The sequence below is a fragment of the Rattus norvegicus genome, chromosome 6 (genome assembly GCF_021556685.1).
Source record: "Rattus norvegicus strain SHRSP/BbbUtx chromosome 6, alternate assembly SHRSP_T2T, whole genome shotgun sequence".
NCBI classification, from domain to species: Eukaryota; Metazoa; Chordata; class Mammalia; order Rodentia; family Muridae; genus Rattus; species Rattus norvegicus.
In genome coordinates, this window is record NC_141539.1 from 36,969,565 (window position 1) to 37,041,653 (window position 72,089).

General features: G+C 41.1%; 1 protein-coding gene across 1 annotated transcript; it reads right to left on the bottom strand.

Annotated features, from left to right (window-relative positions):
- Positions 1-10,990: 10,990 nt before the first annotated feature.
- Tdrd15 (tudor domain containing 15) lies at positions 10,991-37,338 on the bottom strand. The gene is made up of 3 exons (XM_087555072.1): positions 37,263-37,338; positions 23,382-29,373; positions 10,991-12,443 (listed from the first exon to the last, which is right to left on the bottom strand). Exons 2-3 carry the CDS (start codon positions 29,368-29,370, stop codon positions 12,385-12,387), a joined length of 6,048 nt encoding a protein of 2,015 aa, XP_087411198.1. The 5' UTR covers positions 29,371-29,373; positions 37,263-37,338; the 3' UTR covers positions 10,991-12,384.
- Positions 37,339-72,089: the final 34,751 nt, after the last annotated feature.

Sequence of the window (72,089 nt, forward strand, 5' to 3'; positions counted from 1 at the left end):
GGTTAAGCTATTAGGAATGTCTATAAAACATAAGGGAAAGAAAGAAACTAAGGGACCTAAAATCTCTTGCCAGATATATGTAAAGGCAAATACTGAGGTTGAAGAACACTGGGGAAGAACAGTCTGACAAAGTGGAGGAGTGAAATGGGAGGGAGGGGGACACAACAACAAAATAATTTAACCTGGGAATTCAGGTGACTTGCCTATTAGATATCCATGTAAAAAGGCCAAGAATATAACAAAATATAAGGGTCCTTCCTTCAAAGGAAATATAAGAAATAGAGTTACAAACTCCAAACCATTGTTCTGTAATTTACTTGGTTGGTCAATGGGAAAACGTGCATGGCCTCCTCATTAGCATCTACCAGAATGAGCCGAATACACAACACAGTGTTTCTAGGCTTGTAGCTATATATGGCCACTCAGCCCAGCCACCATGATGTATGGTTAGGATTAGAGTTAGGGTTTAGTCACTGAACTGCCTTTTTCAGACTGGGTGGTAAGCAAGAAAGTAAACAAGTCTCTAAACAAGAACTCACTTTCTGTATTAGCTATTCTCCTCATTGCTATATGCCAACACCTCACAGTTTGAGGGTACAGTCCACCAGAGCCCAACAAACACAATGACCAGAGTGGCTCACAGAGCTAATTTTATGAGTAGATCATGAAGGACAAACAGGATAGAAAGTGGAACTTGGCTATAAAACTCATGGCCTGAGCCTTGCTTGATTTGTACAGAAACCTTCTTCCTCCCGCTAGACACCACCTCCCCCAAAATTACACAACCTTCCCCCAAATAGCCAGAAACCAAGTGTACAAACACAGGACCCTGAAAGCGACATTTTCTTCTCCAACTGTAATGCTGTGTAAGAGATAGCAGGGTCACAGGAGGAGTCAGTGTAGATGACCACATGACTTGCGAAGTGACAGAGGTTACGAAAAAAATGAGGGTTAGCAGAGATGACCCGAGAACCAGAGTAAAGCAGAACAACACTGTATTTCATAAAACCAATGTGATCTACAGATGACATTTCCCAAGCATTAAATTGTTTCATTAACACATGAGCTATATAAAACAGACAAAGAAATAGTCCAGACCAGTGGATGTTCAAGATTTGTTGATGAATATGAGTGGAACTGACCATCTTTGTTGTTCTAGTTGGATGTTATCATTACCATGGTGTGGACTTTGCTTTTAAGGTCCACAGTCAATAGTACACAATGAGAGCTATTCTACATTGCACTATGACCACGGACGATTTCTTCTCAGTAGATACAATCAAGTCAAAGTGGTCTAATCATAAGTCAAGTGCGCCAAGTAAAGAATGGCAGAAATAATGTTGCTGACACCACGTGGTATACATACAAAGTAGTACATTCCTTTACCTGCTGAGATGTATGTCAGCTATTCAAGGCTGAAGGATAAAACGTTCTTGTTCAGAACAAATAAAAAGATAATCAAGCATATCAGTGAGTCATACTGCAGTCTAGAAAGCTAGAGTGAGCAGGGGAGTGCCCAATTAATGGATGTTTGCAGCTTGGACAGTTAACTATCAAATTTATTACCCTTAACATAATGAATAGAGGGCCTCTGCCTGCAGTCTAGATTGGTAACTGCAGTGTACAGGGAAGAAAGTTCTTACAAGTGGGAAAAAAAATCACATTCAGCCTGTGTGAATAAAAATGGCTCCAATAGGCTCATAGTTAGTGGCACCATTAGGAGGTGTGGCCTTGTTTAAGTTAAAGTAAGTGTGGTCTTGGTGGAGGAAGTGTGCTTTGTCTGTTCCTGCTGCCTTGGGATCCTGATGTAGAGCTTTCAGTTCCCTCTCCAGCATCCTGTCTGCTTGCGTGCCACCATGCTTCTCGCCATGACTAAATCTCTCAAACTGTAAGCCAGTCCCAATGAAATGGTCTCCTTTATCAAAGTTGTCATGGTTGTGTTGTATCTTCACAGAAACAGAGCCCTAACTTAGACAGCCTGTCATCATGCATTCAGTCTAGAGGACATGGATAGAGCAGTCAGTCCATTTTTCTACATTCTTCATCTAGACATACTTGCATGAAAATCTACTGGCCCAACCCCTCCAGATGAAATCCTTCCTTATTTCTTACATGCTTGCCAAAAAGGTCCAAGTATATTCAACAAAGACTCAAAAACACATGAAACAATAATAACAAAAAAGCTGCAAATAAAAAGTAAGACTAAATAATGACTATAAATACCTACTACCCTTTATCTGTGTAGCAAGAAAAAGCAAGCTCAGAGGATGCTCTCAATAAAATTACCAACATCAAGCAATGTCAGTGGATAGCAAATCCATGAAAAAAGATCTTTTCCACCACAACTGTCTTAGTTAGGGTTTCATTGCTGTGAAGGCACGCCATGACTAAGGCAACTCTTACAAAGAACAAGCTTTAATTTGGGCTGGCTTACAGGTTCAGAGGGTCTATTATCATCAAGGCTGGAAGCATGACAGCATCCAGGCAGGCACGGCGCTGGAGGAGCTCAGAGTTCTACATCTTGTTTCTGAAGGAAAACAGGAGAAGACTGGCTTCCAGCCAGCTAGGAGGAAGGTCTCTGATAACCCATCCCCACAGTGACACACTTCCTCCCACAAGGCCACACCTCCTAATAGTGCCACTCCCTGAGCCAAGCATATTCAAACCACCACAAAGACTAAGTGAACTGGTGTGGCTCCTGGAAGGGCTACCTGTCAACGTGTGGGAAATGAAGTATGCTTATGTCTTAGCACTCCACTCAAACACATACTTGGTTTCTCAAGGACGCATGTGCGACAAAAGATTCAAACCATGAACAACTACAAGCAAGAGGTGATAAACTAGTCTCTTCAAACTTATGGAAGCATTCAATAGAACTGTATGTGTTGTGGTGCTGTTTTATATGCATATGGTGTGAGCTAATTAACACTGTCAACCTTGTGAATATTGTCTGTTACATCACATGAAGTGAGAATGTTTGAGATCATCACTCTCAGCAGATGCCACGCAGAGATGGCAACCATTGACTACAGTCACAAGCGAACTGCCTTTTCTGAATGCACTGTTTGCATAACTGAAGCTTTGCCGTCTTTGATCAACTCTCCTCCCATCTTGCTGTCCTCAAAGTCCTCAAACCCTGACAACCACAACTCTCCTCCCTGCTTCTGTGAATTTGGCTATTTCAGATAACACATTAGCATACTGTCCTCATGGTATATGTGTGATTCCCTTTGCTGTTATGCTTGAAGCATGCTCTTTGTATATGTGCTATTTTCTTTGTCTGTTCGTCCCGCAATAGACACTCGGTAGTCATTTTACTGTGGCTGCAATAAAACATCATGACTAAAATGACTTATGGAAGAAACAGTTTAGTTTGACTTTTAGCTCCTGAGGGGGAGGCCATAATAATATGAGGTGCCATGGTATCAGGTACAAGAAGCAGAGAATTCACATTTTCAACCATAAAGGAGGGAAAGCACACAGGAACTAGGGCAAGGCTATAATTTCTCAAAGCCCACACCCAGTGACATACTCCCTCCAGCAAGGTTCAACCTCATAAAAGGTGGCCTGCCCACTCAGGACCAACAACTGTCTCCAAGTGCTCCAATGCCTGAGCATTAGGAGGAGGGAAGGGCTCACTCAAATCATCACAAGTCATTTCCATTGTTTCCAAATCTCGGCTATAATGAGTACTCTGTAACAGACATGGGAATGCAGCTACAAGCTGCGATGATTTCCATTGTGAGACCAGAATCTCGCATTCTCTAATCTTCATTAACAATTGTTACGTTTGTCATAAACATCTGTAGCAACACACAAAATGATGTGAGGTAGCCATGTGATCAAAAGAAATTTATAGATGAATATCATCTGAAGCAAAATTCCAATTACATCCTTCACAGAAATAGCAAAAGAAATCCTCAAATTCATATGGGAGTACAGAAGCCCAGAATAATTGGATATGGTGGTACTTGCCTATAATCTCAGAAAATGTAGGTCCAGGCAGTAGGATCAGCAGTTCAAGGCCAGTCTCAGCTACACAGCAATCCTGAGGCCAACTGCACCACAAACTGAAACTGTCTCAAGAAGAACCAGTGGGTAGAAGCAGGTGGATCTCTAAATCCAGGGCCAGTGTGGTCTACAGAGTGAGTTCCAGGACAGCCAGGGCCATACCAAAACTCCTGTCTCAAAAAAAAAAATTGAATAAAGTTAAAAATTAATGGCTAAAGCAATTCTGATTTCAAAACAATACTGGCAGTACCTGGCCTCAAATTATACTAAAGAGCCATAGAGACAAAAACAGCACGATCCTACTGCAAACAGATACTTATACCAATGAACTAGAATAAAGACCCCAGAAATAAACTCACACAGCTATGGCCGCATGATTCTTTTTTTGTTGTTGTTGTTTTGTTTTTTCTTTATTAACTTGAGTATTTCTTATTTACATTTCGAATGTTATTCCCTTTCCCGGTTTCTGGGCCAACATCCCCCTAACCCCTCCCCCTCCCCTTCTGTATGGCCACATGATTCTTAACAAAAATGCCAAAAACATACTTTGGAGAAAAGATAGCTTTTTTAATAAATGAAATAAGAAAATAAGATGTCCATATTTAGGATACATCAATGACAAACCAACCTCACCTTATATAAAAATCAATTAAAAATGGATCAAAGGCATTAATGGAGACTGAAATTTTTAAGTATTTGGGAAAGAGACAGGGCAATTCTCCAGATATAGAAATAAGACTCTATCAACTTAGAAAATAATACCAAGAGCTGACAAATAGGATTCCATCAAATTTAAAGACTTCTTTGCAGCAAAGAAAACAATAAACAAAGTAAAGAGAGAAACCTACAGAACAAAAACACCTTCACCAGCCTTTCTTCTGATGATGAGTTAATATCTGGAATGCAAAGAATTTAATACAGAAGAAAAATACTCCAATAAATAAGTAAGCAATTGAGCTGAACAGAGGCAATTTGAAATATCTACAAAATGCCTTATAGTCTACTAGTGAGATTATATAATAAAGACACTGTATGTGTATGTGTATTGTATATGTACAATAGAGATACATAATGATGTATCATACAACCATTATTTCAAAACACCAAAATTAGACATAATCATAGAAAAGAATGAGCAAGTTGTGGAATACTTGTTATATTCCAATGCTACATGGCAATGCAAATCAATAGTCCGTGACTATATGCATCAAAGTGTTTGAACCTCGAAACTCTAGCAATCAGCAAATTAGTTAGAAGAACACAAAAAATGGGCCTCCATTTTACAAGGCAAGAAGGTATCAAGTAGAAAATCCAGACATAGATGCCAGAATATATGAGATTTAATTTACTGTGATGTTTGTTGTTCAATTCTATAGATGGGGAATGGGTTGTTTAACAAATGGTCACGGCAGAATAATTCTGTCTTCAAAAGTATATTTCATCGTTAAGTCATACCGCTGCAAAATAAAAACAAACTATAGCTGGCCATAACTTACCTGGTTTGTTTAAGACTGATCCAGTGTTCTACCCAATCTAGAAGAGCTAAATAAATTACAAGATGTGTGCCTTTGATGCTACTGGAGAGCAACAAAAGCAGGGAGAAGAGTAGAGGCAAACTCTGAGAAAGGAGAAAGGACAAGTACTCCATGCTTCACGTAGCTTTACCAGGGGAGACAAGTAGAGAAAAATGCTGGGACTGAAAATCTGAGAAGCTGAGCAAATAGCAGCCAATCTCAAGGAACTGGGACACCACAGAATTGCTTATCCTATAATATGGCAGAGTCCCAGAAGCCCTTTGAGACTTCCTATAGAGACCAGCACCATCTTCGAGGATAAGAAGGAACCAACAGAGCAAGCATAGCATCAAGACAGGTCAGTTCCTGACATTTTTAGGGTAGTTTGCTATTTAGCAAAAATATCTCATCCAAGAGAAGATGGCATCTCTGACTTCCCCAAGCAGTGTTCTGTAGTCAATCAAAAGTGAGCAGTATAATGTATGGCGGAAGACCAACGGAACAAAGCCAACAGGCAATTCTGATCCTGGAGGTATTAAATGGAATGTGGGGTGACTGAGTTGCAGAGTCAAGGACAAGATAAAATGGAAATTGTTTTAGCAAAGGATGGGAAACAATTAAAAAAAACTGATGGAAATCATAGACCTGAGAATGCAGTACTGAGTTAAGAATGTGTTGAGTTACACAGAGCTATGGGACGATATGTAGACTGCAACAGAGCATGGAGGAGTTAGAAATGAAGGAAACTGTATGGGATGTGTGACAGTGAAAACCTTTAGCATGGTGGTGGCTGGGATATTTCACAAGAGGAAGGAGGAAAGGATTCAATACATATCCAAAGGTTTCATGTCTACGGATTCAACAAAACAGGACTTCAAAAAGTACACTTAAATATTAAACTGTGATCAAAATCCAACAGAAGAATTACAAAGCTATAAACAGAGGCATATTATACAAACATTTTTTTGAAAAGGAAGATGAATTCTTAAGGACAAGCAAGGGAAGAGGCAGGGTAATTATTTTAAGAGAAAACCAGTCAGATTTAAAGCTGAATTCTCAACAATCAAATGGAAGTCTGACTACAAGATAGCCTTAAACATCTGAAAGGTGAGGAGAATCCTAAGGTTCATCACTAGGAGTTGATCGTCTGAACTGGATTGACAACGCCCATGAAAACAAATACTTGGGCATGTATGTTAGCTTGTTTCCAGGAAAGTTTAACTAAGTAAGGCAGACCCGCCCTAAAGGTGGGCTATGCCATTCAATGGGGTCCAAGAGATGAAGTGAGCTGAATACCGGCCAACTCTCCTCCATCACTCCTTTCCCTGTGCTGATGGACCAAAACTTAGAACAGGGTAAATAACTCCTCCCCTTGGGTTGTTCTGTCTGGGATTTGGTTGAAACAATAATAATAATAAAGGACCAAGATAACTAAAGGGTAAAAGCAGTAAGTCTATTATCAAAGTAAAGAATTATACCTTGCTCACTATCTGGTATAAAAAATGGATGAGCATTAGCAAGGATATAAAATACACAGTTGACAAACATAATTTCAAGGACTATTTGGAACACTACACCCCCAAATTGCACAGTCTTTGCACATACACACACAGCATTAATAAGTGGTGTGTGGATCACTGAGGAAGTGTCAGCAAATTTATAAGAATTTAACTTTATTCAGGAAAATTCTATGATGTTGATGGAGTTAGTTTGGAGGGAAAAATGAAAAAGAAATCTTCATGGAAAGCAACTGTTTTGTGGTTGTTGGTTTGGGGGTTGGGTTTTTTATTAGTTTTGGTTTTAGTTTTTGTTCTGAATTATGGTTCATATTAGTGTAGTTTTGATTGTTGTGATAAAACATCGTGAGTCAAAATAGCAATTCAAGGAGAAAAGAGTTTGCTTGGATTCTAAGTCCTAATCACAATTCTTCATAAAGGGAGGTCAGTTATGAACTCAAGTCAGGAACTTAACACCAGGAGGCAGATGCCATGGAACAACCCAGGCTTGCTCCCTGGCTTAGCCAATCTGATTGGAGCATCTTCTCATTTGAAGTCCCCTCTTTCCAAATGACTCTAGCTTATGTCGAGTTGACAAAAATGTAACCAGCACATAGTTTAAAAGAGAAATGTGAATTTAAAATGTGAAAATGAATGATAATGAAAAAAAAACCTGGAATCATCCTGAAAAGTTTGGGAAAGAAGAGCAAATTAGGGCCAAAGAAATCCAATGGGAAGAAACAAAAAGAAATGCATTCATCTTTCCTGCAGCCAGACCCTTATGCATAGCATCATTCTCAAATGAAAGGAACCAGAGCTCTACACATGTGGCTAATTTCAGACCTAGAATGTCTCTTAGTGCAAGAGGAAGAAAATTTGTGTTCCAAGGCAAACCTTAATGGGACTGTCTTACCTAGGGTTTTACTGCTGTGAAGAAACAATGTAATGATGGCAGTATTTATAAAGGCCAGCATTTAACTGGGGCTGGCTTACAGTTCAGAGGTTTAGTTCATTATCATCATGGCAGGAAGCATGGAGTCTTGCAGGCAGACGTGGAGCTGGAGAAGGAGCTGAAGGTTCTACATCTTCTGGATCTGCAGGCAGCAGGAAGAGACAGACGCTGGGCGAAGCTTGAGCATTTGAAACCTCAAAGCCCATCCCCAGTGACACACTTACTCCAGCAAGACCACATCTCCTAATAATGCTACTCCCTGTGAACTTATGGGAGCCATTTTCATTCAAACCACTATAGGGCCAATGCCAAAGGGACAAGAGTATATGATGAAAGAGCTTCGAACAGCCCAATTTAGAAAGATCTAAATCACAATATAGGCCTAGCTGATATCCTAAAATATCAGGTAAATCTCCATGGGCCCATACTGACATAAAGGAGGGCTCAACCAGAAGAGAGAGAGAGAGATCCTGTGTAGAAGGAGCTTGGTAGTTTATATGAATAATCCCCTCAGAGGGGTGCAGACTTTCACCATTGCCTGTAAGTCTGATGAAAATGTCTGAAGACTACATCGACCTGGAGACCAAGATTTGTTTACCTCATCGCAGATGTCATGCTAATAATAAGTGCCCTTGATGACACATGGTGAAAAGGGTGGTTTCCCTCTACATCCTTCCTCCCTAGCATCCAGATCCAATATTACTCCAGACCATAACACTGTTTAAAAGATTGTAAGAAAATACCATGAACAATTCGTGACAATAAATCTGAAATTTTCCAATTAAATGTTGATGAAAGTTGATAAGATTTAATTCATAGAAAACGTAATTCTCAAGATAATGAAAGGGATCAATAAACATATACCATCTGACTCTATGACTCCATAGAGTCATGGACTAGGAGCCCAAACATTGTACAACTTATGAGTGTTCAATTTTGTCAACTTTCTTCAGGAGATATAGGAAAACATTTTAATTGCAAATAAAGTGGGGTTTAAAAGAAAGCCTATTGGCCAGCACAGTGGCACATAACTGTCAATCCCACACTTGGGAGATGACTGCTGGGAGTCAGTGACCAGTCAGGTTCATATATGAAAATCTTTAAATTAATGATGTACAAATTAACTTATATCAAGGTTGGTAACCACTAAATTGAACTACTGTGTTTGGCTTTAGGAGACAAAATTATGGAGGTGGAGGAAGAGAACAAGGAGGAGGAGGAGGAGGAGGAGGAGGAGGAGGAGGAGGAGGAGGAGGAGGAAGAGGAGGAGGAGCATGGGTAGGGGAGGCAATTACCATTCCTTCAGATTCCTTCTCAGTAGACAGTTGGTGAGGACTCAGCTTGGCTCTTTTCTTTCTACAATCCTTTAATAATACACTTTTGCTGTGCACATTATACTTTTTTTTTAAGTTTCTTGAAAAGAATCTCCAGCTGAATTAAGAGTTCTATGTAAACGTCAAAAATGAGAGGAAGGAACCTGGAAGACTTCAATTCATATAACTCCAAAATAAGAAAGAGTTTAATTATATGTGAACATCCAGAGTCACAATATTAAAAATGGACACGATTGACTACAGGATGATCTAAAGCTTTCTTATGGTTCCTATATAAGTCCCTGTACATTGGATGAAGAATCTCATACAGAATGCCAAGACTAGAAGATTCAGACAATAATAAATTCAGAAGCTACAAACACTGGGAGTTGCTAAGTTTCTCCAGCAATTGGAAAACTGACAACAATCACTTTAGACTTCCCATCTAGGCAAAACCTTTAAGGGATTAAAAACCTAATGTTGATGTAGAAGTGAGGGGTGTGATCATCTGCTTCAGCATCATGATCGCCTCTCTATGTAGACATCTGTCACACTGTTCATTTTACCAAGCTCCACTCATCAATTTCCCTCAATAAAGCTGGAACAAAACATTAGTAGCACAAATGAAATGGGATTGCCATTTCCGCGTAGACATTTCAGCTGAGTTGATGGGAATATGTTAACGTCTATTAAAATGGGTACATTCCTTTGCTCCAGCAATTTCACTGACAAGGAGTTATCCTGGAGAGATTAATTATCCTATGTAAGGGAATATTCCCATATATGGGTACTGCAGCTGGATTCATTGCAGCAAAGAACTAAACAATGGGTGTCTCTCTGTAGAAAATGTCCTGAAAACAAAATTAAAACACATGCATAATGTTAAATACCATAATTCCCTTAAAAAGAGCAATTCCTAATATGTAATCTATCTGGGAAAGACTTCCAGGAGATATAATAAAATAGGGGAAAATATACGTTTCTAAAACACAGCAAAATGTGCACATTATCCTTGTATATTTGCAAAGCCTCTTCACTCACGAGATGAGCTACACACACGGAACAAATTTAAGATGTTGCCATCACTTACCTCAAGGAAGTAAGCAAAGGAAGCCTGGAGACCCAACCAAACAAAGGAAAATAAAAGCCTCAGTAAAAAGACAAACAAACAAACAACCTACGTCCCATAGCGCATGGAAAACAGTTGTGTCTGTTAAATTATATATCTGTATAATATATATGTGCATATACTCAAAAATATGGTTATCCCACTTTATGCATACCATGTGTTTTTATCTAAAATTTAAAACATACAAAAATTAAAGAAAAGCAGTTGTACAGAGGCTCCGTTACTCAGAGCACTTTTTGCCCTTTCGGAGTTCCCAGCATCCAGTTACAAGCTTAGAGTTGGCTCCTGTGTCTCCAGCTCCAGGGTGTCCAGTTCCCTCTCTTCTGGCTCCATAGGCACCCGCACATAGACACATGAATACAGAATAGCTTTACAAATACAGGGTTAAATGAAATTCTTGACATGCAGCTCCAAGTACCACTAGGTGTCAGCACAATCCCCCCAGAATTATAGACTTGTTCTTAACTATGGGAAAGCTGGCACTTTTCATCCACAAGCCCAACCAAAGCACATTTAGCTCATATGGTATTCATAAAAGGTGTTTGGATTATCAGGAGATGAATTCACTTCCTTAAAGACAGACTGTGGGCTTTATTAATAGGCAAGGCAACAACACGGCTATAATACATTCCCTATTTACTGGGATACCTACATTCTTTTATCATTATTTTGCTCATGAAGCAGTCTTTTAAAGAATATAAATGCTTAATATTCAGTAAATCAAGATGCGTTTATCACATGTGTTGCGTGGAAAAAACGGAGACAGGTTGAAACAATCACATTTATTGAATTCTTTTTTTTAACGGAGTAAGAGAACACAATGCCAATCAAATGAAATACTACAAATAAAGCAGTGCGAACTAGTACATAGACGTGCACTAGCCATCAGGAGCTTAGACAGGCACCAGACCTACTATCTCAGAGCTAAACAAGGAAGCAAGACAACCACCAAGCAGCTAACACTGCTACCACAAGCCTTCCCCTGACTCATATTTTACTCACTCATTACCAAGTTTCTTCATATCACTGTGAGAATGGAGCTAATGAATCTTCAGAGGTTTATCAGTCACCCACTTGGCCCAGTTACTATCTCACAGATTCACATATGAAAGTCCATGGATCCTGTATCATGGGAATGGACAGAACAGAGTTGGCATGTATCACAAAATGCTCACAGCCTCAGTGAGGGGAGTCATAATTGTCTGGGGCTTGTTCTGTTGACCAAAGCCCCTGTCTGTACCCATGTGACTTTGGTTTGCCAGAGTTTGGCTCTGTCTGGTAGTTGGGTTTCTCAAACAATGGTCCACAGTATCAGGTGTAAATAATCCAGAAAATCTGGGTCGTTTATGACCCAGACTTGTAGAGTCGCATGGCATTATTTCTACCCACCATACCATTGGTTCGAAGAAGTCATGAGCCTCCCCATGTCAAAGGGGAAGGAAACAACATTCTAGGTTTAGATTAGGGAGTGAACAAGTCACAGTGAGTAAGAATAAATAAGGGGGGGTTGGGGATTTAGCTCAGTGGTAGAGCACTTGCCTAGCAAGCGCAAGGCCCTGGGTTCGGTCCCCAGCTCCGAAAAAAAAAGATAAAAAGAATAAATAAGGTGGGTAAAACTGAAAATCCATGGAAGATGCAACCTGTCTGCTAAACAAAAACACATCCTTTATAGACAGACCTCGTTGCACTCAGTGCCAACAGTGTCCAAGGTCTCACTTCAGTCTGACATTAGAATAAAATCTTGGTCTTCATCACCTAACTCATGTCTACCCCAACATGGTGGCACATATTTTTAATCCCAGCACTCAGGAGGTAGAGGCAGGAGGATTGGGATTGAGGATCAACATTTTGTGAGTAGCTTAGTCCACACAGAGATCCAAGGCAAGCCTGAAGTACATACATAAGACCCTGGCTCAAAACTGACTAGAAAAGTAAATTGGTTGATTAAAATAATTTATAATGAAAAACGTCAGGTCCAGGTGCATATTGGACGCCATGATGTTCCTCGAGTACATTTCTCCTGAGCACCTACAAAACAAAGTAGCAGGTTAGCCTCAAAATCATTCAAAGGTTCTGCAAAAAGTACAAAGTAACTCTTCTAGGCATTCACATTGCAAGAATAGACACCAAGAATGCACACGGAAACAAAAGCCCACTCCTAGATTACACCTCAGTCTATACTCTGTGCTCTTGGCGTCTCTTACTACTTAAGTTCTTGGTTCCAAACACCACCCTTGCTGTCCCATTTCCATCTGAGCAGTGTGCTCCACTTGTATCGTCAGAGGCTAAATCAAGTTTGTGAAATTTGTCACAATTTATTTCAAAGCTTTGTGAGTTTCCTGTGGCTCGACTATCAGTCCATTCGAAGCCCACACGTATGCAATGCTCTCACGTCCTTTGCTGTAGGCTCTTTCTAAAGAGGCAGGCTGTGCCCTTCTGCTCATCAACAAAAAGCTCTGTTAAGCAAGCAAAGGTGGCCATCCTCCAAATGAGTCAGAGGCTAAGGCAGAAAGGACTTGAGTTCAAGGTCTGGTGGGGTAACACTGAGAATGAGATACTTTGTCACAAACAAACAAGCAACAATAACAAAAAGACTGTGAGATTTCTTTCTCTATTTTTGTAATTCTTTTTTTTTTTTGGATTTTTTAAATTTACATTTCAAACGTTATTCCCATTCCGGGTTTCCCAGCTATAAGCCCCCTATCCCCTCCCCTCCCCCTTCTTCTGTAATGGTGTTCCCCCTCCCCAACGACCCCCGTACCCCCTCCCACATTCCCCTGCACTGGGCAGGGGGGTCCAGATACATTTTATAAAACACCCAAATCGCATCTTTACTTAAAGATCACTTTCATTCAGCAACACAGAACTCATCCTGGAGGTCTTGGGGTAAAATTGTAAACGTTAGAAATAGAAGTAATTCTACTTTTATCCCAGAAAAACTATGAATCTCATATCTATGGCTTTGTGAGGAAATAAATAAACACTAGGCTTCATTTTCTCATCCTGTATTTTATCGTATGAAAATATACTACTTATAATTCACCACTCAGAAATCACTTTAATCTCGCTGCTTAATTCATTTGTCTACTTTCAATTTTCCATTTTATGATGGTAGTAATTTTTGCTACATTTCTTTCATAATGTATGCTGAAGGTACCCTACCCTATTTTTAGCCTTCTCTGATAGCCCTCTTGAGACTTGTCAACCACACCACCACCACCACACCAAGGCCTTTCAAGTTTCTGCCCTCTGTTCAACGAAAACTCAGGGCAGCAACTCAACCCTGGTACCCAAACCTGCTTAGTCATCATTTCCGCATATGATCTTCTTCCAAGACATAACAGGTAAAAATAGCGATAAAATTATGTTTACACCTTCTGTAAAGCAGACACAGACACAGACACAGACACCTTCAGACAGGACACAGCAGTGTGTTTGTTTGTTTTTGTTTTTGTTTTTGTTTTTTAGCTCTACAATGTCTGAGCCTCACCTAGAGATACCAGAATAGTCATAATAAGATCTGTGTGTGTGTGTGTGTGTGTGTGTGTGTGTGTGTGTTTGTGTGTTGTCATGCTGCAGATCACACATTCCACATGGAGAGGGCATGTGTAAGGTACTGCTTTAGCGTGCATGACAACCTCAGAACATTTCGAACTTGGAGTGTTCAATGTTAACCAAGTTCCCAATGAGCAAGAAAGATGTGCATTCCCTCGTGTGAACGAGCTCACAAGTCTTACATCATCACTGAAGGCAATGTGGGACAGGAGATGGTGCTGTAACTCCTTTTGAAAATTAAAATCCTCCACACCTATCTATCATTAAAAAAAATGGCCTAGGGGACAAGAGTTCTGCTGTCGATGGGCAATAGCAGAGGGAGGAAGCACTAGGGGCTTGCAGCACTTAGACCCATTTTTGCTGCCTGTCACATCCACATCAGAATATTGACAAAATCAAAGGTGAATAAACAAAATCCAAAGGGAACACATTGAACAGTAATCGAAATGACATTGGACTCATTGATGCCTATTGTCGTTGTTTTGATGTGGAGACGCTGGGAGATGACTTGGAGGTGGGGACATTCTTGCTGGTATTCAATAAAAATGTTTCCTCCACCATACCCGAATTGCGCTCTCTCTCTCTCTCTCTCTCTCTCTCTCTCTCTCTCTCTCTCTCTCTCTCTCTCTCTCTCTCTCTCTCTCTCTCTCTCTCTCTCTCTCTCTCTCTCTCTCTCTCTCTGTCTCCCCACCTCCTTCTCTTCCTCCTCCTCCTTCTCCTTCTTCTTCGAAAGTAAGAAAAGTAACAATATTACCCCAACTGGTTGGAAGGCAGAACTCCATAGCTCCAGTCCACTACAATGCCTAAATAACTATATCTCCCCTACTCAGTAAGACAGTGGTTCTCAGCCTGTGTTTGTAATTCCTTTGGAGAGAGTTAAATGACCCTTTCAGAGGATTACTTATGGCCATCTGATATTTACATTATGATCAATAATAGTAGTAAAATTATAGTTATGAAGTAGCAACAAAAATAATCCCATAGTTGATGGGTCGCCACAGTATGGGGAACTGCGTTAAAGGGCTGCAGCATTAGGAAGGTTGAGAACCACTGCAGTACAAGATAGATGTATTCTGCAGAACAATGATTCTTAAAGAGTCGTTGAGTCCCCAAAATCCATTCTGGATGTCTGTGAGACAAAACTACTTTCATAGTAGTAGTAAGATGTCACCTGCATCTTTCATTCTTATTTTCAGGGACCATGTGGCATGTGATATAGAAAGAGACTGAATGAATAAAGGAGTGTGAGAGACAAGATATACTCTAAATACAGACCCGAAGGAAACTACTCTGTTAGATTACTGATTTTTATTATGCTTGGTTATATATATGTAGGTGGTGTGGGGTGCAGGTAAGCCTGTTTAATCTACAGAGGCCATGAAACTCGAGTTACAGGAGGTTATCAACCACCCAATGTGGGTGCTGAGAATCCGACTCAGGTCCTCTAGAAAAGCAATACATGTTCTTCACCACTGAGTCATCTCAGTGTGTGGCAGATACAGCCTGGTCACTGCACTAAAAGCAAACTGAAATTCTGTGTTTGGAGTAATGCTTCCTCGTTCAGCTCCCAGACCAGACCGTGGCCGTTCAGTCTGTATCCTCCTAACAAGGAATGAGAGAGCTATTAAGCTATTAGCATGAAAAAAAAGAGTAATCAGACAAATCCACCAATGCTAAATGTTCTGATTCATTCTCTCTCTCTCTCTCTCTCTCTCTCTCTCTCTCTCTCTCTCTCTCTCTCTCTCTCTCTCCCCCCCCCCCCTTGGTTCTTCTTCAGGAGTTCCTAAAGGAAGAACTTCCAGTCATCTCTGAGGTCTTTCACCATTAAATATGAGTGTCCAAAGAGATATTTAAGAAAAATCTATAACAAAACAAAACACAAAATAAAACCACTAGTACAAAGAGAATAATCAACATTGATTAAAACATTTTACCTCAGTAAAACAAAACCTAGGTCCACAAAAGCAAGATATTTTCTTAAACAATTATGTGGCATCCCAGGGTCCCAGGGATCCAGCTCACGTACTTTTAGTGGTATATAACGTCCAAGAACAAAGCATGCCCTGGGTGACTGAAAACAAACCTCTTGTGTAGTAGGAGGAACTGATACTAAAATCTGTTTCCCTAATTGGCTCTTGCTTTGGTCAATAAAGAAGGCAGAAGCTAATTGCTGGGTGAAAGGGAAAAGGTGGGACTTCCGGGTCCCAGGCAGAAGAAGAGCGAGGCAGGGAGAGAGAAGGAAGGTTTCGGGGTTGGGGATTTAGTCAGTGGTAGAGCGCTTGCTTAGCAAGCGCAAGGCCCTGGGTTCAGTCCCCAGCTTCGAAAAAAAGGAAAAAGAGAAGGAAGGTTTCAGGCCAGGCTTTGGAATGAGAAGGACCCAACAACCATGTAAGGTCTTGGGGCAGCCAAACCCCAAAGCCTCTACCACCAGCAGATGGATGATATAGGCTAGCTGATGATAAGATTAGGGCAAGAGCTTCATCGCATAGCAATTGTGTTATTCTGGCAAGTTTAAAAATATAAAGCTGTCTAGTGTTTTTCTTCCATGGAGCTAAGGTAGTCAGGAGAAAGAAAGAAGGCGGAGCCATTGACTGCAGCTTGGCAAAGCAAGCTGGAGGAAGAGGTAGCTGATGAAGCACAGACAGAAGCTCCCAATTCCTGGAGGATGGTTGCGTTCGATCCTGGGCTAAACTGAGTGGAACAAAGGGAACCAGGAGAGGTCGGAGTGCAGGCTGACTTGGTGGAGCTAAGTCGGGAGTAGGACCCATGACATGACGCCGCCAATCTCAGAACTAAACCTGAAGTGCGCGAGCCAAGCTCCCGGGAAGGCCGTAGTGTGTTTTTTAAAATTACACACATCTCGTGTGTGCTTGGGTTCATTTTGCCACCGTGTCACACCCTTTATCTTCCTTCAAGCATTGCATGCCCTCAGCTTATAGGGTCGTATAAACAATTTCCATTATCTGATCCCGAGTAACTGTAACAGGTTACGTCAAGCTGTGCAGATGGCTGTGGAAGACAGGAAGAGACTGGTGCCCAACATTAAAGTCTGGATATCCACCACGCCCATCTCATGAAGGCGGTGCTCACAGTGTGGCTCTCAGACGCACACCATCAACAGCCAGCGCCTGGGCCAGGGGTTCTCAACCTGTGGGTCTCGACCCCTTTGATGTCCAAGCCAGAGACTCTGAGCAATAGAATCCAGACATCTGCTTTGCTACATCTTCTGGTGCATAAAAGAAAGTCTGAAGCCTCTCACCAAGAAGGAACCTGAAGCCTTGGGGGAGAGGACTGCATGCACGTTTACTAGAGGTGAGCAGTCATTCTCTGTATCCTGCAGGGGTATCAAGTCAACTGCCTCACTGCTCAACTCACAGCTGTGTTGGTCAAGACTGAGCTGTGGGTATTAACTTCTGGCCAGGAATGAGAACGGACGCTGTGGAAATGGGTTCACTGTAACCACTGAGAATGATGGTATCCCCAAAGCAGGAGGAACCAAGAGGAGGCACAGCCCATGTGAACACTGAAACGGGGCAAGGTGGATGGGAATTAGCATGTTTAATCCATGTGAATATATCATGCTGTTAATCACAATATTCCCAGTGATGAGGCAGAGAGCAGTCTATTTAATGTCAACTGTATAAAACAAAATCTCTTATACCTGGTAAATGGAGACTTGACTTCATCAGTACGTTGAAGCCACTACCTCTTATCCAGTCCTGGCACTCACTGAGTTCACAACATTCATTCTAAGCCCAATATATATATATATATATATATATATATATATATATATATATATATATATATATATTGGACTTTAGAGAGCTTGTATGTACAGATGTATGTATGTACCTATGTATATAGATATATGGTCTCTAACAGGTCCTCTTCCCCTTTCCCTGGTTTTGGGGCACCTCTCTCCAACTACTAAGACCCTGAGTCTAAAAATTTCAAATATACACTCAAGATAAAGTATTTTTCATCTAAATTCCTTAACTTTAGCTTCTGTTCCTAGTCTGTCACTCTGGCAGTTTTCAAATCAGCTATAGATTTCACCAGCAACCCCTGAGCTCCAGATCTTCCCATGGAATCTGCATTCTAGAGGGCTCCAAAGCAGCTAGAGCAGCTAGAGCAGCTAGAGCAGCTAGAGCAGCTGGAGCAGCTGGAGCAGCTGGCCCCAGATGGTCCAGACTCGCACACTGCCCCAAGGCTGCCTTGCTTCCCTCACCCCAGATGGTCTGCAAAGCCAGGACATTGAATGACAGCCTGCTCTTCCCTGAAGTGACCGACATTCCAGCGTCCTTAGGTTCCTAACAATAACACCCCACCTTCAGCAGGGAGCAGCCAGAGAAAATGACACCCACTTAACCAACACCCACTCATTAATAAAATAAAAAGGTGAGAATGAAGGGCTCTCTAACAGACCTAACTAAAAGTCACAAACATGGCACCATCAGGGCTAGCCCTTCTTCCTTTCCTCCCCCTTGCCAAACCCTTGGATAGCATTCCTAGTCCTCAAGGTCTATTCCCTTATTTGACCACTTCCTTTTTGCCTAACTAAAAATCCAAAATCCAGCAATCAAACCCCATTATTTGGCTACGTAGGCTAACCCATTCAATCAGGACTTGCCAACTCACACAGACTCCCCACTTATCTCCTTAAAGCCTATTCCCGCACAAACACATGCCATGTGTCTTTGTCCAATCCAGAGGAACACCCCCTCAGCCACACAGCCCACCTCTTGTCCCTCCGGAGTAATAAGTCTCCTTTGGTGTCTGAGTTTGTTCTGTGCCAACTCTGAAGTCCCATTACACACACACACACACACACACACACACACACACACACACACATACATTTGTTTTTTGAGGCAGAGCTATACAGTGAAACTCTGTCTTAAAAAAATTTAAAGCAGTAATATCAATATAAGCACTTTGCAATTGTACTGGAGTTCAAAACTACTAAAAATTAGAAAAAGTTGCACTGATAGAAAGATAAGATGAATAGATAAATTTTAATGAGAAAAACCAAACATCAAAATTTTACTTAACACTTCATTCAGAAAAATGTAGAGTAAAAGTGATTATTGTTAGAAAAAAGATCTAAATAATTTGTATTTAGAAGTGTCAGCATTATTTCTCGTCAAAACAGAGCTTTGGAACATGAGTGGTTCATGGCTATTCTTCCCAAAATATCAATAATCTTAATCGGTTTGCTAATGTTTCTCATAATATTTTCCAGATTAGGCAATTTTATCTAAGTTTGAATATGTTTCCATGGCTGTGATGAGACGCTGTGACCAGAGGCAAACTGGATAGGGAAGGGTTTTTTCAGCTCACACTTCCATGTTTTATTGCATAGCCCATCACTGAAAAAAACCAGGACAGGAACTCAGACAGGAAGGGAACCCGGAGGCAGGAGCCAATGCAGAGGCCATGGAAGGGTGCTGCTCACTGACTTGCTTCCCATGCCTTGCTCAGCCTAATTTCTTATAGAACGCAGGACCACCAACCCAGGGATCACACCACCCACAATGGGCTGGACCCTGCTCCATTGATCACTAATTAAGAAAATGCATTACAGCTGGCATTTACAGAGGCATTTTCTCAGTATCATTTTTTCCTTTCCGATGACTCTTCCATCACATTGATATAAGACTGGCCAACACAGAGAGTATAGGATGACGAGCCTCACTTCCTAACCAGCACCCATTCTCAGCCACAAATTGTGCGTGGTACTTTAGGATAGCCTCCAGGAAAAACAGCAAAGTGGACTCGTCCCCTAACATGCATTAGTGTGAGAGGTTGTCCTGTGCTTTACCACTTTCATTCGGCTCTGGAACAGCTAAAGCAAGATGGACATACACACTGTCCTATGTATCATGAGGCTCCACCTCCTTCTACTGAAAAACAAAGCAGAAGTATATGTTAGAAATTTCAAATACTATGTGGCTCTTACTGAGGATTAATCAAGATTTATGTGTGTTACCACAAAAGGGATTATGTTTCTTAAAAACATGATAAATTCCCAAAGTTGTTAGCAACAAGACACTCAGGGAGCTGAGAGAGGAAAATGGCAAGTTCATTGCTCCTGGAGCTGGACTTAATGAGGTGATGTCTCAAGACAAGATAGCAAAAGAAGGCACATAGCTCAGTGGCCAAGTTGCTTGTCTGTATAGGCAAAGCCCCAGGATCAGTCTCCACTGGTGGGAAAAAAATAGAAATGATTAAAAGTCACAAAATGAAAGGTAAAAAGAAAAACAATAGACAAGTTACACAGCTTCATTTCATACAACAACTAAAACCATCTCACCATAATCACTTAATACCTTTCCACCTGGGGAAAAGGTATCCATTCTGCTCCTTTGATTATATTCTAGATAGTTGCAACTATGAATGGCTCATTATCAAAATTCCACCTTCAAAACAGAATCGTTATCATGACGCTATCCATGTAGTAAGTACTATGTTAAAACTGTGTACATTTTTGAGTATGTGTCTGTGTGTGCACACATATGTGCAGGTATTCACAGAGGCCAGGGGATGATGCCTGACCCTCTGGAGCTGGAGTTACAGCTGGGTTCCAAATTCTGGTCCTCTAGAAGAGAGACTGAGTCACCTCTGCATTCCCTGTGCACTTATTTAATAAGTAAAAGATTTGAATATTCAGGCTTTTGATCAACGAGATACTGAAAGTCATTCTATCCTAGGTGAAGACACAATGTAACAGCCTAACAGCAGGGTACCATTTCTGCAGGAGTATGGTAGCAAAATTAAACTCTTTGTTGTTATTGCTGTTGTTGTTGTTGTTGTTGCTGCTGCTGCTGCTGCTGCTGCTGCTGTCGTTGTCTGTGAGACAGGGTTTCTCTGTACAGCACTAGCTGTCCTGGACCTCACTCTATCCACCAGGCTAGCCTCAAACTCACAGAAATCTGCCTGCCTTCCCTGAACTGGCAAGAGTCAGCAGGAGAGACCAGGGCCAACAAGAAAGCCAGGAGGAGTTCTCCACTGTACTTCTCTTAGCAAAGCAAAGATCAGCGAAGCCTTGACACTAAGAAGCTTTGCATAGCTGGCTCTACCAGCAAGCCCCAAGCTCCTCTAACAGTCTGTTGAGTCCTATTTATCCTCCCTCCAAACATCAAGTGTCCTCCACAGGTCTTGCCTCACAACTTGTCTTGCCTCAGCACTTGAGTTTGACTTAACAACACTCCATGTGAGTCTGTCTCGGCTGACTTCTCTGCCAATCAGCCTGAGCCCATGGAAGCGGCAGGAAGCTGCAGCACACCACCAAGAGCTTTTGGTGCATTCGAAGAATCTTTAACTGCATGTCCTTTCCTGTGCTGGCTTTAGCAGAATATCCTTTCCCTTGTGTCTGCCGCACCAAAAATGTTCCTTCACGAGTCTGCCTTAGTCTTTCACCTGTGTCCACTTCAGTGAAATGCTTCTCCATGTGTCGTGTCTGCTTTAGCAAAACATCCTCTCACTCGTGTCTGCTTCAGAACATGTTTCCCCCAGCAAAATACCATCCAACACAACTGACTTTCCCAAGACTCCTTAAGTTTCCACTTCAGAGATCTGTCACAATATCCCAGTGCCCGTACCAGTTCCTGAACTAGTCAAGGTTACCATTGCTGTAATGAAACTCTATAACCGAAACAACTTGGGGAGGAAAGGGTTTATTAGGTTTATACTTCCTCATTCCTGTTAATCATCAAAGGAAGTCAAGACAGAAACTCACACAGTACAGGAACCTGGAGGCAGGAGCTGAAGAAACCATGGAGAGGAACTGCTTACTGGCTTGATCCTCATAGTTTCTCAGCCTGCTTCCTTATAGCACCCAGGACCACCAGCCTGGGAGTGGCACCATCTATGCTACATACCCCCTCCCTGCCCCCATCAACAACTAATGGAGAGAAGGCCCTATATGCTTGCCTACAGCCTGATCTCAGTGGAGGTTCCCTCTTCTCTTACGCCTTTATCTTGTATCGAGTTAACATACAACTCTTCAGCACAGCCGTGTTGCTTTGGCAGCTCCCAGAATCATGTGCATGACAGTTAAATGCTGTGTCTTGAGAAGCCCGTGGCCAGCCTGCCTCCTAAGTCCTGGGATTACAGGAATGGGCCACCTCACCCTGCTACAACTGTTTTCCTTTAATCCCCAGCACGCTGTTGCTCTATGAATATCCATGCCTAAATCTATACTAAAATCCTTTCTAATAAACCCCAGCCTTGCTTCAAAACAGTAGCAAATGTGAATAAAATGACTTGTAATCCAGACAAACTGGGGCATGTGTTAGGTCCCCACTTGAACATTAGTAACAGCTTCCATTGTTACTGTTGCGGTCCGTATTCAGTGAGAGAATGCGTACAACTTAACACAGTGCCTGGAACACAGGGAACCACCCACTGCTACCAGAGCCATATTTACCTAATATCATAATGAAGGGTTTAAAAGAAGGAAGGGGGGCCAGTATCATAGCACTCATCAACTGAGATCAATCTAAATGTGAATTCCCAAAAAAATGTTATAATGGTACAATCAGTAACAGCAAGACATTTCTTCTCACTGAGAAACTATAATCTGTGATGCTGTGAGTCATAGTTTGGGATATAGAGGAAGCATTATTTCCAAGTCTGAACAAACATTCGTGGACAAGGAACATCATCACCTATAAAGTCCACAGTAAATAATCCATAGAGAAAATTAATAAAATGCAAATAAGGAAAATCAGACAATAGCACATAACATGATAAAATCTTAATATTTAGAGTCGGTTTTATGTCTAATGGCTTAAGAGAAAATACACTACAATAAGTTTGTTCGATACATTTTAACTGACTTAGCAATATGCTAGAAATACTCTCAAAGGCGCCTGGATATATAATTGATCTGTTACAAAATAACGTGCATGTTAGAAAATTGATTCTTTGAAAGGAGTTGGAGAGCTAGCTAACCATTTGACCTGAACTCCTACAACCTCAGGAGTTTTATGAAACTTCTGATAGCATAAAATGCCACGCATGTGTATATGCATGTAGTTGTATAAATTGTTACTTTTACTGAAATCTAATGAATTCCTCATTCAGAAATGGTAAAGATGGCAAAAACAACAGCCCAAATTATCTTGTTTGTTTGTTTGTTTGTTTGTTTGTTTGTTTGTTTGCTGGTTGGTTGGTTGGTTGGTTGGTTGGTTGGTGGGTCGGTTGGTTTGTCTGTTTAGACAGGGTGTTTCTACGCAGCTCCCGCTGGCCTGTTGAGAGACCATAGCCACAATACACTATGCCTATCTCTATCCGGATTCCTAGTAAGGATTTGTCTTTGTGATATGGTATGTTGAATCTGAGCAATTTTAGTCCACTAAAAACAAAGAATCAGAAATAGAAACTCCTTTAAATACAGAGACTTACTTTTCAAGCGTTCTACTGTAATTTTTTCGTTAGCGCCCGCTGCTTTTGAGTCTATTGTGTAACTCTTTTCTTGGAGTCCTTCAGTTGATAGGTCTTCACAAATGTTTCCAAAGCAGTCTGTGCTGTTCTCTAAAGGATCAGGTACTCCGCCAGACAGAGATGCTACACATATCCCCAACAGAACCGCACTTTGGAAGTTAAGTTTCCCACTGAGGACTTGTCTTCTCAGTTTTAAATTTCCAGAGTATAATTTTTTACTGGCATGGCTTTTCTTTAGGAGGTGCCTAGCAACGTTTCTCCTCTTCATACGTTTCCTCCTTTGTAGCTTTTGTTTGTTTCTGCTATAATTAACATCTTCTTTTTTGTAACAATGTTTGTCCAACAGTGAGCAGATGGTACGGCTCTGCCGTTTATGCCCGGCTTTCATACATCCAGGAGCAGTAATTCCGTCAGGATGAGCTGAATTCTTAGGATGCCTGGCTAGACCAGATGCCACTAGCGTATCTGCTACACTGTCGTTCTCCTGAATGACATCCACTTCGGATACTGCTCCAGGACCATTCTCCCTGAACTGAATAACTAATCCCGGTTTGCTTCGGCAATCTTGGAAAAGCTGTCTGACTTCATTAGTCCACAGTTTCCCCATAGCAGGCAGGACAAAATAGAGGCCACATGGGTAGCTCAGCCTTGGCAAGTTCATAATTTTCTGAGGTACAGATTTAAGATTCGTTGCTTCTGAATAAGGTACATGAACAGAACGTCCAAGGTCGCTCAAAACGAGATGTAAAGACTGATCTGAAACTTCAGAAATTTCTGCCCTGCTCCTCCGATCTTCCAACTCACTTTTGAACAAGCAACTAGACCCAGGAATCATGTGCTCTGAAGGCAATGCTTGCAAGGGCTCTGGTACGTCTGAAAGCAAGGTAAAGAGGTGCTTCATTATATCAAAGAAATCCTCTAACTGCACACAGAAGTCTGAGAGGTCACAGACCGCAGTGGCAATGCCGGAATATCGTTTACCATTTTGGAGTAGCGGCCAAACAGATGGCAGGATTGTACATGGTGACCAAAGTGTCTGGGGCTCCAGACCAAAAACAGTACCAGAAGATCGCTGTTTTCTCTGTTCTTCTACCTGAGATGTTGCTACATTTAAACACCCCAAAGGCAACAAGCCATTTACCAAAAGGTCCACTTCCCAAGTGTAGTCGGAATATTTCAGAGAAAGGATGCTCATTTCCAAATGAGCAAATAAACACACAATGAACTCAAGGGTAGAATGTGTGAACCAAAAACATTTATAAGGTACTCCTCGTCTTGGGCTACTTATGATCTCACCACTAGGTGCTTTTAATAATGCTAAATCAGATGTTTTCTGATTTTCTGGTAATGTCACATGAAATTTCCCAGTCTCTGAAATGTAAATTGTTTTGCTTTCTTCAAGCTGTTCATGTCTCAACAGTTCAAAAGGATTTTCACCCAGCTGTTGGGAGAATGGGAGAAAGGGCATGGACCCTCCACACATATTTACTCTTCCTGTCCTCTCATTGTCGGCTTCATGGGGACTAACTTTGTGAGAGATGGCCTGAGGCATCTGCAATGCTAACTTCTGTGGTTTAGGACATGGTGACCATCTCAGCAATTTCTTGATGACACATTTATCGCCACAAGTTATATTTACTTCCCACTTTTGATCAGGTGTCTTCCAAACTTCACAAAAGACTGTTCCCTTCATTACTGAGGCAAAATAATTTGCAATTTTGCTTTTACATATTTCAATGGGCCCATCCCATCTTACCCTATGAAGAAAAGATCCAATTCCCAGCCGGGGGATAGTTAAGAGTTCCCTGTTAATTGAATAAACTTTAGATCCATTTACTATGGCGGTATTACCATGATCAAAAACTTCCACTTCAAAGGACCCCTCAGCCAACACATTCTTAGTAACACCTCTGGACGTGGCATGATCATTACCGTATTCTGCGTGATCTCTCACCAGAAGGGTCAGACAGTTCCGGTTTTTCTGGCTATCTGTCTTTTCTTTTAGAACATCAGTGAGTTCTGTGGCTTCATTTCCATTCTCAGTAGATGCCATATGAAAATTGGCTGGATGATGGATTGTGGGTGCAGACCCCTTAATCTGGGTACTCAAGTCAATGTGGGTTTGAGGAATGTCTGTGATTGGAGGTCTAATAAGGACTTGAGGGCTTTGAGGAGCTGATTGATTTAAATCTTTGGTAAGTAATTTTGATACCCTCTCTTCTGAGTTGGGGCCGGTGTCACTGTCTTCAGGAATGTGTACAGACCCAGCGGCAAATTTTATATTTTTAAGTCTGTCCTTCGAGGACTTCTTCACTTTGCTTTTTGGCATGGGTTCAACTTTACAACAAACTGATGATTTCAAACTCCTGCTGTATATGCTTTGGGGACGCATCCATCGATCTGTTTTGTTTGCAGGATGTGTTGCTAGGCTAGTTTTATTTATTGCATTGTGGCAACGCTTGCTTTCTGTGTTTTCTTTCAAAGAAACAGCGGATACTCGATTTAACCTCTGATTCTTTCCCACACACCAGGCTTGTTTAGAATGCTTTTCTCCGTAAACATTAAGTAGCAATTTTATTGTCTGATTTATATGTTGATACCCATCATATAAGTCTATACCAAGCTGCCCATCCGATTCCCTAGACAGTATTACAGCTTTTAATGGTTTCCCTAAGAAATTGTCTTCAAACCATCTATTGATTTCTCCTGGAATATCAATATCTCTCAGATCTGACAGAAAACACTGAATTGCTTGCATAGGAGTAAACAGCAGCTCGGGAAACTGGTCAGAAATGGCGCACAGCATATTTTCTTTGACCAATTGCTCATTCCCGTAGTCCACAAAGTAAACGCAAGTGTCAGATGCTGAAGCTGTTGGCTTCACTAAGGCTCTATATGAGAGCCCATCCTCTATGTACTGAGAGATGCACAGTCTCATTCTGTTCCAGTCATATTTTGAACACATTTTGAGGTTAATCATCTCTGTGATTCTTGTCTCCAGCATCTCTAAGTCTTTGCTGTTTCTACAAAGCTGGCAATAGAACCTTTTGGGACTATACACGTGAGATATATACACATCTTCTTCACTTCCGATCTTTACGTCAAAGGAAGAGTAATAGTAACTGTAGAGGCTAATTGAAAATGGGAGTGGCCTTGAGAATGCGCTGTGGTGGGTGGAGCCACGGCGAAGGAGAAATTCATTTGCACTGGTAAATGGGGATTGTAAATCCACTAAATTACATAGGCATCTAGGGTGTATGAGGACTAAGGCATACACGATACAGGTAAGTAACCCTCCACATGAAGAAATGAAATTTCCAAAGTCTCTGGATGCTTCTGCTGTCCAGTCTAATAGCTTATAAGTAATGGGCTCAACTAAATAGTTGAGACAGCATCTGAAAGCCTGGGCTTCTAAAGCAAGAAAATGTGGGTTGATAGCACAAAGGTCTTTAATGAACACTCGCTCTTGGTTGCCATAGTCAACAAATATTAGTTCAACTTCTTGTTCCGATGCTTGAGTCAAGATGGCAGCCCGGTACCACTTCCCATCCCTGGAATGCTTAGCAACACAAGCTACCTTCCCAGTCTGATATGGCTCTGGGTGGATGCTATAGTATGCTTGAATTTGTTCCATCAGCAGCTTTAAGTCTTCTAACTTACACTGAAGCTGGCATGAAAAGTCACCAGGGCCATGACAGTAGGAACAGTTGACTTCAAGAAGTTTGCCTGGTTTGAACACATATTCCTTATAAGATTGTGATGGGTTGGGTTCAAAAACCAAGTTGAAAGAAACTTTTAAATCCAGGAACCTGCACAAAGATGAGATGTTTCCTTTCAGCTTATTGGAATGATACCTCTCAGGCTCAGGTCTTTTGACAGGGACAGAGGTCACGACACTTTTCTCATGAAGCGTATTTAGCTTTAACACTAAACGGTCTCTTACAGATTTGTGGAAACCCGACGACGGTACCTCTGCAGGTTTTGCATGTCCGGCTTGTAGCATCAGAGAGACAGCATCAGTATTCTCGGGAGCTTCGACATTCTGAATATTCACCATGTATTTGTCATCTCTTTTCCTTATAACTTGGAGCAAGATTGCTTTGTTCAAAACGATTTTTTTAAAGTAATCTGTTGCTGCCTTTATCCACACTTTTGTCACTGGAGCTATATAGGCCAGTGAACAGTGCACGGCCAAGGGAGGCAACTCACAAAATTCTGGAAGCAATATTTTGGCATCAAAAAGCGATATGGAGTGAGTACTTCCATAGTCCAGGAGGTAAACATTAATCCGATAGTCATCCACTTCTGTGATGATGGCTCGGTAGAAACATCTATCCTTGCTGTATCTGGCACAACAGAATAGTCCAGGTCCAGGGTGTCTCAGAGTTAGTTCATCATTTTCAGGTTTGTTATAAAACATATTTATAGTTCTCATTAAGTCTTGAAATTTATTCTGATATTTATTAATGCGTACCCAGAAATTCGATGGGTTCAACACGTTCACTACAAACGCTATGTAGGTAGATTCGATCTCCATTTTTACTGTTTTAATAGCAAAAGCTGCTCTTAAGTCATCCTCTTTGTTTAGTCCACCCGCTGGCTGCTGAACATCAACCACGAAGCTGTCTGTCCTGTAAGTGCCTGCATCGTCCAAGGCTTTGGAAATGTCTGGCTCAAATGCAGGACAGTGTATCTGTGTGCTCCTGGTCCTCTGCAGACACTTAGCATGAGCTGCAGATTCTTGAGGCTGTAAAGTCACGTAATACAGACGTTCGTCCTCACTGAAGCAGTCAATGCAGGCAGACACTACGTGTCCCAAGAGGGCTTGCTTAAATACAGTCAGCTGTTGTTTCCTTACTTCTTGGTCTGGGCTGTGTAAATATGTCAGGGAGCACGGAAAAGAGAACAACGGTGCAAAGACAAAATCCTGCTTCAGTTTCTTCACGTGGACGGAGGGTACAGACTCGCTGCCACCGTAATCCATGAACCAAATTTTTACTTGATTATCGGGCAAGACCTGCTGGAGAATCCCTCTTTGCCACCGCCCATTTGTCCCTTTAGCAACACAGAGGAGTCCAAAATTCTCACACGCCGGGCTGTTTTCTTGATCACCTGTGTCGTAATGCAAATTCATACGCTCTGTGAGGTCTTCTAGCTCTGGAATCTGCTTAAGTAATTGACAATAAAATTTACTAGGGCTTAGTGCAGATGACACTTTGATGCTGTCCAAACTTCCCACTGGTAAAGATGGCTGGAAATTATCTAAGACATATTGCATATCAAGTGAAGTGCTCTTGCTTCTTGACTGCAACACCGGTCTTTTATGTCGTAGTAAGTCTGGCATTGGCTGAGGGATTTCCTTTAAAGTTTCCACAATAAGACGAAACGTATCCCTGTCAACAAATCTTCCTAATTGTAATTCAAGAACCCCAGATATAACTTTGGGTGCCTCAAGAAGAATCATTTGAAGGGGCAAAATAGTTTGCATATTGCCTTTCAGCTGTATTCCTACTAGTGACCTGAAATAATTCAGAGCTTTGGGAGACCATTTCTCTCCAACTGGGAGTATGTTGGCAAAGATGCCAAATATGACTCTGGGCGGGAGCTCAAATATTTTTTTGTAAGCAGAGGCTACTCGAGTACTATCAACTGTCAACTCGTCTCCACGATCAATGAGCAGCACTGTGTAGACTTCATTCTTCTTTCCCAGGACTCTTCCTCTCTGCCATTCTCCAGTCCTTTCCTCCACCAGGCAAAACTCATCAATGCCCAGGTTATTCGCCACTTTGGGGATATACTGTATTTCCCTCTGCAATATGTGATAGTCGAACTGACACTCACTATTATTTTTGCCTTGGAATTTCACAAGAATGTCCTTAGGAAGACACTCAATATGCAAAACTGTCAGATCTGCATCTAAAAGTGTTGGCAATAAAGATGTAGAATCCATTTACTAAAACAAACAAACAAAAAACAAGTACAAATTAGTTTCTGATAGATGCCTATCAATATTACATAAACTTCATCTTATATAAATTTGGTAAGTAAATATAAAACATCAAGGTAATTCTATAACTGTTTCTACATTTATTTGGGGATGGGGTGAGACATAAATGGAACTCAGAAGACAACCATGGGAAGTTGGTCTCTCCTACTATGTAGGCTCTGGACATCAAACTCGGATCACCAGGCTTGGTGGCATGTACCCATATTCACTGAGCCATCTCACAAGCCCTCATGTTTTATTTTGTTTTGTTTTATTTATTATATCCACTATGTTATGAAAACCTGTATGTGCTAGGCAAAATGTTGTTGATATAAAGAAGATGTTGCTGAGACAAACACTACTCTTTACAAATTAGAAAATTTCACTAAAATGATAAGACAGGAATGTGTAGATTATTATTGAAATACAAAGAGGTAATCCTTACTTCCCAGTGAACTTAACAAAGGTAGTAGATGTGGTACAATGGGAAAAGTAAACCAGATTCACTAATGACCTCATATCCTGGGGGAAAACAACATTCCTAAAGGACTTCTAATAACTAACAATTCAAAGAAACATGAGAAGAAAACAAGGGCAGGTGGAAGTCAGAGAGAAGACGAAGTTTTCATTCTTTCTCTTGTGTTAACTTGTGATACGCAGAATCTACCAGTATGCTGTCACAATGTTATTCATTGACTGGGAGCAATAAGCTGAGGTCTGCATGCCACTAAGGTAGGATGATCCTGAAAAGGCAGGGAAGCTTGGGCATACCTAACCCTGGCAGAACCAGCCACAAATAGAAAAGTCTTTACCCATAAGAAATAGCTTTGCTTCTGTTTTGACCTCCAGATTTAGAGGATTCTAAAAATAATAAAGTTAATATGCAGAAAGTTCAACATGCTCTTGATGTTGTAGTTTGAATTTGAAGTATACCTCAAAGTGGCACATGTGCCAAATACTATTATAATATGAATATCACGAGTTGGCCCTCAACTGGTAGGTCCAGTCAATGAATACCCCATTCTTTGAGCAGCATGCCACCTTTACTTGGTATTTAAAAGGGGACCCAGTAGAACTCCTTTGTCAAATGTAAATATCGAAAATAGTATTAGCCAATCCATGCCCAAAGACTCAAGAATGTTGTATGAACAGATTCTTGAAACACTAGATGCCTATCCCTCCAGACCATTTTTATTCCTTCAGGTAATCCAAGTGCTTTTACAGGCTTGTTTCATGCCACTGAAGAAAAAGTAATTTAAGCCTGGCTTACCCCTGGCTTTCACCTAAAGCCAGTAACACCCCAAAATAGACTGCTAAAGAATTATACTCCAACCCAGCAGTGAGTTTCCCTAAGAAAACAGAGGAAATCTTCACAGTAGACAAGACATACTGTTGCATGTACTTTATCTGAAGAAAAAAGTTGTTTAAGTTGAATACATGAGGATTCATGGGCAACAGCTAATGGTTTCCAGAGGGCAACAGGAATCCATAGGACACAGTCTGAGAGATATATTACCTAGGGGTGTGAAGAAGTGGTTTGCAGATGAATTCTCGAATGATGATGCTTAACAAAGACCCTACATTGTGGAATAAATTCTTAATTGTGTAAAAGCAAAATCTGCCCTGTGTGTGTCGACCATTCTCCTACACCTGCCTCTCCAAAGTTTGTTCAATGAGATCATGCAAAAGATCCTGTGTCATGGACAAAGCCTCACCTACCTGCATCTATTAAAATTCGGAGAACACTCATGAAAGATAAGCAGGGAATTCAAAAGCAAATTAATTATTTATACAGTAAACAGCTGGATAGCTTCAAAACATAATTTAAGACCTTCTAGAACCAACGCTCTCTCCCTGAAAGAGTCCCAAGGAACATCACTCACTATGCTTTTGGAGGTATGTTGTGTTAAAACAATTCAGACATCACATAATGCCGTCTGAACCTCAGGTAGTCATGTGGAATTAGACAAACTTGATTTTGCTTTTAATCAACCCCTTAATCTATATAATAAGAGGTTTAATTAAATTGGGACTTTTCACATGTATTTTTCAGCAAAAAGTCATCTAAAGATAAAAATAAAAATCTATAAAATGGACTAATTGACATTCTAATAATCTCAAGTTTATACAATTTAATTGTAAAGTATGAAATGAGAATACAATCATTCTAATGAACAAAAGTTCACATAATGTATCTTCATTTTTGCATCCCGAAACGCAATACTGAAAACATGAAGTTTATGCATCACGAATCGCCCATCTCCTTCTACAATTGTGTGGCAATCAACACAAGAAGATGCAAACAAAACATATGATATAGTCTTCATTAGACACTCCATGAATTCATCAGATGAACTACTTTAAAACTTAGAATATATTTGAATATATTTGTCTTAAAAAGTTAATTGCATCTGTGTTTTTTAATTAAATTCAAATTCATAATATTTTAATGGTAGGTATTTGAATCATCATAAGTATTCAAATTAAAGCATAGACATATATGCATGTCTCGATTCTAACCAATCACACAGCAAGCATTTGTTGGGTGTGTGTACCTAGAACCCCTGAGGTCTATTGTATTGAAGAGTATAAGTTAAAACCTATTCCTCTTTTGCATTTCATGGACTTAATTTAAAAACTTAAAGGAGCAAAGTGTTTCAGTACATTAGTTTAACTGATTTTTTACCATAAAATTTTCATTGTTCAGGCCTCAAAACTGAAGGGTCAGGATGTTCAGGAACATCAGTCCAAGTTTTCTGTTTGCCCCCACGATGTTATCACCCCCAGTTTTACTGCTGTGTTACATGGACCACATAATTTTCAGAAAGAAGATGGAGGATGAAGAAGAGGAGGAAAAGAAAGTTTAACATAGAAGGCAAAGCAAAGCAAATAGGTTCAGTTTATTAATTCATCCCTTTCCAAGGTGAAGGCTAACTCTGGTGAGACTGCCAAGAACTTGGCAAAGTCACTCTCTACTAAATCTTTCAGATTCGGAGTGGATATTCACAGCTGGGATTTCCTCCTCTAGACTTCTGTATATATTCAAGTTGATTTCTAGGTTCTGGTTCTAAATTTAGCAGAAGCAATTCAGTGTACACTATTTCATTCTATGTGTTTACAAGTCAGGGCTTCATTTTATGACTTTCTTATGGTAATTCTGGCCCAACAAAACATTTTACAATGTCTAAGGAAATATCCGGTCGGTGCTATTGTGGGAAAGGGGACAGTGCCACTGGCATCTAGTGGGTAGAGGCCAATAGTACTGCTAAATACCCAAGAGAAGAATCTCTATTAAAACGCATATTATCTAGCCCCAAAGTACAATAATGCGGTGTTTGAGAAACTGCTTTAACAAAGGCAGAAATAAATTCCAAGTAGAAAATAATTAATATTTTTAAAACAACATAAAAGAGAGAAATATGAGGGTATCTTTCTAATTTTATATTAAAGAAGTCTTTCAAGAGACAAAACTCAGATTTCATAACTATGTATGCTTTAAAAATGAAGCTATATTTAAAATGTTAAAAATCAATTTAGTGTACTAGTGAAAAGATTTTCTTAAGTCTTTTTAGTTGCTCTTGATTCCACTCCATTGCACCTCACGATTTAGGAATTAGTCCTCTTTGTCTGTGTTGCTGTAACACTGGTCTAATCAAAAGCCCCTTCCCTCTGCAATACTAAATTCCCACCCAGTCTTCCTCCTTGTGTCCTTACTTCTGCTTTACCTGTAATAGTCCCAGGATTGTGAGCAGCCCTCTCTTAAAGAAACACAAGCATGTATTAGCCATCCAGATGAAAGCTACACAGGGACCTCTGGTTTCACTGAGGGAGAACTGGGACTCTCAGAAGGCTTGTGACACTATGGTCCAACCAGCACCAGCATCACACTGCCCAGATCTGGATGTTGTGTTTGTTCTTAATCTTATCTCCTCTTGTGGTCAGTCACTTGTGACTCTGCCACAGCTACATCTTCTTGGACATTTTGTGACCATCCTTGCCTATGGGTACCTTCAGAACACAGTTTTTCCACTCATTTCCAAGTTTTTGACAGAGCATTTCCTGCTAAATGAGACCATTCTCATCAAAAATGCTTTCTCTGTGAAAAAGTCCTTCCTAATCACTTCTCCTTCATCCCCTCCCTTGCCTGCGTGTGTCTGTCTGTCTGACTTTCTGTCTCCATCTCTGTCTCTCTATTGTGTCTGTCTTCTCTCTGTGTGTATCTCTGCAACTCTCTCTCTCTCTCTCTCTCTCTCTCTCTCTCTCTCTCTCTCTCTCTCTCTTTCTCTCGTTATACTAATCTAGCTGATCTTACACTCTTTCGGTCGCAGGTTCTCTGAACACTCCCAAAACAAAGAACCAAATAAGCTCCAAGCAAAGCCAGAAATACAAATTACAGTAACACAGTTACAGTTAAGGAACAGAGAGGGAACCCGGGAAGAACTAGATGGGCAGGTTAAAACTCAATTGTTGAAAAGATGTGTGGGATCGCCCGGGATCCCTAAACAAACGGAAAGGTCTAGCATTCAAGGGAAAAGGAGGAGACATAAAGGTGTCCATCCTGCGTGCTAGAGTGTCCGGTGACATTTTGAGACAAGCAAGTATTTGTTATGATGAAACCATCCACAATTGGGACCATGAGAGGAGCAGGCACAGAGAGGCAAGCAAGGATCCACATCAGGACACCAGGAGACAGAAACATAGTAGGTTTGCATCTCCGGGTTTCATCTGCCTTTTGTTTTCACTAAAGTAGGGCTACGTCAACATCTCCCTGCACAAAGGAAAGGTTTTACCTTCTCCTTTATGGTGTTTTCTAAAGGACAATATGTATGTTTATGTCCCTGTTCGGATGATACAAATACGTAAAGGAAGATTATTCATAATTGCCTTCATAATATGAAAATGGATCAGCACAAACTTACTAAATGTGTACTGTGTGATAATTAAAGATCGAAGTAGAAATGGCCATTTTCAATATCCTTCGCTATGGAACAAATGCAAATCAAAAGTACATTTCAACTCCATCCCAACCCAGTCAGAATGGCAATTATCAGGAAATGCTGAATAAATGATACCGTGGAGCTCAGAGGCCAGCAGTGGAAATTCATAGACACTGTGCTGAAGGAGGTAAATTATTACAGCTACTGTGGACATTAAACCGCGGCTTCCTAACTCAGGGCAGCACGTGACCCAGCTGCAGCGCTCCTGGGACGTGTCTCCACAGAGGACTCTAAGACGGCATTCCGCATGGATATCCGCACATTTGCAGTTATTGCTCCATTATTCACAGCCACCAAGATGTGGAATCAGCGGAGGGGTCCATCAGCACACAAATGGGTAAGCAAAGTGTGGCACACATACATAATGGAGTTTTATTCAGCCATAAAGAAAATGAAATTGTGTTATATGGAGGAAAATGGATAGAACTGGAAATTATTATGTTAAGTGAAATATGCCAGACACAGGAAACCATTGCATATTTTGTCTCATATATACCATCCAGGTTCATAAAACAAAAAAGCAGTAAGAGACCGTTTGGTGACGAAAGCAGACCAATGACAAGGGGGAGAGAGGAGAAAGTGATGGATGGGCAGTTGTGACCAATATATATGATGTTCATGCAGGAAAATATCACAATTAAACTCACCATCTTCTACAATTAATATAGGGTAATAAGAAACTAAAAAGGAATTAAAGATGATACAGCCATTAAAACAAGAAATGAAAATGAATATTCAATGAGCAAGACTACAAAAGAAACATAAATACTAGAATAGAATGGACAAGATTTTAGCTGTTATTATATTACAAAAATATACAAGGCTAGAAGTGTGTGTGTGTGTGTGTGTGTGTGTGTGTGTGTGTAGCATGCCTAAAACAATGGGCTCAAAACCCAGTACAGCGTAAACCAGACATGGTGGTGCATATCTGTAATCCTAGCTTTTGGGAGTTGAGGATGGGAGAATCCAAAGAAAGGGCATAAGGGCATCTTTGGCCTATAGCACACTCAAGTCCTGCTTGTGATACAGGAAAGCCTGCCTCAAAAAAGAAGCACATACACACTCACACATATATATACACACACATATATGTATATATGTGTATATGTATATATGTACATATTCATGTGTGTATGTGTATACATAAATATGTGTATGTGTATTTTGTGTGTATGTGTATGTATGTATGTATATATATATATATATTACTTCATATATGTACAAACCAAAAACTGATGCATAACAAAAATATGTTGGATGCTGATTTCTATAAAAAATGCAAATCAAATCCCACCACAATAATATTTCATACCCTGTAGAATGATTGCATTAAAGGGTAGCTGGGCCAAGCCCAGGTAATGTTGTGGGAAATAACTGGAACCATCATTGACTGTGCATGGTCGTTAGACGCTGGGATCATGCAAAGCTGGAGGGCTTTATTTTCAAAAGTTAAGTATGTATGTTCCCTTGCCTCAGCCAATTCACTCCTACATGTGAAAAAAAAATCACAGGGATAAAAACATTTAAAGACACCATGGCAGGTTTGTAAAAGCCAAAAATGAGAAAAATGCAAAGGTCAAAGGTGAGAATAAATAAAAATGTCATTCAAAACAGAGGAGATGCACACAGCAGAGGCCTAGTTGGCATTCTGTACTATATAACAATGGGAAAGCAACGTTATGTAGACCACAGCATGGATGAGTCAGAAAAAAAAATATGACGAATGAAAACAGCAGGGAGAAAACATACACGAGCACATAAAATTAAAACAAATAGAAAGAAAGAAAGAAAGAAAGAAAGAGAGGGAGGGAGGGAGGGAGGGAGAGAGAGAGAGAGAGAGAGAGAGAGAGAGAGAGAGAAAGAAAGAAAGAAAGAAAGAAAGAAAGAAAGAAAGAAAGAAAGAAAGAAAGAGAGAAAGAGAGAAAGAAAGAGAGAAAGAAATGCAGACTGCCCTGGAGAAAAGCTTCCAGTGGCTGACTAGCAGAAGGGCGTGTAGAATGGTGTCTCATCAAAGGAAACCTGGTTTAGGGGATACGTTTATTATTCTGTTGATTACAGCTTTTTTATGGGTGCGCACATGTTTTCGAGTGTCATCAAATTTTATACCTCAAGCGCGCGCAGTTTGCTGTCGTTCAGTTACACTCTAGGAAGGCTATAAAGCAGTGACACTTGAGACGGTAAGTACCGCCTGGATGTTTATTAATGGTGGGCGAGCGGAAAGATGACAGTCTGTTTTGTTCTAACCACTACATATACATAGTGAAGAAGTATTTACTGACTGGTGGAGGGACTTTCGATCCCTCATTTAGTTTGGGAAAACTTTGCCACGTCAATGTATAGAGAATAGTAAAATATTATCCTAGACAGAAATACCTGTTTGAATGCACAGAGAGAACAGTACATAGAGTACCATTAACATTCAACTAAGACATGAAATTTTAAAAGCCCAAGGCAGTCTCATTTTACTCTCCAGTTTAGCAGACATGCTGCAAAGGGCTTGCTTGTTTGTTTTTAATTCCAAAAGGGGCAGAGGATGGCAGGGGGATGGGGGTACACTTTTGAAATGTGTATTAGTTACGATTAAATAACTCAAAGACAAAAATAAAACACTCAAACAGTACTTCGTACAGCCATTCTCCCTGTGTCTGAATCCCACTCTTCAAGACAGCAGGATCGGTGTGGAGTGCGGCCCAGAGAGACTGCGCAACCACCGTTGGAGGCGGAAGAGTAAGGACCTACAGAGATTCTCGGGCCTGTGGAAGGCCGTTGCACCAGAAGCTAAAAGACACAGGGCTGGAGGTCAGGCCAGAAAAAGAGAGGAGACAAGCAAAGGATGACCATGAGTAGAGACTAACTTACCAACAACTGCTGTACAGGCCAGGCCCCTCTTTTGGGAACACCGCCAGGGACCAAGATGGCAGCGAGCTCTGGGCTTGCTCGTGCCCTTTGTGACCTGAAGAAGTCCAGTTGCAGAGCCTGAGGCCACGTGCACAGAGGGAAGCTGATTAGCTGCGCGAGAGAGGATGCCTCACACAGGCTGCATACACAGTGGAGGCTGCAAATGCCCAGCCATGAGCCGTCTGAAGAAGATGATGAAGCTGGGAGAGAGTCATGTTAGGGGAGACCAAGGAGAACTGGAGCTGGGAGGAGAGGGAAGCTGGATATGATCAAGGTATATTTTGTGTACATGCATAGGGACTTCCAAAGGGTAAAGACACTTTTTGCTTCACACAAAGTTTTCTGTCTTGCCACCAGAAGGCAGCACTGACTTTACTACTGACTGTGTAAGGAAGTGGTAGGTTCACCCTGCCAATTCTTAAAGGAAGATGTTTCTTCTACTTATGGTGCAGTTACATTTCATCATTTCCTTTTCAATGGGGATGCAGGGAGGCTTGGACCATCCAATACAGTAGCAGTGTGTTTTTTGGTACAGTTTAGAAAGAAGAGAATCTCCGAAGCCAACACATCGTCACCTCCTGTGCTCTGGCATTCCCCTTTCCCTTGCCAAATCTCCTCTCACCCACATCTGTATCTCTTAAAGAAATGGTTCAAACTGTAAGCAATGGCTTAGGGACCCATTGTCCCTAGGAACTACATTGTCAGTACAACGCAGCTACAACATTAAGTAGACACAGTTTAAAATCTCAACCAAAGAATAAGTACATCAAAAGACAACATTGTTTCCCATTCATTGTAAGTCCTCATCACAAAGCACTGTCCTGATTCAGTGTCCTCCCTCCTGGACTGACTTGACCCAAATACTCAGGTCCTCATCTCCACTGTGCCCTATAAGTTCTTGCGCTAGCCCCTCTCTAAGGCCCAGGTTTACCCTTCTATCACAACTCTGCTCCATTTCCTGTTCATACAACTCTTCCTCATTCAACAGTGGATAAATATTCCCTCTTGCAGGGTTGGGAAAGCCAGCCTCACCCCTTTATTTTCAACTCCTACCCTTGCCTCTATCCTTAAGCTCCAGTCTACTATAAACTCTCAAAGAAAATTGCTAGTTATTTCTAAACCCAATGGTCTTCGAGGCCTATTTTTTCTTTATTTTTTGTTTTGTTTTGTTCTGTTTTAACCTTTCTGTTTATCCCCAAAGTCCCACAGTGTCCATGTCCAGGCCAAGTACAGTGGGTTGTCATCTGCATTTACTTCTTGAGACCTAAACATATTCTCATATTTTATGCAAACACTTTTTATGTTCCTCTCCTGCCCGAACCAGGATGAGAACTGTAGCCGGGAGGGGGGATTACACAGAGACTCCAGACCCCAGAGACCAGCCTAAGTATGCAGATATAATTAAAATTATAGTTTAGTATAAAACTTGAATACAATTTTCAGCCAATAAGAGTACAGTCACATAATCAAGGGCCAAATGGGAGGTTGATTACATGTGCTGTCCTGTTGAATCTAATTGCTTCCCCGTGACTCTGTAAGGGAGGGGGAATTTCTGTGAAAACAGGTGTGGCCATCACCTTGGGCTTGGCTCCTTTGTTCTGTCTCACTGTTTGGCCAGGAGCCACATGAGATCTTGGGCTGTATACATGTGGATCAGGATTCCCCAAAGCAGGTGCAGGAGACAGGGTCAGGATCTCACTCTCCAACCCACTTCTTCCTCCACTAGGTTCACTCTCACATTCCCGCACTCTCCTGTTTCAGATTTTCTTCTCTTTCCTTCTGATTCCTAACTGAAATTTCTCTGTCATTTGGTTCATTTTACAAGCAAAGCTCCTTCAAATATCCTGTCTGACAGTTACCATTTACATATATTTCTACCTCACGGATAGGACAAAAATGGTGATCTCTCCATAAAGGCGGCACACATAGACGGCAAGCCAGCCTCTTTGGGAAAATATATAGGAAGTGAGGTGATTAAATTCATGCATCCTGGCGAGCTTATTAAGTGGAAAATAAATAGCAGTTAGTATTTCCTAGAATATCTATGATTTAGAGTTGTAGGAAAATAAGACAAAATACAAGTAAACATTTTTTGACATTAAATTCATTTCCTTGGAAAGTCATTGTGATCTTTGTAGAAAAGGATTCTTTTAGAAGTTGGAAATTGAATTGTAATAGTAATATACACTCTTGGCCCATTTGTGCTAAGGATGACAGAAGTACAAAAGCAGGCATTAGGACGTGACTTGATGGTGAGGGAATACAAAAGTTTAAGATGAAGTCCTTGAGGTAGCCAGGCCAAGGTAGCACGTATACAAAGGCAGGCAGCCTTCCCCATATACTGCAGACCCTATCCTGATTACAAAACAGAACAGTCACTTCTGTGATGCTCCCTGTGTCCTCTAAAATGTCAAGGTAAATCGAATCAAATACAGAATCTGAAGTCCAGTGAGTAGCCAAAAATGTACACATAAGCATCTGGCAAGAATGTAGAAGTTTTATCATTATTGATACAAAACAACTTTGGCAACAGATCATTACCTTACACCCTGGAAGTGATTTTAGACATTTTATCCACAACTGTCAAGGATTAAGTGGTCTCAATTTATTTAACTTTCTGACTTTTCCTTCCAGTATGGAGGATTGAAGTCATGGCCACATGGTGTATGTCAATTAAATACTCTGCCGCTGACTGAGAATCGCAACCCTTGCCTTCACTTTATTTAACTAGTTCTCTGTCTTTTCTGATTAGCACCATCCGGTTTCTCTCTGTCTCTCTCTTTCTCTGTCTATGCCTCTCTCTGTTTCACTCTGTGTCTGTTTCTGTCTCTTTGTCTTTCTATCTCTCCTTTTCTGTCTCTCTATCTCTGTCTCTGTCTCTCTGTCTCTCTCCCTCTCATATGTGTGTGTGGCTGGGTTGGAGGTGGTGATGCTAGGATGCTGACAGTAGAACCCAGGGTCTTTCATAATCTGGGCTAGTGTTCCTGTACTGAGATACCCCCAAACCAGATCCTTATTTTCCTATAGGCCAAATCCTTACTTTAGGTATTTTTAGCTAGGGTTAGGTATTAGACAGCTAGTACATTGCGTGTTATACATTTCCTCTGTTCTTAAATGCTTAACTAGGCTGAACAAGCCAAGGCCTTCATTGTGAGTTTCTGCTACAGTATAGTGGAGATCACAGGACTCTTGGCTTGTATACCAAATGACCTGAGCAAGTAAACACATTAAGTTCTTTTGTCCTGTTTTTATAGATTGTTTTTGTTATAGTAAAACTGTGGTATCTGTATTAGCAGCTGTCTACTAATAAGAAACAGCACTCCACAGGCCTCCCAAACTCATAGGTATTTTACAAATAATATCAAAAATGAAAGCCCCCAGCAAAATATCCCCAATAGTAACATTTTTATGTTGAGAGTAACCAACAGCTGTCTAATTGTTCTTAAGGTGCACTCAACAGAGGGAATTCATGTCTAGTACTGTGCACCTAGCAGACTACCCATAGCTGCAGAGGTCATTGATCCTAGAGGAGAACCTACTACAATGACCGATTGCCTAAATCAGTATAATTTTAAACTACACTCTAAATATTTATCTGTATACCCACAGATAAATATATCTCATACCCCTTGATGATTAAAGATACATCCAGAATGGTTATAATTAGTAAAACCAATAGCAAGAGATAATGGTAAAGATAAAAAAGAGGCCCCTCGCACACAGCCCTGAGAATGTAAATTAGAGATGCACAATTTAGAGATGTAAATCCCATCCACCATGGAAATCAATATGGAGTTTCCAAAGGAGGAAAGATAGAAAAAATAGAATTTTTTATATGACCTGCTATTCTATTCTGGGGTGTGCATCCCCCAAAACCCTCTAAATTAACAAAGCTGCACACATGTGCCTACTAATGTGAAACATCAGACAAGTTATGGTGTCACCATAACTGTCCTCTAACAGAAGACTAGACAAAGGAAACGTGATATATCTACACGCTTCATCCAGTGACAAAGAACACAACTGGAGATCATCAGTTAAATTGAAATAAACAGATGCAGAGAAGCAAATATTGTATGATTTCTCTTATTTATAGGGCCTAGATATTTTTTAAGAAAAATAATATATTTTATTGATTCCTTGTGAATGCCATCCATGTAACAATGTGTTTTGATCACATTTGGCCCTAACCAATTCTTCGACTTATGTAGATACGCAAAACATGAACACACGGGTGTATAAATGACATGAAAACAGAAATGGTATTATGGGATGGAAAGGAAATAACAGGAAGATGGAAGAGAAAGGAAAGTTATAAGAGTGAATATAGTTAAATATGTGATGGTTTGAATCAAAATGGACCCCAGAGACTCACAGGGTGTGGTACTGTTAGGAGGTGTGGCCTTGGAGGAAGTGTGTCTCTGGGGGGTGGGCTTTGAGGTTTCAGCTGTTATCCAGTCCCAATATCATGCTCTCTTCCTGCTGCCTGCGGATCCCGATGTAGAATCCCTCTGCCTGCATGCCACCATGCTTCCCACTATGGCCGTACTAAGTCTCCCAGACTAAACCTCTGAACTCTAAGGCAGCCCCAAGTAAATGTTATATGTTTATAAAAGTTACCGTGGTCTTGGTGTCTCTTGATAGCGACAAGGCACTAAGAAGACAAAGTTCATGATGTATTTGAATGAAAATGTCTTTATGGAAACCTGTATCTATGCATAATTAGCATGTGCCAATAATAAATAAAATTAACACAGGTATAGACAGTTTTTTTTAAAGGAATAAATGAGTGTGCCTCACAAATACAAGTATTACGTGTTTCATGTTTTCCCTGAGTTGCAGAATCTTAGGGGGAGGGAGGACAAGGCACGTAAAGGGAAGATGCGTTTGTCAAGTGCGTAGAAAGACAAAGACGAGAAAAAAAGAGAGAGCCATGGAGGAACTAAGTATAAGCGAAGAACACCCCGAGGAATGGTAATGCCATCTCTACAATACACACAAGCCAAAGTAAAAGCTAGCCTGTCACCATTTCACCTAAGAGGATCTAGAGAGTTACAAACACTAGTAACAGAGAACATGTCAGCCACTGCAAGAGGGTGAGATGAGGGAGATTGGATGACTGATAGCAACATGAGGGGACTTCGGGAACGAGGTAACTTTTCTTTTTCTTGTGGTAGCCACAGGACTCTTCGTTTGACAGAACTTCTATAACTGAACGCTGAAAAGGGCAGGTTTACTGTATGTGTTAAGGATAATCTGTATACTCTAATAACGTAATTTGAACATTAATGCAAGGGAGCTATTACTAAAAATTTAACTGGATAGTGATTATACACCTGAAAAAGAATTTCACAAGTGCCAGTCACACTAGTCACAGAAAACGCACACATGTTAGTTCTAGTATCAGGACACTTTTAAATTTTTATTTATTAGTATTAGTATAAGTATTAGTATTAGTATAAGTATTAGTATTAGTATTATTGTATGTTTGTGTCATGGGGTCATAAATACCACAGTGAGATGATAAACTCTGAAGTCATTTCTCTCCTTTGACCTTTATGTGGGTTCCAGGAATTGAACTCCAGTCACTTATGCAGTGGCAAATCTTTACCAAGTGAGCCATCTCACTGTCCCAGGAAATTTTAAGAGACATTAATAAACTGAGAATTGTGCCTGTAGATTGTTGGGCTCAATTACTTACTGATAACGGAGAATTAAGACTGCTTCCCACTAGATGGTTGCAGCCTGTCACCAAACGGCTGCTGTTACCTTCCATAGCCTGATTAATCATTACTACGGGTGAGCAAATGCCCTATGACCTTCACCATGCAAATGAAATGCCTATGCTTTTAAAAGTTGATACGAAAACCAAAAAAGAAACTAGCTATACTGTGTCTTTAGCCCATCTTAAGACTTATCACCTTGAAGTCTAGTTGTCTGTCTTGACTGTATGTCTGTATTTTCTATACACAGTAGCTTCAGACTAAGTAACTATGCATTGAATAGCTAGACTCCAGGGTGAGTGATCGATCGCATAATAAGCAGAGGGATGACAGCTCCTGCTGGCATGGTGAACACGGCACAAAACAGGCACAGGCAAACATTAAGAGGTTGGATGAAAAAAAGTTAAAATGTAGCTACTCCCGTGGACATTTCCCGGTCTCGATCTGGAAGAAGCCCGGCCTTCTTCCTCCTCTGAGAGTGTTCAGCTCTTTTCATCGGTTTTCTGGGCTTGTGCCGCACTTCCGTCTCTGTATTATGGGACCTTTTAAGTGACCTAAGAGAATGGCACACGGTATTTCACTACCGTGACGTCAGTAAGGTGGAGGGAATATCATGTTCATTACCTATGTAATCCATGTAAGTGCTTTTAAAGTTCTGTAGCTTTACATTGACTTTCCAATAGGCACCTTAAAGCCATTCAGAGTTAAGTCCCACTTACCTAGGAGCAAAGGAATGGACCATAGCATGTGTTGCCACACCACCTACAGGGAGAGTGTTCCTGTCTACTCTCCTACTCTCGGCTATTTTTTTTTTTTTTGTTAAACTCCAATGAACAAAGACAGCTGCCAAACATTTTCTAGGTCATTTGTTCTGTTTATAAACAGAAAGTGTACACTATTTAACAAGATGTAATCATTTGCAAGCTAGATTTATGCAGAATGAAAGACGTGAAAGAGAGAGGAGGGAAATGAATGCAAGTCTTAAGTGCTTAATGACCCCATTAATTGAGAGAGAAGTAATTGCAGAAATTAAACAGAAGATGTAATGGCCTTGGAATCATTAACTTGTTCTGGGAGTACTGCTAATGTTTACCAGGTGATTTTACTCTGAACTGAGACCTGGGGATCAGCCTAATGCAATAGTTCTTTAATCTGGTTGAGCCTAAGAGACACTTGGAAAACTACATAGTTCCCTAAAATCTGTTCGTATTTCTTAAACCATTCGAGGTGGAGGCCCAGCATGTGGATTTTTTAAAATACGGCCCGCTGATTCTTTCAATGCTGGTGTTTTACATCTCTGTGAATGAGAAAAAAGGACTTGGGTGCACACTTGGAGGCCAGGAACAATCTTGGATGTGATCCTACCTTAGTGACAGGATCTCTGATTAGCCTGGAACTCACTGATTATTAGGCTGGGTGACATTGACAGTGAGCCCCAGTGGTCCACCTCTCTCTGCCCCCGACCCCCAGCACTTGCTTTACAAGCACACCCCAGCATGGCTAGCATTTTTTATGGGTTCTGGTGCTTGAATTCAAGACCCCATGCTTGCAGGGTAAGCATCCAGCAACTAAGCTGTCTCCCCAGCCCACCTTCTATCTTTTGATTAATCTGATCCTGTTTAGACATTATCCGTTATTCTAGGCACTAGTGATTATCGAGGATAACCAATTGTTCTGGAATTATCCCACCCAGTGTTACAGGGTGTTTCGCAGCCTCCCTGGCTTCCACTCAGGAGCACTTATTTCTTTGAGTTATACAGAGTAAGATGTCCCCAGGCATTGCCTTTTTCCCCCTGGGGGATAAAACTGCCAGCAGTTAGTAATACAATTTCCATTTTAAACAATGCTGCCCGAGGATGCTCACCGCAGAAGAGGAATGGCTTTATCGGCTCTGTCTTGTGCTTGTCTCACAAACACCACACGGCTACTGCGCACTCAAAATGGGAGCAGTACCACAGGAAACCAAATTCTGTTTCATTGTATTTTTAATGACTTAAATTTTTCATTAACTATTTACTTAGAATTATTACATAATTGATTTCTTTACACCCCATTCTCATTCTTCTCCCACCTCTTCTCCCAGCCCCTCTTTCTCCTCTCCCCATCCCCCGTCATCCCCTCCCTTTCTCCTCAGAGGAGACCTCCCTTGGATATCAACCAACCTTAGCATATTAAACTGCAGTAAGACTAGGTGCATCTTCTTCTGTTGAGGCTAGACCAGGCAGCCCAGTTAGGAGAAAGGATCCAAAGTCAGGCAAGAGTCAGGGACAGCCCCTGCTGTTAGGGGTCCCACATGAAGACCAAGCTGCATGTCTGTCACACATGTATAGGGGGCCTAAGTCCATCCCATTCATGCTTTTTGATTGATGATTTAGTTACTTGAGCCCTTATAATTAATTCTGTAGGTTTTCTTGTGGTATCCGTGACCTCTCTGGATCCTTCAATACTCCCCGCCCCCTTCCACAAGATTCCTCATGTTCTAATGTTTGGCTATGGGTCTTTGCATCTGTTTCCATCGATGCTGGATAAAGCCTCTCAGAGGACAGTTATGCTAGGCTCCTGTCTGCAAGTATAGCAGAATATCAATAATAGTGTCAGGAGTTAGCTCTCCCCCATGGCCTGGGTATCTAGTTAGGCCAGTCATTGGTTGGCCATTCCCTCAATTTCGGCTCCCTCTTTATCCCTTCACATCCTGTAGGCAGGAAAAATTGTAAGTCAAAGGTTTCTGTGGGTGGGTTGGTGTCCCCATCCCTCCATTGGAAGTCTTGCCTGGTTATAGGAGGTAGCAGTTTCCACTTCCATGTCTCCTATTGCTAGGAGTCTTAGCTAGAGTCACCATCATAGATTCCTGGGAGTTTACATTGTCCTGTTTGTAGCTTATTCCAGAGATGCTCCCCAGTTGTCTTTCCCAGTATTCTCTCACTCTGTCCTCCCCATACTCGATCCCTCCTATCACACACACACACACACACACACACACACACACACACACACACACACACTGTCTTCCACACAGTTCTCTCCCCCCTATCTACCTCCAGTGTCTATTTTATTTCCCCTTCTCAGTGAGATTCAAGAATCCTCCCTTGGGCCCTCCTTATTACTTAGCTTCTTTGGGTCTGTGGTTATCGTAAACATTACCACTAATGTCCACTTCCAAGTGAGTAAGACCATGTTTGTCTTTCTGAGTCTGGGTTACCTCACTCAGGATGTTTCTAGTTCCATCCATCTACCTGCAATTTCATGATAGTGTTTGGAATAGATGAGCAGTATTCCACTGTGTAAATATACCACACTATCTTTGTAACTCCCACCAAAATTCCAACACAAGTCTTTATAGACCTTGAAAGAACAATACTCAACTTCATAGAGAAAACAAAACAGAACAGAACAGAACAGCTAAAACAATCCTGTACAATAAAGGAACTTCTAGAGGAATCACCATCTCTGATCTCAGGATGCACTACAGAGCAATAGTAATAAAACTTCATGGTATTGGTATAGGAGCAGACAGATTAATCAATGGAATTTAATAGAAGACCCTGAAATAAACCCATACACCTATAGATACTTGATTTTTGAAAAAGAAGCCAGAATCGTGCAATGGGGGAAAAACAGCATCTTTAACAAATGGTGCTGGTCTAACTGGATGCTTGCATGTCAAAGAATGCAAATATATCCATATCTATCACCCTGCACAAAACTCAAACTGAAATGGATCAAAGACCTCAACATAAAACCAGATACACTAAATCTGATAGATGAGAAAGTAGAGAATAGTCTTGAACACATTTGCACAGGAGACAACAACAGTTCAGGCACTAAAATCAATCATTAATAATGGAGCCTTGTGAAGCTGAGAAGCTTCTGTAAGGCAAAGGACACTCAATAGGAAAAAAAAGGCAGTCTATAGAATGGGAAAAGATTTTCACCAACCCTACATCTGACAGAAGGCTAATATCCAAAATAAATACAGAATTCAAGAAATTAGACATCAACAAACCAAATAGTCCAATTAAAAAAATAAAGGTACAGAGATAAAGAGAGAATTCTTGAGAGAGGAACCTCTAATGGCTGGGAAGTGCTTAAAGAAATGTTCAATATCCTTAGTCATCAGAGAAAGGCAAATCAAAACCACTCTGAGATTCCACCTTTACCTGTCAGAATGGCTAAGATCAAGCAACATCACATTCTGGCTGGGATGTGGAGCAAGGGGAACATTCCTCCATTGCTGATGAAAGTGCAAGCTTATACAGCCACTTTGGAAATAAATTTGGGCAGTTTCTCAGAAAACTAGAAATAGTTCTACCCCAAGACCCAGCTATACCACTCCTGGGCATATACCCCAAAGGTGGTCCGCCATACCACTATGTTAATAGCAGCTTTATTTGTAATAGCTAGAAACTGGAAAGAACCCAGATGCTCCTCAACTGATGAATTTAATTTTAAAGTTTTGTGTGGCTAGCGGCCATTATATTAGACAGCACAAATTTACCTCGGGTCTCCCTGTAAGCAATACAGTCCATACAATTCTGCCTTGAGTGCTTCTGAGATCTGTTATGTCAAACTAAAATGTAAGAATATCAAAATCTTCCTATCTTCCCCTGCCTCAGAGAATAAGCTTAGGATGTTGGGACCAAAGAGAGCTCTTCTTGCACTTTTGTTTTCTAAGGGTTGCCTTGGAAACAGTTTTGTTAACCGACTTTGATATCCAGGTTGTCAGAGTTGAAGCAACCAGTCTGGACAGTCTTGTGTCAGTTTCAGTAACGACCTTCTCTGAATGTCAATCCTTAAAATTTTCTTATGAAAAATTTTCCCTGTGGTTTTGTTCACTTGTTTTTTTCAATCAATTCTTAGAAGATTAAACTCATAGATAGCATATGATCCAGAATGTCATTTCTTTTTCCCCAAGTGAAACCAAAGCATATCCACACAAACACTCACATCCAAATGCTGGTAGCAGTATTCTTAATAACCCAAAGGTAGAAATAACCCAGATGTTCTTCTGCTGGTGAATGGATAAGCAAAATGTGCTATAGACACATAGGATGACTATACAATAGAAAACTACTTGATAATTAAAAGAATAAAACTAGTGATATGCTCTACATCCCAAAAGAACCTTAAACTGATGCTAAGAGAAAGACACAAAAGACCATCTGATTCCATTTACCTGAAGTGCCCAGAATAAAAAACTCCATGGAGCAGAAACTATATTAATGGTTGCCCAAGGCTGAGGTGAATAGTGCGAGAGAAAGTTGGTGATGATAACTATTAGATACAGGATTTCTTCTGGAGGTAATGGAAAGATTCTAAAGTTAAATGGTGGGGATAGTTGTACGATTTTGTGCCTGTGCTAAAAAAATTAACTATGTACCTTATTAACATAAATTACATGTTAAATGAATTATATCCAAACTAAGATATTTGTTTGTAGATTCTCTCACATTAGAAGGCCCAGTGAAAAAATATGTTTAAGCATACTAATTTGTGCATGATATTTATTTTTGAACTCAAAGTGCCTGTGGGCTGTGTGTGTGCATGTGCATGTGCGCGTGTGTGTGTGTGTGTGTGTGTGTGTGTGTGTGTGTGCCAGAGGTCAGTGTCAAACATAGTCTTCAACTGTTCTCCACTTTGTTTTCTTTTTAAAAAACAAAGTCTATCATTGAACTCTCTAATCAGCTAGAGTTAGTCAACAAGATATAGGCAGTACTGGGACTATAGGCACATATTGCCATGCCTGATTTGTACATGAATGCCGGGGATCTGAACTCAGGTTTCACAACATTTTGCCTACTGACCTAAGCCCCCAGCCCTGGAAGTGGATTCCAAAGTTATTTCCAAGTTATATTCCAAAGTTATTCCGAAATAACCTTTCTGCTATCCATCTCCTCCTCTTTTACAGAATAACTGATGTGGCCCAGTTCTGTGTCCAAACATTACTGAAAACTTTGAAGGCCAGTCCTAATTCAACAAACGCCTCTCACTCTGGCAGATTACAGGGCAACAAATACATATGAAAGACACCTTTGGAGTGACCCCAGTCCACACTGGCAGGACCCATTCTTGCAATACCTTATTCTTGCCACCTCTTAAATCATCCTCCTCCAGAATAATGGTCACAGGATCACTGCCTTAAAAAAAGACTAATAGGAAAAGATATTTCCAACATCCACACTCATTCTGTCACAAGGCAAGCTGGAAAGATGTTGCCCTGGGTAATGGAGCCACCCTGAGTCAAAGAGCATAACCAACCTGGGCAGGGTTAGACGATGTCTGTGCTTTTTGGAACATGAGCTCTCCCTGCAGTCTCTGAGCCCATTCTTCCCTTCTAAGGGCACTAACAGATCAGATCAGATCAGCTTTACACGAAGGGAATATCCTTCTGGGCTTTTGGGTATAAAGTGAGGACTCAGATGAAAAGAAACATTCAGGTTCATGGTGACTACTTGTACATGTTCAGGACACCACCAAGTGTACAGAAAGGAGAAGGCGGGGACAAAAATTTAGTGAAGTAAAATCTCATCATGTAAACCAAAGAAAGTATCAAAACTCCTTATGGGCCAGGTGTAGTGACACAGACCTTTAAGCCCAGCACAAAGAGGTGGGGCAGATTATTTTGTTAAAAACCATCCTGGTATACACAGTATGTTTTATGTCAGGCAGAGCTCCACAGTGAGACACTGACTTTAAAAAAAAATATGCTTATATAGGTATATATAAAAAAAAATCTCCACTCCTGAGGCTGCAGAGCAGAAGAGACCACCAAAACTGCCCACCCCTGCTCACATCCCTGGCCCAAGAGGAAACTGTATACGGCCTCTGGGTCCCCATAGAGGAGGGCCCAGGAGCAGCAGGACCCCTGCGCCTGAGACACCACCGGAACCTGAAGGAACAGACCGGATAAACAGTTCTCTGCACCCAAATCCCGTGGGAGGGAGAGCTAAACCTTCAGAGAGGCAGACACGCCTGGGAAACCAGAAGAGACTGCACTCTGCACACATCTCTGACGGCAGAGGAAAACACCAAATGCCATCTGGAACCCTGGTGCACTGAAGCTCCCGGAAAGGGCGGCGCAGATCTTCCTGGTTGCTGCCACCGCCGAGAGCTCGTAGGCAGCACCCCATGAGCAAACTTGAGCCTCAGGACCACAGGTAAGACCAACTTTTCTGCTGCAAGTGACCTGCCTGGTGAACTCAAAACACAGGCCCACAGGAACAGCTGAAGACATGTAGATAGGAAAAACTACACGCCCGAAAGCAGAACACTCTGTCCCCAAAACTGGCTGAAAGAAAACAGGAAAACAGGTCTACAGCACTCCTGACACACAGGCTTATAGGACAGTCTAGCCACTGTCAGAAATAGCAGAACAAAGTAACACTAGAGATAATCTGATGGCGAGAGGCAAGCGCAGGAACCCAAGCAACAGAAACCAAGACTACATGGAATCATCAGAGCCCAATTCTCCCACCAAAGCAAACACGGAATATCCAAACACACCAGAAAAGCAAGATCTAGTTTCAAAATCATATTTGATCATGATGCTGGAGGACTTCAAGAAAGACGTGAAGAACTCCCTTAGAGAACAAGTAGAAGCCTACAGAGAGGAATCGCAAAAATCCCTGAAAGAATTCCAGGAAAACATAAATAAACAAGTAGAAGCCCATAGAGAGGAGTCACAAAAATCCCTGAAAGAATTCCAGGAAAACATAAATAAACAAGTAGAAGCCCATAGAGAGGAGTCACAAAAATCCCTAAAAGAATCAAAGGAAAACACAATCAAACCGTTGAAGGAATTAAAAATGGAAATAGAAGCAATCAAGAAAGAACACATGGAAACAACCCTGGATATAGAAAACCAAAAGAAGAGACGAGGAGCTGTAGATACGAGCTTCACCAACAGAATACAAGAGATGGAAGAGAGAATCTCAGGAGCAGAAGATTCCATAGAAATCATTAACTCAACTGTCAAAGATAATGTAAAGCAGAAAAAGCTACTGGTTCAAAACATACAGGAAATCCAGGACTCAATGAGAAGAGCAAACCTAAGGATAATAGGTATAGAAGAGAGTGAAGACTCCCAGCTCAAAGGACCAGTAAATATCTTCAACAAAATCATAGAAGAAAACTTCCCTTACCTAAAAAAAGAGATACCCATAGGCATACAAGAAGCCTACAGGACTCCAAATAGATTGGACCAGAAAAGAAACACCTCCCGTCACATAATAGTCAAAACACCAAACGCACAAAATAAAGAAAGAATATTAAAAGCAGTAAGGGAAAAAGGTCAAGTAACATATAAAGGCAGACCTATCAGAATCACACCAGACTTTTCTCCAGAAACTATGAAAGCCAGAAGATCCTGGACAGATGTCATACAGACCCTAAGAGAACACAAATGCCAGCCCAGGTTACTGTACCCTGCAAAACTCTCAATTAACATAGATGGAGAAACCAAGATATTCCATGACAAAACCAAATTTACACAATATCTTTCTACAAATCCAGCACTACAAAGGATAATAAATGGTAAAGCCCAACATAAGGAGGCAAGTTATGCCCTAGAAGAGGCAAGAAACTATACGTCTTGGGAACAAAACAAAGAGAAGAAAAGCACACAAACATAACCTCATATCTAAATATGAATATAACAGGAAGCAATAATCACTATTCCTTAATATCTCTCAACATCAATGGCCTCAACTCCCCAATAAAAAGACATAGATTAACAAACTGAATACACAACGAGGACCCTGCATTCTGCTGCCTACAGGAAACACACCTCAGAGACAAAGACAGACACTACCTCAGAATGAAAGGCTGGAAAACAACTTTCCAAGCAAATGGTGTGTAGAAGCAAGCTGGAGCAGCCATTCTAATATCAAATAAAATCAATTTTCAACTAAAAGTCATCAAAAAAGATAAGGAAGGACACTTTATATTCATGAAAGGAAAAATCCGGGGTTGGGGATTTAGCTCAGCGGTAGAGTGCTTGCCTAGCAAACGCAAGGCCCTGGGTTCGGTCCCCAGCTCCGAAAAAAAAAAAAAAAAGAAAAAGAAAGAAAAATGAAAGTAAAAATCCACCAAGATGACTCTCAATCCTAAATATCTATGCCCCAAATACAAGGGCACCTACATACGTAGAAGAAACCTTACTAAACCTCAAAACACACATTGCACCTCACACAATAATAGTAGGAGATTTCAACAACCCACTCTCATCAATGGACAGACCATGGAAACAGAAAATAAACAGAGATGTAGACAGACTAAGAGAAGTCATGAGCCAAATTGACTTAACAGATATTTATAGAACATTCTATCCTAAAGCAAAAGGATATACCTTCTTCTCAGCTCCTCATGGTACTTTCTCCAAAACTGACCATATAATTGGTCAAAAAACGGGCCTCAACAGGTACAGAAAGATAGAAATAATCCCATGCGTGCTATCGGACCACCACGGCCTAAAACTGGTCTTCAATAACAATAAGGGAAGAATGCCCACATATACTTGGAAATTGAACAATGCTCTACTCAATGTTACCTGGTCAAGGAAGAAATAAAGAAAGAAATTAAAGACTTTTTAGAATTTAATGAAAATGAAGGTACAACATACCCAAACTTATGGGACACAATGAAAGCTGTGCTAAGAGGAAAACTCATAGCGCTGAGTGCCTGCAGAAAGAAACAAGAAAGAGCATATGTCACCAGCTTGACAGCACACCTAAAAGCTCTAGAACAAAAAGAAGCAAATACACCCAGGAGGAGTAGAAGGCAGGAAATAATCAAACTCAGAGCTGACATCAACCAAGTAGAAACAAAAAGGACCATAGAAAGAATCAACAGAACCAAAAGTTGGTTCTTTGAGAAAATCAACAAGATAGATAAACCCTTAGTCAGACTAACGAGAGGACAGAGAGAGTGCGTCCAAATTAACAAAATCAGAAATGAAAAGGGAGACATAACTACAGATTCAGAGGAAATTCAAAAAATCATCAGATCTTACTATAAAAGCCTATATTCAACAAAACTTGAAAATCTGCAGGAAATGGACAATTTCCTAGACAGATAACAGGTACCGAAGTTAAATCAGGAACAGATAAACCAGTTAAACAACCCCATAACTCCTAAGGAAATAGAAGCAATCATTAAAGGTCTCCCAACCAAAAAGAGCCCAGGCCCAGATGGGTTTAGTGCAGAATTCTATCAGACCTTCACAGAAGACCTCATACCAATATTATCCAAACTATTCCACAAAATTGAAACAGATGGATCACTACCGAATTCCTTCTATGAAGCCACAATTACTCTTATACCTAAACCACACAAAGACCCAACAAAGAAAGAGAACTTCAGACCAATTTCCCTTATGAATATCGATGAAAAAATACTCAAAAAAATTCTGGCAAACCGAATCCAAGAGCACATCAAAACAATCATCCACCATGATCAAGTAGGCTTCATCCCAGGCATGCAGGGATGGTTTAATATACGGAAAACCATTAACGTGATCCATTATATAAACAAACTGAAAGAACAAAACCACATGATCATTTCATTAGATGCTGAGAAAGCATTTGACAAAATTTAACACCCCTTCATGATAAAAGTCCTGGAAAGAATAGGAATTCAAGGCCCATACCTAAACATAGTAAAAGCCATATACAGCAAACCAGTTGCTAACATTAAACTAAATGGAGAGAAACTTGAAGCAATCCCACTAAAATCAGGGACTAGACAAGGCTGCCCACTCTCTCCCTACTTATTCAATATAGTTCTTGAAGTTCTAGCCAGAGCAATCAGACAACAAAAGGAGGTCAAGGGGATACAGATCGGAAAAGAAGATGTCAAAATATCACTATTTGCAGATGATATGATAGTATATTTAAGTGATCCCAAAAGTTCCACCAGAGAACTACTAAAGCTGATAAACAACTTCAGCAAAGTGGCTGGGTATAAAATTAACTCAAATAAATCAGTAGCCTTCCTCTACACAAAAGAAAAACAAGCCAAGAAAGAAATTAGGGAAATAACACCCTTCATAATAGACCCAAATAATATAAAGTACCTCGGTGTGACTTTAACAAAGCAAGTAAAAGATTTGTACAATAAGAACTTCAAGACTCTGAAGAAAGAAATTGAAGAAGACCTCAGAAGATGGAAAGATCTCCCATGCTCATGGATTGGCAGGATTAATATAGTAAAAATGGCCATTTTACCAAAAGCGATCTACAGATTCAATGCAATCCCCATCAAAATACCAATCCAATTCTTCAAAGAGCTAGACAGAACAATTTGCAAATTCATCTGGAATAACAAAAAACCCAGGAAAGCTAAAGCTATCCTCAACAATAAAAGGACTTCACGGGGAATCACTATCCCTGAACTCAAGCAGTATTACAGAGCAATAGTGATAAAAACTGCATGGTATTGGTACAGAGACAGACAGATAGACCAATGGAATAGAATTGAAGACCCAGAAATGAACCCACATACCTATGGTCACTTGATTTTTGACAAAGGAGCCAAAACCATCCAATGGAAAAAAGATAGCATTTTCAGCAAATGGTGCTGGTTCAACTGGAGGTCAACATGTAGAAGAATGCAGATCGATCCAGGCTTATCACCCTGTACAAAGCTTAAGTCCAAGTGGATCAAGGACCTCCACATCAAACCAGACACACTCAAACTAATAGAAGAAAAACTAGGGAAGCATCTGGAACACATGGGCACTGGAAAAAATTTCCTGAACAAAACACCAATGGCTTATGCTCTAAGATCAAGAATTGACAAATGGGATCTCATAAAACTGCAAAGCTTCTGTAAGGCAAAGGACACTGTGGTTAGGACAAAACGGCAACCAACAGATTGGGAAAAGATCTTTACCAATCCTACAACAGATAGAGGCCTTATATCCAAAATATACAAAGAACTCAAGAAGTTAGACCGCAGGGAGACAAATAACCCTATTAAAAAATGGGGTTCAGAGCTAAACAAAGAATTCACAGCTGAGGAATGCCGAATGGCTGAGAAACACCTAAAGAAATGTTCAACATCTTTAGTCATAAGGGAAATGCAAATCAAAACAACCCTGAGATTTCACCTCACACCAGTGAGAATGGCTAAGATCAAAAACTCAGATGACAGCAGATGCTGGCGAGGATGCGGAGAAAGAGAAACACTCCTCCATTGTTGGTGGGATTGCAGACTGGTACAACCATTCTGGAAATCAGTCTGGATGTTCCTCAGAAAATTGGACATTGAACTGCCTGAGGATCCAGCTATACCTCTCTTGGGCATATACCCAAAAGATGCCCCAACATATAAAAAAGACACGTGCTCCACTATGTTCATAGCAGCCTTATTTATAATAGCCAGAAGCTGGAAAGAACCCAGATGCCCTTCAACAGAGGAATGGATACAGAAAATGTGGTTTATCTACACAATGGAATATTACTCAGCTATCAAAATCAATGACTTTATGAAATTCATAGGCAAATGATTGGAACTGGAAAATATCATCCGGAGTGAGGTAACCCAATCACAGAAAAACACACATGGTATGCACTCATTGATAAGTGGCTATTAGCCCAAATGCTTGAATTACCCTAGATGCATAGAACACATGAAACTCAAGATGGATGATCAAAATGTGAATGCTTCACTCCTTCTTTAAAAGGGGAATAAGAATACCCTTGGCAGGGAATAAAGAGGCAAAGATTAAAACCGACACAGAAGGGACACCCATTCAGAGCCTGCCCCCCATGTGGCCCATAAATATACAGCCACCCAATTAGACAAGGTGGATGAAGCAAAGAAGTGCAGACCGACAGGAGCCGGATGTAGATCACTCCTGAGAGACACAGCCAGAATACAGCAAATACAGAGGCGAATGCCAGCAGCAAACCCACTGAACTGAGAATAGGACCCCCGTTGAAGGAATCAGAGAAAGAACTGGAAGAGCTTGAAGGGGCTCAAGACCCCAAAAGTACAACAATGCCAAGCAACCAGAGCTTCCAGGGACTAAGCCACTACCTAAAGACTATACATGGACTGACCCTGGACTCTGACCTCATAGGTAGCAATGAATATCCTAGTAAGAGCACCAGTGGAAGGGGAAGCCCTGGGTCCTGCTAAGACTGAACCCCCAGTGAACTAGATTGTTGGGGGGAGGGCGGCAATGGGGGGAGGATGGGGAGGGGAACACCCATAACGTAGGGGAGGGGGAGAGATTAGGGGGATGTTTGCCCAGAAACCGGGAAAGGGAATAACACTCGAAATGTATATAAGAAATACTCAAATTAATAAAAAAAAAAAAAAAGAAAAGAAAAGAAAAGAAAATCTCAGGAAATTAAAGAATTTAAGTGGCTAGAAAGAAATGGTGTTGAATTGCCTGAGACAAGCAGAAGCTCTCTTTGGAGTCAAGAAAGAACTGGCTTGTAAAAGAAAAACACGGTGGAAAAATGTCAATTCAGGAAACTGCTCAGTAGGTTTGAAACAGCGGCACCCTGCAGTTGACAGTAACTTAAGGCTTTTCTAAAGCACTAGAAGAGAAGAGTTGGGAAGCTCCCAATGATGTGTCAGAAACAGATGGCAATGTGTTTTCCTGGTTAGACCCTTGCAGATTGTACTAGACGTGCACTGACTGGTCATACTGCACCTCCATGAACATCATCAAAAATGACCAAACTGAGGCACCAAACTGTATCTAAGGAGCTTGGTTTCCAGCCCTCCTTCCGTTTACCTAGGATACAGATGGATGCTGAGAGGCCAGGCAGAGAATTAAGCTGCTTGGAACATCTCTGCAGTAAGTTCGATTTATTCGGACAAGCTGTGTTGACAATACTCTGACTTTGTTCTGTCCAACGGTTGTCCTGATTCTCCCTGGCTGACTGCACTGGAAGGGCTGAGAGCCCTCTGCATGTGCCCTTCTGTAACCCTTCAGCTTCTGTATCCAAGTCTCTGACTTCATGCTCTCTTCCTAGACAGTGAACTTCCCAGGAACTGAAACTCGCCGCCATCCATGTGACTTTTGCTTATCGACAGCGTCTTATCAAAGTTTATAGGAACGGCCAGGAATATTTTCCCATCTTGGGTGGATGGTGTTTCATTTTCAGGCACTCTCCAGGGCAATTGGCTCTTTCCCAGACAAAGCAACACAAAGGTTAACCCCTGTACCTAGACTCTGCTTCAAGGCCTTGTGGAAAAACAAAATGCCTTCTATTACTGAGTCTCACTAACGTGAAGACTAGTCTCCAAACCACCTTCTATAGAATTCATCAAAAGTGGAGATGGTATCGATGTATTGACTTCCAGTAAGATACTTTACAAAGGATATTGTCATATGGACTTCATACAGTCATGCCATACCCCTGCAAAATGGCACAAGGATGAGAGTAAACTATTACTCCAGTCATGCTTGTGTTAGATGTTGAAGAAACAAATGTCTCAGGGATACCCACGGGGGCCTGAATAGGTCATGTACCTTCCCTATCTTCCTGGGAGGAGCTGGGCTGGAGGGACAGGGCAATACAGTCATGGAAGATTATGATTAATATCCCAAGTATGTACCTAGATCGTGATATGAAATCCACAGACTCCCTAGGACTTCTGATTCTGTGTTTGTTTTTAACCCATTCTTTCTCTTAAAAAAAAAAAAAAGCTTTGCCAATTGTAACATAATAGATGCTCTGGGCAAGAGTCACATTTTTCATCAATTCCTTGAGTTATAATCTTTCCATTTACACTCAGGAAGCATTGTAATGGACACTGCTCCTTTGTTCTGGTCTGTCTGTGTCTGTGTTGAAATTATCTCAGTTTGAAAAGCGACTGATAGATAAAAGCTACGGGTAACTCCGGGGCAACACTAGACATTATCACCAGTGCTGTAAGCTCTCTAGCAGCTCTTGGTCCCGTCACCCAAGGTTCTGAGGTGAGAGAGATTTGGATTAAAAAAAATGTTCTGTTTTAGTTTCAGATAGCACATACACAGATGGACTTTGGACTGAAGAAATCTGTATTTGCTGAAACCTTTGGCCAGAGTTATAAATCTGTGTGCTGCGTGGCAGTGATGTCTCTGACTCTAAACACGGGACAAAGAGCATTTTACCTAGTCACACAGAGCAAAAAAATGCAAGAAGCAGAAACCAGCAACCAAGCTGCTTGCCTCCGTCCCGGAGGTGTGTCCGTCTTCAGTTTTGGCCACTCAAGTAGAGATCACGGGAGTGCTCAGACTCTAATCCTTCAGGTTTAAATGATCTAATTAGAACCCCAAATCATTCCAAAGTCCATCATTTAAAAGGATGGTGACCAGTAGAAGGGGAAGCCCTTGGTCCTATCAAGACTGAATCCCCAGTGAACGTGATTGTTGGGGGGAGGGCGGTAATGGGGGGAGGATGGGGAGGGGAACACCCATATAGAAAGGAAGGGGGAGGGGTTAGGGGGATGTTGGCCCAGAAACCGGGAAAGGGAATAACAATCGAAATGTAAATTAATTCTCAAGTTAATAAAGGAAAAAAAAAAAAGGACAGTGACCTTGCCCGGTTTGGCTCCTATGGTCGCTCTTCCCCTTCTTCTGCAGGATTCACTAATGTTGGATTATGGGTCTCTGTATCTGTTCCCATCAGCTGCTGGATAGATCCTCTATGATGGTGATTATGCCAGGCTCCTGTCTACCATAATAGTACAATAATTAACATCAGGAAGATATATTTTTGGCTAAGTATGTTTGAGAAAACCCACAGAATCAACAAACCTGAGCTCGTCGGGTTCACTGAGATTGAACCAGCAATCAGGGGGCCTACATGGATCTACCTAGGCCCTCTTCTTGTATGTTACAGTTGTACAGCTTGGTATGATTATGGGACTCCAAACAGGGTGAGCTGATGCCTTTGCCTGCTTTTGGGACCCTTATCCTCCTGCTGGGATGCCCCATCCAGCCTTGGTATGAGGGGAGGAACCTAGTCTAACTGCACCCCGATATGCTATAGTTAGTTGCTATCCCTGGGAGACCTGCCCCTCTCTGGGGAAGAAACAGAGGAGTGGATGGGGAAGGGGATGGGAGGAGAAACCGGGAGGAGAGGATGAAAGTGAAGCTGTGGTCAGGATGTAATTTACGAGAAAAAAATTAATAAAAAAATCAATCAATAAATAAAATGACGGTGAGCTTAAATATTTCATGGGGTCATATGACTTTAAAGTAGACAAAAGTTTGAACGTCAGAGTGTTACTTCATTCTGAAATGAGTGACTAAAATACAGTGCCCCAAAGTCCCACAATTCCCAGAAAATTTGCCAAGTTACATTATAACAATTTATTTCCAACTCACAAATACATTTTAATCGTTGTTTGGTCATTGCTCACAATCCCACTATAACCTGTTTTATTCACCAGGCTCTTTGTGATTCTAGAAAAAACTTAAGCAATGACAGTTCACAAATGAAACTGAAAGCACCAGGTTCTAATTCTGATTTATTTTTTTAACCCGACATTTTCCAACTGATTGGATGGGACATTAAAGCACTCTTATGCGGGTGGGGACTTTGCTCCTAATAAGGTGTGAAAATTGTGAAATCAGGCCAGATCCTTGTTAGCCTCACTTTGCAGCAAGTGGGTTCTAGAGATGATATTACCTCAGAGTTCTTATCGAAGGTGCCAACATCTGGGCAATTAAAATAGAGAGAAAGCAATTGAATGGGCGAAAATAGGAAGGTGAAAGTTTGTGACCCTGCGCTGACTCTTCTAGAGCTGCCCTACAGAGGAGAGACTGCTCTTGGCTGGATGCTTTCTATAAAGGAGAGAAATGTAGTCAGGTACAGATTGGGTAAGAAAGAGTACCAGGGCTGGCCTAGGTTCTGTTGGCCTTGCCTCCATCTATTGATTTTAATGGCAGCTAGATTAGGTTGATCTTATGTTGTTCTGTAAGATTTATAGGATCTTGTGGGTCACCTGAAATCATATCTACTTTAAAAATATTAATTCCTTGCATCTAGGATTAAGCAGCCTGACCGTTTGTTTGTTTGTTTGTTTGTTTGTTTGTTTATGTATTTATTATGACCTCGCTTTCTATTATACTGGCCAATTCTGGCTGATTTCCAAATCAGAAATTTCAAATTAAAAAACAAAGCAGTCACCAGTATTGGCTGTAATAGAACAGAATCCTCACTGAATGCTCTTCAGTGTCTGCTCTCCGTGCTGTGTGGTTCTCAGGAGGAAATGAAGGTCTCGTATCAGTGTGATGTCAACTCTCCGTTGCTGTGAAAACACTAGTCAAAGCAACCTTTAAAGAGTTCATTTTGACTCACACTTGCAGATACTCTTAGTTCATAGAACCTTATTGGATTAAGCCCCGTGATGACACTCCACCGTGGCAAGGGCACATGGCAGAGGGATACCACGTAAGTTATGATTAAGTACCAAGAAGAGCAGAACCAGCGGGCAGAGAGGAGATGAGGTCTGACAATCCCCTTCTGGTGGAGGCAAGCCCCTATGATTTGAATTTAGATCTCACTTCACGATCCTGAAGATGAACTTGGGAGGTTCACTGGATCTCTTTGTCCCTCTTCCTAATGGGACCACATTGAGTAAAACTCCTTTTTCTGCTTCCACCATTAATGTTTCCCTTAATTGGCTCTCTGAAGATGGCCAGATCTGTCTTGGGGCACAAATTGTGATCCCCCCCAAGTCTGATAATAAAAGTACTGAGCATCTTAACTACTGTAGGCTACAACAGTGTGATCACTACTCCATAAGAAATTTTGGAAGAGCCAGGACATTTGCCACTAAAACATTCCAAGTTGCCTTAAGTGGCTCAGTAGGCATAAGCTTTCATGTATTACTCACTGTTTCAGAGGTTACGGCCTCCAATGAGAGACTTCAAAGACTAAGCAGGGAATGAAAGGACACAAGGGTAAGTATTCATGCTATCTTCTCTCAATAATTTCCTTCACTGTTTTTTGTGGTGTTTCAGATGCCTATTGTTTACTAGTGTCTATAACACATCATCTTCTCATCAAATGTATTATTAAATCATTTCTAGAAAAGTTTTCATTCATTTCAGTAATTTCCTGAAGTGGTCTTTAACATAGTTAGAATGCATGCCAATATTCAAAATGATTTATCGTTTAATCCTTTCGCTGTAAAATGGACAATTCTGATTCCTCCTTTACCATAGCAAAGAAGCTAGGTGTAGATTTAAACACCAAAAGAGTCAGAATCGGTCTTCAGAACATAAATCACACACAGACCTGAACATTCCCCACAGGTAACTGTAAACAGACAACTGACACACAAATCTAGATAAGTATGTAAAAACATAAACTCCCCTCTAGATTACTTTCTTCTAGGCTGGCTATCTTAAGCCTTCTACCTGGCACCCACACTTTACTTCAACATTGAAAATGCATAAATGTCACATACTGGTGTTGTCTTAATATCAGACCAAAAGTCACAACTTCATACCCTCACAGGGAGAATAGGCTATAAAAAAATGCCCATCCAAAACGGGATATGTGGCACACACTTTTAACCCCAGCACTCAGGAGACAGAGGCAGACAGATCTCTATGAGTTTACCCTGGTTTACTTAGCTATAGACGAATCAGACCTACAAAGTAAGACCCTGTTTCAAAAAAAACTGCCCAAAGAAAAGATCAAGATCCCTTGTCAACCAGACCATTTTAGACATCTTTTCTGAGATGTTAGTCGATTCTGAAAGTTAGTAGGTTCTTTGAGTGCGAGGTCTGTATTCTCTGCAGATCAAGGATGAAGAGATTAAGAAAACAAGATTTATCTGTTGCAACAAAGAATAAACTTTTCACTAATATAATTTCATTTGAAAGATGCTGTGTAGAGTGAGAGAATTTGAAGATTCTGTATGAAATCACCCTGTTTGTCCTTTGCTTTTAAATGACCGACACAGATTTTCTGAATGGTTTCCCATGCCTTCAGACTATGTTAAAGTAGGATTCAACACACGGTATCTTTCAGATCCCGAACTGATATCAAAATATCAAAGCATATTTTGATAACACTTCCCAATACCTTACTAATACCAACCACTCAGTTTATATCTAGCCTAAATCCTTCCTGATATTTATACAGCCATTTATTTTCTCTGGTACCCTGGGAGACAAACATGCCTCCCTTTTATGAAATATTTTCTCAATGTCTAAGCTACCCTCTTCTGCAACTGAAAATCAATAATACATATAGGAGATGCTCCCAAAGAATACAGATTCTTTAATTTCTCCAATAAGGAAAACAACCTGAAACGGCACTGCTTACTATTTACACACACTCATTCTGTTACTTTGATCAAGTGATATAATACTTTTAAACTTTAATTTCTTTTGTAATTTGGATAACGTTTTTTTTTAATTTAGTGAAGTACAGTGCAGTACAGAGAAACGTGAATGTTTATCTGTGGCTTATGGGAATGCAAAATGTGCACCAATTGTAGAAAGCAATACATCCGTTCCTTAAAAGGCATTAAATACAGCAGCAGCATTCCGTTTTTCAATCCTACCTCTAAGAACGTGTCCAAAATAATTGAGGACAGGGACTCAGAAAGATACCTGCACACTGTTGTAGAGCAGTTTCCACCAAGGGTAGCTTAAGACAGAATATTCACAGTGATATTAAACATCAGGATGTTGTAAGGGGAGCTGAAAATTTCCATCCTGTAGGGAAGCTCCTTGAGCTCAGAAAGGAAACAACTCAAAACCAAAAACAGCTTCAGGAAGTCCCTGAAACTGACCAGATTCTCTAGACTCCTTCCCACAATGCCACCACTCAAGCACATATGAACAGTAAGGACTTCTGACAGTCATTGTCAGGAAAGCTGAGCTGCCTGAAGAAGCAGATACAAGTGGAGCTGCCTATGAGAGCCTCAGACCAACTTAACTATCTGGAAAGAATGTTCTTCAACATCTGTGATTTGTTATCCATTCTAGGCAGGCTTTTAGTGGTGCAGCTGCCCTCTGAATCATGGCTGTTCCTATAAGTAATCCCTTGGCCATAGCCCTCTACAAAAACCCAATAAAACTCATTAGTTGAACTTTGGTAGTATCCTAATTTGTGCTCTTGGATTCCTATCTTGATAAATAAACATTTGTTCACATCTTCCCATGAACTATGTCACACAACATACACCAACACCCATAGCAGCATCGTTCATAATAGCTGATGAGTAGAAACAACACAAAAGTTCATTAACAGAAGAACTAATTAGCAAAAGTGTGTGTGTGTGTGTGTGTGTGTGTGTGTGTGTGTGTGTTAGGGTTTTATTTCTGCGAAGAGACACCATGACCATGGCAACTCTTATAAAGAAAAACATTTAATCAAGGCTGACTTGTAATTCAGACATTTAATCCACTATCAATTTTCTAGCCGAAGTAGCTGAGAGGGAGTTTGAGCAGCTGAGACTTCAAAGCTCACCTCCTACCCCCATAACTACTTTCTCCAACAAGGCCACACCTCCTAATAGTGCCATGGAGGAGTCTATGGAGGCCTTTTTCATTCAAACCACTACTCTATGACTCTCTCTCTCTCTCTCTCTCTCTCTCTCTCTCTCTCTCTCTCTCTCTGTGTGTGTGTGTGTGTGTGTGTGTGTGTGTGTGTGTGTGAAATGCAACTTTAGTCAAAAAATGAAAATGATGTACACTGCATCCATGGTAAATCTTAAGAACACAATGCTAAGTAAAATAAGTCAAACAGGAAAGATCAATGAACATATCAGTTCATCTACATGTGGTCCCTGGAGTAGTGGGTCTCAGACACAGAATGAAATGGCAGCTGTCAGGGGCAAGGTATGTTTTTTCAATACAGAATTTTTCATTTAGGATGATGAATCAGTTCTGAAGATGGATGGTGGTGAAAGTACTTAGTACTATTGGAGTGGGTTAACATGGTCAATTTTACATAATTATTATTTTATCATAATCTATTTTATTATTGTGGGTTCCATAAGATCATTCTCATGAAGTATGCAGTGCACTTTGAGCATGCTCCCTCAAACACCTAATTGAACTCCCTTCTTTAACCCTCGACCCAATAGTCCCTTTGTCCTCCCAACTGGTTTTACACCTAGGTCATGGCCTCTATGTAATTATGATGTTATGAAATTGTGAAATCTAGGACCAACAAATGAGAGAAACATATTTCTTTCTCTGACACTAACAGTGTCACAAATTTCAGTTATCTCAATATATTACAAATGATAAGACTTAATTCTTCTTTGTGGCTAAAATATTTGACAAATATATGAAAAATATTGGTTTCTCCAATTCTTTTTGGGGCAACTAGGTTAGCTGCATTACTTAGATGTTGTAGAGAATACAGTAACCCAGAATCTGACACTGACCATGACCATGAGGATGACAAAATCTATAACCCTCACCCTACCCTACCATAACCCCAACCCTAACCCTAACAATAACCTTATCCCTATCCCTAAACCTAACCCTAACCCTAACCCTAACCCCAAACCTAACCCTAAACTTAGCCTATCCATACCCTACCATAACTCCAACCCTAACCCTAACCCCAAACCTAACCCTAAACTTAGCCTATCCATACCCTACCATAACTCCAACCTTAACCCTAACCCTAACCCTAACCCTAACCCTAACCCTAACCCTAACCCTAAAGGAGTTCTGGGTGCACTTCCCACAGCTCAGGGAAGCCACTAACTCAGGGATCAGCTCTACCTCGGTTTTGGAGGCACCAGGACTATAATAACACTGTAATAAACACTGAAGATCAAGTATCTGTGATAACCCTGACTGGGCATCACCCCAGTAAATACTGGGGAATGTGAAAAACAAAAGACTGAGACCGCTAAGCAGACCACCTGATGCAAAAGAATAATCATGAACACTTCCATTTGCTTAGAGAGACTGGATAAATACCTAAAACATAGATTAAAGTGAGAAAAAGGTAAATTAGAGTAAGTCTTTTACATGGAAACTGTCTAATAACAACTCTCCAAAGTCATCTTGACACAATGGATTCCGTTTAAAAATAATTTAGAATTCTCTGAAGTCTTCTTACGGTGAAACTCCATTACAAACTTTCAATTCACTTCTTAGGAAAGCACATTTATTCAAAATAGTGAAAATGGCAAGCAACTCAACTCCTCTGTTACCACTTTGTACCCAGAGGACACATAGTGTGTGTGTGTGTGTGTGTGTGTGTGTGTGTGTGTGTGTGTGTGTGTGTCCATGTCAGGTGGCTTACAACTGCCTGCAATTCTACCTCCAGGGGGATCTTCACACACACACACACACACACACACACACACACACACACACACACACATATATATATATTCATACACATACACACATGATTAAAAGTAATAAAAATAAACTTCTAAGAAACCTAACTGTGCCAAGTTTAGAGGCTACCATCATTGTTTTTTGTTTGTTTGTTTGTTTGTTTTTTGTTTTTCTTTTTATTCTTTAATCCTTTTTTACAGTCCAATCTTCATCACTCTCCTGGTCTGTCTCCCACCCACTCTCCATCCCATACCTCCTCTTCCTGTCTCCAAAAGGATGTACCCACGCCTCCAGTCCAACCCTGCCAGACATTCTCTCATTGAGGCCATACCAGGCAGTCCTCTACTGTATATGTGTCGTGGCCCTCATATCATCTGGTGTAGGCTGCCTGGTTGGTGGCTCAATGTCTGAGATATCTTGGGGGTCCAGGTCAGTTGAGACTACTGGCCTTCCCATGGGGCCTCTCTCCTCCTCAGATTCCTCCAGTTTTTCCCTAATTCAACCAAAGGGGTCCCTCCCCAGCTTCAGTCTCTTAGTTGAGTGCTAGTATCTGCACCTGACTCAGCTGCATGTTGGGCCTCTTGAAGGAAAGCCATGCTAGGCTCCTGTCTGCAAGCATACCACAGCATCTGTAACAGTGTCAAGCTCCAGGGCCTCCCTTTGAGCTAGATTCCAATTTGGGCCTGTCTGTACCTCTTTTCTCTCAGGTTCATCTCCATTTTTGTGTCTGCAGTTCCTTCGGACAGGAACAATTCTGTGTCAGAGATTCTGACTGTGGGATTGCAACTTCATCCCTCTACTTGATGTCCTGTCCCTCCACTGGAGGTGGACTCTACAAGATCCCCCTCCCCACTATAGAACATTTCATCCAATGTCCCTCCCTTTGAATCCTGAGAGTCTCTCACCTCACAGGTCTCCGGCACATTCTAGAACTCAAGTCCAAGTGGGTCAAGCTCCTCAACATAAAACCAGATACACTGAATATAATAGAGGAGAAAGTGGGAAAGAGACTTGAACTCATTGGCACAGGGGGAAATTTCCTAAACAGAATTCCAAAGGTTCAGGCTCTAAGATCAACGATCAATAAATGGGACCTCATGAAACTGGAAAGCTTCTGTAAGGCAAAGGACAAAGTCAATAGAACAAATCAGCAACCTATTAGATGGGGAAAAAAATCTTCACTAACCCCATTTCCAATAGGCTAAAATCCAAAAATATATAAAGAATTCAAGAAGCTAACCACCAAAATAAATAAATAAATAAATAAATAAATAAATAAATAAATAAGAGCTACACAGCTAAACAGAGAATTCACAACAGAGGGATCTCGAAAGGCCGAGAAGCACTTAAAGAAATGTTCAAAGTCCTCAGTGATCAGGAAAATGCAAATCAAAACAACCCTGAGATTCCACCTTATAACAATCAGAATAGCTAAGATCAAAAACTCAGGTGACAGCACATGTTAGCGAGGATGTGGAGAAAGGAGAACACTCCTCCATTGCTGGTGGGATTGCAAACTGGTACAATCACTCTGGAAATCAATCTGGAGGTTCCTCAGAAAATTGGCAATAGATCTACCTGAACACCCATCTATACCACTCTTGGGTATATACCCAGAAGATGTCCCACCATGACACAGGGGCATGTGTTCCACTATGTTCATAGCAGCCTTATTTGTGATAAGAAATAAGAAGCTGGAAACAACCTGCATGTCCCACAATGGAAAATGGGTACAGAAAATGTAGTACATTTACAAAATGGACATCATGAGTTTTGCAGGCAAATGAATGAAACTAGAAAATAACATCCTGAGGTAACTCAGACCCAAAAGGAATGCATAGTATGTACTCACTAATAAGTAGATATTAGCCCAAAAAGTACAGAATACCCAGGATACAATCTACATAACTCAAGAAGGTTGACAAGCTGAAGGGCCCAAGTGAGGATGCCTCAGTCCCACTTGGGAGGGAGGGAGAAGAAATCAATCGCAGGGGAAGAGGGAGGGAAGGTTTGGATGGGAGAGATGACAGGGAGGGGAAGGGGAAACAAGATCAGGTATTGGGGCAACAGAACTGAAGCCCTGAGGACCAGCAAGAAAACATGGAAATAGGCAACCTCGGGAGGTAGGAGGAGGGAGACCCTCAAGAAGCTACCTTCATCTTTAATCATTATCTGGAAGAAGAGATTAATAAGATTAAGACCTTAAAATAGGAGAAGCTTAGAGGACCTTGCAATGGTCCGAGGGTCAGTAATCAAGGATGGTGGGTGTGGATTGCTGGTAAGAAATTCAGTTCCCACGGGTTCTCTGGAGAGGAAGGTGATGTGGTGGCATGTGTCAATCACTTCCTAGCCCTGTGCTGGTGTTTACTTCCTCCTGAGAGACCTGGGAACAATTGATGCCTCCTAGCACAGTTCCAATAACTAAGTGAGGAAGGATGTCTGACACATAGCTGGTGCTTAGCAAATATTACATTCTGTTTCCGCTCAAGACGCCATTTCAGAATACTATAAACTAGACTGCTTTAAAAGAAGGCTAGTTTCTCTGTTACAGAGAATAGAGGTCCCAATCCAAGGTGTCGGCACGCAGGCATTCACTCTGCAGCCTTTCCTGTTGGTTTGTAAGCAGCTTCTGTCTTGGTCTTAGTGTGTGCATGGAGAGAGTGTGACCCTCACCTTCAGAACTTTATCTATTTCTTTTTTTTTTCCGGAGCTGGGGACCGAACCCAGGGCCTTGCGCTTGCTGGGCAACCGCTCTACCGCTGAGCTAAATCCCCAACCCGGTCAGAACTTTATCTATTTCTAAACTACCTTCCAAAGACCACAAGCACCAACTCCAGAAGGGTTAGGGTTTCAATACACAAATGTGAGCCAAAGGTCATGATACTCAGTCCACAACCCCTCTATATTCAAAAATCACACACCTACCTGCCCAGCGTTAGCGTCCACCACATGTTAAGGTATCTATTCCAAGATCTCACACATAAGCTGGAATTTCTGGCTTTAGTCAAAGAACACATTCCAGGGGTTTCTCTTTAGGCTCTGGGGCAGGGGTAGGAACAGTCTATTAAGTGCAGAGTCAGGTTTACTGTCCCCATCAGGGGTCTGGAGAGAAGTCATTTTCTCCCTGGTACATTTCAGAGATGATAAAGAGTTCAGAAAGTGACTGGGGCTACTGGGGCACAACGTTGAATGGGCTTTGGATATAGAATAGTTCACGCAAAGCTTAATTAAAACTTTCCTTAGGCTTTCTTGGCCAACTCACCAGAAGGTAGGAACACACCAAGGACCTTTCATCCAGCTGCCTTCATTCAGGGCCGATTGCAGTTGCCTCGGTAATAATGGAAATTCGCTGTAAGGAGACTCCAGAGAATTCTCTATTCTTTTTAAATAGAATCCTTTGTATAAAGATGACTGCAGAGAATTTTTATTACAGAGTTTCCATGTTACAGACTTACTTTAATTCCCAAGTTCCAAATAGTTTTCCAAATAATTATTTCAGACGTTACCGCTCTCTGCAAACCTGTTCCCTCCGTCATTCACTCCGTACATCTCAGAGAAATCAGAGTCATCAAGGACTCCCTCAAGCAGATGTTGGCTTCCCGTCGGCAGCTTTAAACTGTACTCTAGCTCCCGTGTTTTTTATATGTAATCCCCTGTTCCCTGATGAAGGAAAACCGTTAGGTTTCTCACAGCTAGTGTGTCAGCTTTGCCCTGCTTCAGTCCCACTCCTTTGATACCTCAGCCACATCCTTTCTTTTACATCTAAGAAGAAAAATCATTCTTTCCAGGGCCTTTTCTCCTGCCTATAATTTCCTACATAGCACGCCCATAACAGAACAATGAAAACACACATTCTTTATCCGACTCCTTCTGGATACTTATAATCTTAATAACACTGGCAGAGCTTGCTTTTTTTATAATAATAAGTCAACCTTGTGCACATCTTAAATCCAATGTCTGAGTCATAGGAGAAGCTTTAATTGATCATCCTAAATGAAGCATCATAAAATTATAAGAAACATTTTAATCGATAAGTGAGACTAATGAGAGGGTCTACACGATCGAGGCATACAATATCAGCAAAGATAAATATTATTCCTATAAAGAGTAATGAAGGGTCAAAAATGAAACTAATAAGACCGTTCACTCACAACAGCAGTGAAGCAGTATTTAGAAATACATTTATCGGAAGGAGTAAAACACATGGAAAGAAACAGAAGAAGAGTTCGGGTGCTCATACTGTGCAAATAGTTTTTTTTTTTTTTTTTTTTTTTTTTTTTTTTGCTTCGGCGACAGATCTAAATCAAGACAACTTTAAAAATATTTGTCTGGTTTCTCTGCCGATATTGACATGCTACCTTAAAGTTCCTCTGGAAATGAAAAGGAATCAGAACAACCTATCTTAGAAAGCAGTGACAGACGTAGAGGAGTCATGCTACTTCAAAACTGACCGCACTCCTCTGTAATCAGGACAATACCCTTCAGACACAGAGGAGGCACAGATCGATAGACTAGGATTGAGAACCTGGTATAATCCCTCACATTTATGGATAAGCGTTTTCACAAGAGTGTCGATAAAGGAAAATAAACTATCAAATGGTGCTGGCACAACTGCAAATCCAAATACAGACGAAACCGCTGAAACGGAAAAGTCCAGCTCAATATACAAAAATATTGAAAATCAACATTCATAATCTTACAATGGTACAAAAACAACAATGCCAAAATCAATGATTACCTAAGGATATTTTCTGGAGCTGAAGGTGTAAACAGCAAATTTCAAACCTGAATAAACCTAAGTCCAAACAGGCACTGAGCTGGAGTTACCCAGAACAGAAACCACTGGAGTCATAAATTACTAGGAACATTTGAAGGGAATGTGTGGGATGTTGCGGGACTTGAGTGTGGTCTAGCTTGAGAGCGGGGAACCCATGGGACCTTAGGTACATGCGGGAACCTTGCATATACATCATCTATACCTCCAGAAACTTTACACATCTTCATATTAAGACCAAAGGAAAGTCTCACAACTGTAGGTGGCAAGGCAAAGCTTCCGTTTCAAAATGTCTTGAGCATGCCCGATTTGTAAGATCCACTCCCCCTAGATAGGTCTTGGCTCAATCCCCACTGTTCTTCCAGTCTTACCAATTCATCTGCCACAAGACCTCTTGAGACTAATAAAGGATCAGAGCTACATACAAAAGTTAACTTTCATATACCTACAGTGAACAGTGGGAGTTTGAGTTTTGAAGACTTGACTTCGTCTGCTTCCCACTGCTATGGTAAGCGTGTGGCCCAAAGCACTCTGGCAGGAAAGGGCCTATTTAGCCTTCACTTCTCCATCACAACCCATCATTGTGGGAAGTCAGGGAACAAACTCAAGCAGAAACCTGGAGGCAGGAACTAAGGTAGAGACCATGGAGGAATGCTGTTTCCTGGCTCCCTTCCCCTGGCTTACTTGGATACCTTTCTTATAAATCCTAGGACCCCTTGTCCAGACATAGCACTGCCCACAGTTAAGTGGGCCCTTAAACATCAACCATCATTCAAGAAAGTGCCCTAAAGACAAGCCTTTGGATCAGTCTTACAGAGGAGATTCTTTTAATTAATTAATTAATTTATTTATTTATTTATTCACTTTATATCCCAATGTCAGCCCCTCTCCTCCCTGCTGCCCACACAAAGCTCTTCCCCCCATTTCCCCCTCCCCTATACCTCTGAGAAGGGGGAGGTGCCCTCTAGGTACCAACCCACCCTGGCTCCTCAAGTCACTATAAGACTAGGTACATCCTCTCCCACTGAGGCCAGACAAGTCAGCCCAGTTAGGGAAAGAGAATCTACTGGGAGGCAACAGAGTTCAGGTGGGCCCCTGCTCCAGTTGTTGCAAGACCCACAGGAAGACCAAACTGCACATCTGTTGCATATGTGTGGGGGTTTGGGGGAGTGGTTGGTCCAGTCCTTGTATGCTCTTTGGTTAGTAGTTCAGCCTCTGGGAACCCCCAAAGGTCCAGATTACTTAATTCTGTTGGTATTCCTATGGAATCCCTGTCTTCTTCAAGTCCCTCAATCCTTCTCCCAACTCTTCCACAAGACTTCCGAGCTCCATTCAATGTTTGGTTGTAGGTCTCTGCATCTGTTTCAGGCAGCTGCTGGGTAGAGCCTCTCAGAGGAAAATTATGGTTGGCTCCTGTCTGCAAGCATAACAGAGCATCATTAATAGTGCCATAGATTCATTCTTGGTCTCAAGTTGGGCCAGTCATTGATTGGCCATTCCCTCAGTCCCTGTTCAATGTTTGTCCCTTTACAATTTTGGGTCGAAGGTTTTGTGGACAGGTTGATATACCTCCCTCCACTGGAAGTCCTGCCTGGCTACAGGAAGTGGCTACTTCAGTGTCCATATTCCCAGCTAGAGTAACCCTCATAGATTCCCTGGAAACTTCTCATCCCAGGTCTCTGGCATGTCCTAGAGATGCTACCACCACCAGCCCCAACACCAAATTCTGTTCACTCTCCCAGCTTTCTCTGCTCAGGTCTCCAAACACCTGATCCCCTCTCCATCCTTTCTCCCATCCAGTTTCCTCCCTCTCTTCACCTCCAATGACTATCTTATTTCCCCTTCTGAGTGAGATTCAATCATCCTCCCTTGAATCCTCTTTGTTATTTAGCTTCTTTGGGTCTGTGGATTGTAGCATGGGTATCCTGTACTTAATATCCATTTATAAGTGAGTACATGCTATGCTGATCTGGGTCACCTCACTTGGGATGATATTTTCTAGTTCCATCCACTTG

Coding starts and splice junctions, on each gene's coding strand:
- Tdrd15 (XM_087555072.1), bottom strand. CDS start 29,370: ATGGATTCTACATCTTTATTGCCAACACTTTTAGATGCAGATCTGACA. Junction 12,444..23,381: donor TACAGTAGAACGCTTGAAAA/GTAAGTCTCTGT, acceptor TTTGTTTTGTAG/GTGCTCAGGAGAAATGTACT.